Source organism: Hemitrygon akajei, unplaced genomic scaffold, assembly GCF_048418815.1.
Source record: "Hemitrygon akajei unplaced genomic scaffold, sHemAka1.3 Scf000052, whole genome shotgun sequence".
In the NCBI taxonomy this organism is placed as follows: Eukaryota; Metazoa; Chordata; class Chondrichthyes; order Myliobatiformes; family Dasyatidae; genus Hemitrygon; species Hemitrygon akajei.
In genome coordinates this window covers 783721-855809 of record NW_027331938.1, presented here as the reverse complement: position 1 = coordinate 855809, position 72089 = coordinate 783721, and the positions used below count along the sequence as shown (strand labels likewise).

Sequence of the window (72089 nt, the reverse complement as noted above, 5' to 3'; positions counted from 1 at the left end):
AACCTTGTGGAATCTGCCACTGTGCTTACCCTTGCCTGGGTGGTAGTTTTCCCTGGAAGATGGCCCCTTTGTGATAAGCTACTGTTGGTGATAATCCATGCGTGGATTCTGTTTGAGTATGCTGTGGCCGCCACTTTGGGATTTCCCACAGCTGAATCCGGGTGTGGCACCTCATGTGCTGAAAGGATATTCGTTGAAGATCACTGTCGATGATATTTCGTGTGTGGAGTGGAACAACCTCGGAGATAAAACCTACTGCAATTGCTATTTCGTATTGCTGTCGTGGAATCTGTGGAATATCGATGTAATTGCCCTCGCACAACATTCGCCTTTGGATGACAAACAACTCGCATTAATTAACCTGTGCATTTAAACTGAACTGTCTAACACAACATAGCAAAACTGTATCACTTACCACCTGAGTTTGGGAAGTTTTGTGGATTGATATATTTACACCTATAACACCGTTAACTCTTGATTTACCTGGTTTAGGTTGCTAGATGACGTAGTTACTACTAAAATAGTGGTTTGTTAACAGCAAAACCAGACTCCGGGTGTGTTCCATTGCTGCTGATGCTTTCACAGCGTTGCGTGTACGTCACACGCAGAAAATGCCGGAGGAACTCAGCAGGCTGGGCAGCAGAAGGTAGAAGTGGAATATAGTAAACATTCGACATTTCGGGGCCCAGTCCCTTCATCAGGACTGGAAAGGAGGTTCGAAGGAGTCAGACTAAGAGAGTACCGGAAGTGGAGGAAGAAGAACATGGTGGCATGTGGTAGGCAGAAAAAGGGTAAGGGGCTGGGCTGAAGTCAGGAGCTGTTCACTTGGTTTGCGGAAGAGATAGAGGGCAGGAGAGGGAGGCTGTCTAACTGGAGAGGAAATAAGACTACGGAAGAAAGGGGAAGGGAGAAGAGGAACAGAGGGAGGTTACGGGCAGGTAAGGAGATAGAAAGGGAAAGGGGAATGGGGAATGTTAAAGAAGAGGGGATCAGAGAAGTGTCAGAAATTAAACAGCAAAGTTGAGGACAGTTGGAATTTTGAGGCGAAGTTGATGAATTTGTTGAATCAGCATAAGGGCGGGAAAAGCAACCACGCAGTCAACATATTGAGACCAGAAAACTTCACGAGCAGACAAAACAAACGAAACCCCTGGCACTAAGGGCCAGTCAATATCAGGAAAATTAAAATCTCCCATCAGAAGAACCCTATCATTATTTCACTGTTCCAGAATCTGCCCCTGTATTTTCTCCTCGATATCCCTGTTAGGATTGCTGGGTCTATAGGAGAGTTTTTGCCTCTTTCCTGTTTCTGCTTTCCGCCTGCGCTCCCTCAGTGCAGAATAATTCCATGACTTCCTCCTTTTCTGCAAACCAGACAATATCCCTGATTAACAATGCCACGCTCCCCCTCTTTTACCTCCCTTCCTGTCCGTTGTGAAATATATAAACCACGGTACACTGAACTTTCCTGCCACTGAGATATCCAAGTCCCTGCAATGTCTCGAAAGTCATAGTCTCACGTATTGATCCGTGTTCTAAGAACAGTTGCCTTGTTTAAGATACTCCTTACATTAAAGTAGACTCATCTCAAATCACCACGCTGAGTGTTTTCGTGTTCTATCATCTGGCCTATCCTTCCTCACAAACTCCCTGAAAGCTGCTCATACTTGTTCGCCAACCGCCCCACCTTCCGTCTCTTCTCTTCGCCCCCTCCGAAATGATGTTTAATATCTCTCCATTAGCATTACCTAACCTAAATTTTGGCCGTCAGAATAAATGCTATGTTTGCCGTGAGCCAAGCACAGCACACCGTCAAAAACCGTGAAGCATGGTTGTGGCTGCATCATGCTGTGGGGATGCTTCACTACAGCAGGCCCTGGAAGGCTTGTGAAGTTAGAGTGTAAAATGAATGCAGGGAAATACAGGCAGGTGTTGCTGTAGCGACACCTGCTGGTTGAGTGATGTCACAGCAGCAGGATCGCTGTTCGTGTCAGGGAGACCAAAAAGCTGATTGTGGACTTCAGAAAGGGTAAGATGAGGGAACACGGGCCAATTCTCACAGGGGGATCAGAAGTGGAGAAAATCAGCAATTTCAAGTTCCTGTGCGTCAAGATGTCTGTGGATTTAAAATGTTCCCAACACATTGATGCGGCAGTATTTCCTAAAGTGTTTGAGGAAATTTGGTTTGACAACTAAAACACTCGAAAACGTCTACAGATGATCAGTGGGGGCATTCGGACTGGCTGCAGTGCGATAGTGGAGGGGGGTAGCGGGTAGGTTGGCATCTCCAGAGGATCGAAAAAGGTTAATGGATGTTGTAAAATCATCATAGGTACCATCCTCCTTTTTAAACAAGACACCTTCAAGGAGAGGTGCCGCAGAAAGGCGGCGTTCATCATAAAGGAACCCCGTCACCCTGGACATCCCCTCCTCTCAACGTCATCAGCGATCGGGAAGGAGGAACAGAAACCTGAAGACACACACTGAGGGATTCAGGAACACCTTCACCCCCACCCCTCACGTAGCCGTCTGGCTATAAATGGACATTGAACCCATGAACATTACCTCACCTTTTCATATCATTTCTATTTTCCGCTATTTTAATTTCACTATTTAAAATCAATATCATTTGAACTAATTATTTGAACCGATAACTTTTGCTTCTGCATGACCACTTTGTCGCCTCCCAGAACATTTGTTACAAAGTTCAGAATTTGTTGAGTTTATTGAAACTCAGATAAAATAGTTTTTTTTTTAAATCTTTGATAATACAGGAAACGTTTCAAAGTTAGTGATTTGGGATACATTAAAAGTTTATTTACGTGATCAGATTATTTCGTAGGAAGGTATGCTGAAGAAACAGACAAGAATGGAATTGGATAAAATTTCTAAACAAATTAAAGATTTAGATTACACCAATGCAACCTCTCCAAATATTGATTTGTTTAAAAGAAGAGTGGAATTACAACTACAATATAACTTATCGTTAACTTATCCTATTGAAGGATATTTGCTTAAATTGAAAATTCAGTTTTATATTTCTGGGGAGAAAACAATAAGCACTTAGATTCCCAATTAAGGACAGCTAGAGCTAAAGGACAGATTTAAAGATTCGTAAAGATAATGGGGATTTAGTTAGTAACCATGAAGACATTAATCATATTTTTCAGGATTTTTATTCTGATCTTTATAAATCTCAGTTTCTAGCAGATTCCTCTAAAATAAATGCGCTTTTTTTTTTACATACGATTTAATTTCCTCAAATTACGGATGAAGATTAACAGATGCTTGATACTCCAATCACTAGGCATGAAATTCAGAAAGCTATGTTGTCAATGCAATCAGATAAAGCTCGTGGACTTGATGGCTATTTGGTAGGATTTTACAAAAAACAATTACTCTCTCCATATGTATTTGAAATATTTCATGAATCTTTTGAGAAGGGTATTTTAACTTCTTCTTTTTATGAAGCTTCTGTTTCCGTATTCCTTAAGAAAGATAAAGATCCTACTGAATGTTCATCAAATAGGCGTATTTCAAAATTAAATGTGGACGCAAAAATTCTCTCTAAGATTATGGCTAACCGATTTAAAATTTTAAAATATTTTATTTCTATGGCACAAACAGGCTTTATTAAATGTCGTTACTCTTTGCCCAATGTTCCGAGATTGATTAAAATTATATATTTATCAGTATCTAAGAAACCCCAATGTGTTATTTCTATTGATGCAGAAAAGGCATTTGATAGAGATGAGTGGGCATATTTGTTTAAGGTATTAGAAAAAATTGTTTTGGTAATAATTTAAATAGATGGATTCAAATGATCCATAAGCATCCTACAGCTACTTTTATTACGGATAATCTTAGGTCCTCTTTATTTCACTTTCACGAGGTACTAAACAGAGATGTCAATTAAGCCCTTTATTATTTAATCTTGTACGGTTGTCTTTGGCCATAATACTTCGTGAAGCAAAAAATATTCATGGTATCTCACTGAATGGGACTATACATAACATTTCTCTATACGCAGATGATCTTTTGGTTTATATTTAGAATCGTGAAGAATCCATTCCTTATCTTATGGACATAATAAATGATTTTGGACAATTTTCAGGATATAAACTTGACTTAAATAGAAGTGCATTGTTCACACTAAATGCTTCTATTTCCGTATATAACGATATTCAATTTAGAATTGTTGATTCTTTTAAATATTTAGGTATTATAATTACTAAAAAATATAATGATCTTTATAAAGTTAATGTAGTTCCATTAATGTACATTATGAATCAATTATTTTCTGGATGGAAATCTCTTACACTTTCTTTGATAGGTCGTATCCATACCGTGAAAGTGATGATTTTAACCAGACATTTATAAACTTTTCAAAATATACCTATCTTTTTAAATTAAAAAAAATTAGATCAAATTGACTGTATTATTTCGTCCTTTATTTGGAATAATAAAAGACCAAGAATTAATAAGCATCATTTACAAAAATCTAAAAAAGATGGTGGACTTGCACTTCCTAATTTAAGACTGTATTATTGGGCTGTTAATACTCGACAATTATGATTTTGCACGACAAGAGCCAAAAACCAGCTTGGATTGATTTGGAATTAAAAACTATCAAACAATTTCATTTAACCTCACTATTCGGAGCTCCATTACCTTTACATCTCTCTAAAATTCCAAATTTAATCTCTACCCTGTTATTGAACAGTCCTTACGGATTTGGTTTCAGTTTCGCAATTTTTTAAAATTTTAAACAATTTAAATTGTCTAGCTCTTTATATCGATTTTTTAATTTAAACCTTCAATAACTGGTCCCATTTTTCGATTATGGAGAAATAAGGGGTCTGTTTTTTTGCAGATTTATTTTGTGATGGTCGAATGATGACTTTTGAAGAGTTAATTAGTAAATATTTTCTCTCTCAAACACTTTTTTGCAATATTTTCAGTTTAGACATTTTTTACAATAATACTTATCTAAGCTTCCATATTTGCACGAATCTGATTTGCTCAATACTATTTTGAATATGAATCCTTTAGTAAGAGATTCTATTGGTAGAATTTATAATGTATTTTTACGACAAAAGATAACCTCTCATTAAAGGTTAAACAAGATTGAGAGATAACTTAATATGACTTTTGTTAACGAAGATTGGTTGCGAGTTCTGAAAATTGTCAGTTCTTCTTTAATATGTGCCAATCACTGTTTAGTTCAATTTAAAATTGTTCACTGTTATTATTTAACAAAGGAGAGACTATCTAAAATATTTCCTAACATAGACAATTACTGCGAGAGGTGTAAAACTGAATTAGCCACTTTGTCTCAAATGTTCTGGTCATGTCCTTCATTAAAATCCTTTCGGAAATCTTTATTTTTTACAATTTCTAAAGGTCTGAAAATTAATTTACAACCTAATACATTAACTGCCCTATCTGGAATAGTTCCGCGTCATATTCAGGGTATTTCATCTTCAGACCAACATGTAATTGCATTTGTTACATTGTTGGCAAGAAGGGCTATTTTATTAAAATGGAAAGACACCTCTGTCCCTACATTAATTCAATGGTTTTCTCAAGTAATTTTATATCTCAGATTGGAAAAAATCAGAAGTAGATCTTTTGATCCTCGATTTGATTTTGATAGAGGATGGGGCTCTTTTGCCAAATATTATCATTTAATTTGAATTATTTTATATGGTTTCCTTCCAATTTCATTTAAAATAAACATGAATTGGTGGTTGATGATTCATTTTTTTATGTATATGGACGATGGTAAGTCGTATTACTCCGGGAGTTGATCCCTAATGTTTTGTTGTTCTTTTTTTTCTTTATCCTTCATTTATTTATATAATTTATTTCATTATCACACATTATCCTTTTTTGATATTTTTTCTTCAGCTTTATTAATTGTTGAAGCTCTGTATCATCTTATTACTGTCGAAGATTATGTATGAATAAAAATATTTTAAAAATGAAAATTAATATAGTTCATTACTGAAATTTATTTCCTGGTTTATTGATTTGTTTCAGCCTGTTTCTTTGCTACAAATCTCAAAACAAAACAGGTGAGCTCTACCTGCAGTCTGTTTCTGAGCCACCTGAAATCTATTTTACACACCAAATATTCCCTCGCCCTGTTACAGAGTGTAATTACCCTCCCCCCTCTGACACCATCTTGCATTACACACACACACACTCACCCACAGTGTCTTCTCGCTCAAAGTGCGCACCTGTTCTCCTCTTCGCTTTCCAGGGGTCCTCTAGTTTATCCTGATTTTACTATCAAATTACATATCCACCACCCCTTGTTACCACTGTCCATCACCTCTCATCCCCTGCCGTGTTAGCTTTATTAATTGTTGAAGCTCTATATCATCTTATTACTGTCGAAGATTATGTATCAATAAAAATATTTTTAAATGAAAATGAATATATTTCATTACAGTAATTAATTTCCTGGTTTATTGATTTGTTTCAGCCTGTTTCTTTGCTGCAAATCACAAAACAAAACCGGTGAGCTCTACCTGCAGTCTGTTTCTGAGCCACCTTGAACCTCCTGTACACACCAAACACTCCCGCGCCCTGTTACTGAGCTTAATTACCCTCCCTCCTCTGACTCCATCTTGCATTACACACAGCCACCCACAGTGTCTTCCTGTTCAAAGTGCGCATCTGCTCTCCTTTTCACCCTCCAGGGGTCCCATGTTTTACCCTGGTTTTACTGTTAAGTTACATATCCGCCACCCCTTGTTACCACTGTCCATCACCTCTCAACCCCTGCCGTGGTCTCCATGTTTACACATCTGACGTCACTCCCATCTTCCAATCAGCCGCGCTTAACTGGACACCTCTGTCACGTGCCGGCTCCCAGCGCACCCTCCACTCTCGACTCTTTATATAAATATCTCCCTCTTTATCATTCAGAAGATGACAGGCGATGACAGTGGAGAATTCACTGATACATTTTCTAACACCATTTCGACTCTCTGCCCGTAGCAACTGCCCCTCAAAGCCTCGCTGCTGGATCACTTATCCCACACTAGATCTTGCACCAGCCGACTTTGTAAACTATCCCACTGCCCTGGTGGTGTTCAGTATCGCTGCAGGGTCTCGACACGACCCGTGACGGCTCTTTGCCCTCCACAGGTTTTGCATGACCGCTGATTTCTCAACATTTATTGTGTCCATAATTTCCACACTCTCTCTCCTGTCCTTTCCAGTAATACACTTTGTGCGTGACCTGCTGTAGTCTTAATTTCGCAGGTGCATGTTCTGTTTCCTCAATAATAGACCGCTGCAAATTCCCCAAGCTAGAGGTCAAACTTACCTCCCCTCATTTCTCCATTTCTCCTTCTTCCGCTTTCATGAAAAAGCGAAGTCTCCTTCACCGCGCTCTGTAGTAACTTCGGTAAAACATCAGGAGTTGGAGAAGAGGACAACCAAAGGTTCAACACACTCCATTGTCAGACCTTGTGAAACCTCCTGTTGCAGAGGCTCAGATCCAAGAGTCGTGATTATAAACATATGTCAATTTCATTTAGACTCTGCTTTCTCACGGCACCTGTCCCCCCACAGTTCCGCCTTCCCCACAAGTACAAAACAATACGCGCCAACCTCCTCAGCTATTTGCTTCTTCCTCAACTTACTTCTGTGCGCCCTTTTGCAAAGAGCCGAATTTTAACCCTTGACAGTCTTTTCTAAATATTCACAATTGCAAAGCTGGCTTTTCTTTGCTGAAGATACAAATACTGGAGGTGTAATGGACACTGAAGAAGGTTTTCAAAGCTTGCAGAGGGATCTGGACCAGCTGGAAAATGGGCTGATAAATGGCAGACGTAGTGTAATACAGACAAGTGTGAGGTATTGTACTTTGGAAGGAAAAACCAAGGTAGAACATACAAGGTAAATGGTAGGGCATTGAGGAGTGCAGTAGAACACAGGGATCTAGGAATACAGGTACAAAATTCCCTAAAAGTGGAGTCACAGGTTGATAGGGTAGTAAAGAGAGCTTTTGGAACATTGGCCTTTATAAATCAAAGTATTGAGTATAAGAGTTGAAATGTTATGGTGAGGTTGTATGAGACATTGGTGAGGCCGAATTTAGAGTACTTTGTGCAGTTTTGGTCACAGAATTACAAGAAAGATATTAATAAGGTTGAAAGAGTGCAGAGAAGGTTTACGAGGATGTTGGCAGGACTTGAGAAACTGAGTTATAGAGAAAGGTTGAATAGGTTAGGACTTTATTTCCTGGAGTGTAGGAGAATGAGGGAAGATTTGATAGAGGTGTATAAAATTATGACGGATATAGATAGAGTGAATGCAAGCGGGCTATTTCCACTGAGGCTAGGGGAGTAAAAGACCAGAGGACATGGGTTAAGGTTGAGGGGGGAAGCTTAAACGGAACATTGGGGGTGCGGTTTCTTCACACAGACTGTGGTGGGAGTGTGGAATGAGCTGCCAGAGGAAGTGGTGAATGTGGGCTCACTTTAACTTTTAAGAAAAACTTGGACAGGTCCATGGATGACAGATGTATGGAGGGATATTGTCCAGGTGCAGGTCAGTGGGTGTAGGCAGAAAAATAGTTTGGCACATCCAACAGGGCCAAAAGGCCTTTTTCTATGCTGTAATGTTCTATGGTTCAATGGTTCTATGGTTTAAGGCAAGCACAGATTATATTGATTGGGAATATTTAGAACTTTAGCTGCAGGGAGAATTTGTTTTTCAGTGCAATATCTCTCAAACTGGAACAACGAAACTCTCTAAGTAAACACGTTCTGGTTCACGACTCCAATTCCCATCACCGATGCCTAAAATACAGCAGTTTTCACCAATGCAGTCGTGCCCGTACATTCCTGACGCCCACCAGCTGTAAGTCTGAGGTTGCAGTCAGACCGGCCGAGATCTCCTGAAGTAGGGGAGTTGGCTCTATACGGCGATGGGCCGACCTGAGTTCATGTTTGAGCTGTCAGCGGGTTAACTTCAACAGTTCGTCCGATATTCAGTCCGGATTAAAATAAGTGACTAAATAAATTGAAACTCGTAAAAACATGCTTTTGTGATTAGTTTACAAAGGAGTATTTGTGAGCTGCAATGAGGAATTGCCAAGACTGACGTCACAACAGTGAACCACGTGGGAGCTTGCGGGGATTTGGTTGGACAAGAGCACAGATGTACAGCTCCAGATTGCACTGCAGACAGGGTTCACGGCCCTCAATATAGGGACCCAATCAGAAAGAAGTAATAAGTTCTTTACACTGTTCCCTATCTGATTTTTTTTTCTTTTAATTCCCGACCAAGAGATAGAGGACTTTAAATTATGAAGATATTTCGGAGAGATAGTTTGAAAACCCTCTGGACACTGACGGGGCGATTTAGAACGTTACATCAACGCTTCTGGCCAATCAGCTACGAGGTTCTTGAGTGATGTTTTATTTACCGTGCGGGTGGAGGCGAAATGGTCATCTGACGTTTCTATTTAATATGATCTGATAATGGCCAATGGACCTGCTGCCCCAGTGACCCGCGACCGGCTGCACTGTGGTGGCGCACCTCAGAGGAAAAGGTTTTGAAATGCTTTCTGATACAAAGCACACAATCCACGACATAGTCAATTGGTCTAGCTTTCCTAATTTCATTTGTAGGCTCCTTCCTGGCATCCTTGTAATTTTCTAGAGCTCTGACAGCACCCCGTTTCCTTTACGCTCCCCTTTCTACGTCCTTTGTACATCATGGTTGTTTAGCTGGACCATCCGTTCCCTGGCTCAATGCAACACACCTCTGCAGAGTAAATGTTTCCTGAACATTTGCCACATTTCTGCTATGGATTCCCCTGAGAACACCTGCTCCCAATTTATGCTCCCAGGTTCCTGCCTGATAGCATCATATTTACCCCCTATCCCAATTACAAGTTTTCCCAAATTGTCTGCTCCATCCGTCTCGAGCACAATGTCAAAGAGACAAAATTGTGATCACTAGCTCTAAAATGGTCTCCAACCGAGGGGTCTGACACCTCACAGTGTTAATATTCCAATACCAGGTCAGGTACAGCCTCTCCCCCAGTTAGCCTATCTACATATTGCGTCAGGAAAACTTCCCCAGCACATCCAACAAACTACACCTCATCTAAACGCCTTGCTCGAAGGAGACGCCAGTCAATATTAGGAAAGTTAAAATCTCCCATTAGAACAACCCCATTATTATTTCACTGCTCCACAATTTGTTTCTCTATTTGCTCCTCGATGCCCCTGTTCCGATTGGGGTGGGGGGTCTACAATAACACCCAGTAGGGCATTTACCTCCCTCCTGTTTCTGCTTTCCACCCACACTGACTCAGTTAATAACCCTTCCATGAATTCCTCCTTTTCTGCAACCTAGACAATATCCCTGATTAGCAATGCCACGCCCTCATCTCTGTTGCCTCCTTCCGTTTCTTTTTTCAAATGTCTAAAGCCCGGCACGCTCCACATTCCGGCCACTGAGATATCGACGTCTCTGTGACGGCCACAACGTCATAGTCCTACGTATTGATCCGCGCTCTAAGTACTTTCGCCTTGTGTATGATGCTCCGTGCATGAAAATAGACGCATCTCAGACCATCAGGCTGAGTGAATCCCTGTTCTATCATCAGCCAGTCCTCCCTCACAAACTCCCTGCATACTGTCTCTACTTGTGCCCCGACCGCCCGATCTTCTGCCTCTTCTTTTCGCTCCCCCGCCCCTGTATATGTAGCTTAAGCCCTCCCCAATAGCATTAACAAACCACCCCGCCAGGATATTCATTGTACATGGTTATCGTGATTTGGAGGATTTGGGGTTGGACCGACTGTTCCAAACAGATGGCGGCCATGGAACCATATCTTCCATTCTCCCCGACTGAGAATCAGGGGAATTTCTCCAAAAAAAAAGAAAAGGAAAAAAAATCACATAGAAAATATGGAGTTACACTAATTTACGTTTGAATCATGAATCTGGAAATAAGAACATCAACTACACTCGTTCGCTACAGGTTTCATTCAATCTCATGGGAAAAATATAAAATCAACCATAAAGTCTTCACCGGCTTTCATGATTTATTGCTGTACAGCTTTGAATCACAGAATCTTTGAATTAATTCGGCATTTTTGACACAGATCAACAAGTGTGTGTGTGTGTGTGTGTGTGTGTGTGTGTGTGTGTGTGTGTGTGTGTGTGTGTGTGTGTGTGTGTGTGTGTGTGTGTGTGTGTGTGTGTGTGTGTGTGTGTGTGTGTGTGTGTTCGGGTTAAAGTGAAAACCGATCTCCACAACGGGATCTTAATTAACAAGAAAGATAAACACAAAATAATTGATTGCATGAATATTCCCCTCCCCCACCGTTAATAGGACAGACCGAATCATTTTGATGCGGTCACTTCGCTACAGAAGTCCCAGAATTAGTTAAACGGAGATAAGTTTTTGGAGACCTCCATACAGTCCAGCTGAACAAATACACCTGCATCAGGAAGGTCCAGCTGCTGTTAGAATGGACCCTGGCAAAAAATTACACCAGGAGGACAAATGAACACTCCAAGCAGGTCCACGGAAAGGAGATGGAAAAGCACATGTCAGGAATGGGTTCCAAGTCACTGAATATTCCTTGGAGTGCAGTTAAGTCAAACGTAGGAAATGGAAAGAATATGGCACAGCTATAAATTTGACTAGAGCAGGCCGTCCTTAGAAACGCAGTAACCGCGCAAGAAGGGGACAAGGGAAAGAGACCACCAAGAGACATATGGAGTTGCAACCTTCAGTGTCTGAGATGGGAGAGAATGCTCACACAACAACTGTTACCCAGGTGCTTCACCGGTCGCAGCTTTATGGGGCAGCGACACAGAGAAAACCACTGTTGAAAAAGAAGACATAGCCACATCAAATCGCACATAGAGCTGCCAGAAGGTATGTGGGAGACTCTAACGTCAGCTAGGGGAAGGTTCTATGTTCTGATGAAACCAAAACTGGGCTTTTTGCCCATCAGACATAATGCTGTGTTTGCCGAAAGCCACACACCGCACATCATCAAAAATGCACCATCCCTACCGTGAAGCATGGTGGTCGCTATATTACGCTGTGGGGATGTCTCGCTGCAGCGCGCCATGAAAGGCTTGTAATGTTAGAGGGTCAAATGAATGCAGGGAAATACAGGGAGGTGTTGCTGCTGCGACACCTGCTGGTTAAGTGATGTCACAGCAGCAGGTTTGCACTTCGTGTCAGGGAGACCAAAAGGCTGATTGTGGACTACAGAAAGGGTAAGATGAGGGAACACGGGCCAATTCTCACAGGGGGATCAGAAGTGGAGAAAATATGCAATTTTAAATTCCTCGGCGTCAGCATCTCTGAGGATCTAACCTGGTCCCAACACATTGATGCGACTATATTTTTATAAGGAGTTTGAAGATCCTTGCTTTGTCGCATAAAACACTGGAAAACCTCCACAGATGTACCGTGCTGAGGATTCTGACAGGCTGCAGTGCCATATCGGGGGTGGTGGAAGGATGATTGCAAACTGTGGAGGGTCGTAAGAAGCTACAGGAAGTTGTAAAATCTTCATCGACACCAGCCTTCGCAGTGTCCGAGACATCTTCAAGGAGCGGTGCCGCAGAAAGGGGGCATCCGTCGGAAAGGAAACCCGGCACCCAAGGCATCCCCTCCTCTCACTGCTGCCATCTGTTAGGAGGTACAGAAGCCTGAAGTCACACACTGATTCTTCCCCTCGGCAATACGATTACTAATTGGACATTTAACCCATGAACATTACCTCACTATTTAAATTATTTGTGCTTTTCTATAATTTAAATTTAAATACACACACACACACACACACACACACACACACACACATATATACATAAACATTTATATATATTCTGTCTGTAATTATTTATCCCCATGTATTTTTTTCAATATCATATTGCATTGCATTGTACTGCTGCCGCTAAGATACCAAATTTCATGACGTATGCTGAAGGGGTATTTCTTTTCTGTAATTCTCAAAACAAAACACATGAGTTCCACCTGCAATCTACTTCGGAGCTACCTAGAACCGCCTGCACACAGCGAACACTCCTCCCCTTGTTACTAAGCTTAATTACCCTCCCGCCTGTGACTCCATCTTGCATTACACACACACACACTAAACCAAAGGTTCCACACACTCCATTGTCAGACCTTGTGAAACCTCCTGTTGCAGATACTCAGATCCAAGAGTCGAGCTTGTGAACATATGTCAATTTCTTTTAGACTCTGCTTTCTCTCCGCCCCTGTTCCCCCACAAAGTTCCGCCTTCTCCACAAGTACAAAACAATATGCGCCAACCTCCTCAGCTATTTACCTTCTTCCTCATTTTACTTCTGTGCGCCCTTTTGCAAAGAACCGAATTTTAACCCTTGACAATATTTTCTAAACATTCACAATTGCAAAGCCGGCTTTGGTTGAAGGCAAGCAGAGTTTATATAGATTGGGAATCTTTAGAACTTTAGCTGTGGGGAGACTTTTTTTTCAGTGTGGTCTCTCTCAGACTGGAACATGGAAACTCTCAGAGTAAACAAGTTCTGGTTCCCATCCAAGAGTCGTGCTTATAAATAAATGCTTTCTCTCCGCACCTGCTCTCCCACAAGTACAAAACAATATTCGCCAACTTCCTCTGCCATTTGCTTTCTTCCTCAATTTACCTCTGTGAGCTCGTTTAACCCTTGACAATGTCTTCGAAATATCCATATTTGCAAAGCTGCCTTTCATTGAATGCAAGCACTGATTAAACAGATTGGGAATCTCAGAACAGATTGTTTTTTGTTTCAGTGTGGTGTCTCTTAGACTAGAGCATAGAAACTCCACGTAAACGATTTCTGGATCACGTCTCCAATTCACTTCTGCAAGCTGGCAAAGATATGGCAGTTACGGTGTTAGTTATCACAAAGTGCAGTCGTGTCCGCCCGTTTCTGATGCCCACCAACTGTAAGTCTGAGGCTGCAGTCTGATCGGCCGAGATCTCCTGAAGCAGGGGAACAGGCTCTATCTGCCGACTGACCGACCTGAGTTCACTTTGGAAATGTAAGTGCGTTAACTTCAACAGTCCGCCCGATATCCTTTATGGATTAAAGTAAGTCATTAATGAAATTGCAACTCGTATAAACGTGGTTTGGGAACAATTAACTGATGAGTATTTGTCAGCTGCAGTTAGGATTTGCCAATGATGACGTCACCACAGTGAACCACGTGGTGACTTGCGGGGACTTGGTTGGACAAGAGCACAGATGTACAGCCTCTGATTGCACTGCAGACAGGGTTCACGGCCCTCAGCACAGGGAGTCAGTCAGAAAGAAGGAATAAGTTCCTTAGACCGTCTGTTGCCAATCTTTTTTCTTTTAATTTCTGACGAAGAGATAGTGGGTTTGAAATTCAGACGATATTCAGGTCGGATAGTTTGAATGAGCTTTGGACACTAAGGAGAGAGGTTGGAAAATGGCATCAAAGCTTCTGGCCAATCCGGAACTTCTGGCGTGGTTTTTGAGTGATGGGTTAGTCAGGGTACGGGGGAAATGGTGATCTGAAGTTTCTATTCAATATGATCTGAAAATGGCCAGTTAACTGCAACCAGCTGCGCTATGGTGGAGCATCTGAGTTGAATAGGATTTAACATGTTTTCTGATGCAAAATATATAATCCAGGACAGAGTCAATTGGTCAGATAGCAACCATGGACGCGGAAAGGGAAGGCGATTCTAACTCGGAGCCATTTTACCTGAGCGCCCTTGACACATCCACGCACCAGCCGCTTATAATGCATGAGAATAACAGCGTTGAAGAGACACGTGTTCAACAACAAAGGATGCACCTTCTGCAATCCCATCAGACATCCGCGTGTTTATTCAATCACCGACCGCGTGTTGCATTTTGTCAACATTTCAGACACCTCAAACACGTCATCCTGGTATTAATGTTCTACTCACGGTCATGGTCTGGGTGAGAATTTGATAATTCACTGAGTATTGGTCACCACAATGTGTTATTATACTTCCCATGACTCCCTGATTACGCTACATTGTTGTTTATTTCACAAACCCGACCGCTAATTCTGCACTTCCCAGTGCCTGGAAAATCCCTTCTACAAGCCCATGTTTGGACCCCCCACACCCGCACCTCCCGCGCAGTCCAAATGCACCTTGTGCCTCTGTGACCGCGGTGTGCGGCGGAGGGCGAGGAAGTGGTTCCTGGCAACTGCTGGCTGTAGAAACGGGCATCGGGGTGGCCACTCCCGTCAAGGTGGGAAAATGTTCGCCCCTCTTCCTCCCTGATTAGGGAGAGAACCTGTGGAATATCGAATACCGGGTGAAAGGCGAACACTTCGGGGTAACTGCAAGTCTGTGTCTTTGCTGTTGATCGGTGATCGGTGGGGTGCCGATGTCATTTTTGCCGCTGGGGACGGAGAGGTGATTGTTGCGCGCTGCCGCTTATGGGGAGGGTGGGGGGGAGAGCTGGGGAGGGGGTTTTGGGGTTCTAACATTTAACTCTCGTTCATTCTTTATGGGCCGAAGGGCCTGCAATGCGCTGCAGGTTTTCTGTGTATCAATGTTTCTATATCGCAGGGCAAAGTTGAGAGGGCGAATGTTGGTGGAAGCATGAGGGTGGTGAACCCATGAGGGTGACGTCATTGGATGTAGGAGTCCGGATTGAGGTGAGAGAACTCAGCGGCTTCGATACAAAATGAGTCTCGATCTTCAGTGATATCCCGGAGTGAAGATGTGACACCTGGCAGACATATGGGGGAGACATGGACAACGGTTGTAAATGTAACCCTCACGCAATCGGCTGGTGTATGTCCCGGGGAAATTCCGTCCACCCACCAAACCGCGCCTCCTGTGTACGTGGATGCTGTGACGTGCACCTGAGCAAAATCTCGCACACACACACTATCAAACCGCACACCAGGTACTTTTACAGAATACCCTTCATATATCTTACTAGGACCATGTGTTTAATAGCGATACAATATATATCAAAGAGAAGAAAGGAAAGAAAAATGTGCCAGAACTTATCAGGGTTCAGTGCACAGTCGTTGGAGCTCAACCATCGAAGACTGCGGTCCGCTATTCGATCCTCTCCGACCTCCACGACCCGCGCGCCTGGGACCACCCGCAGTGATCGACCACAGCGCCTCCAGACCGTCCGCCTTCCTCCCGATCTCCTCTACGACTCCCCAAATACCGCGAAACCACAGCTCGCAGACCCACAAGAAACAATAACAGATATCCCAATTGGTTAACAAATGGATACCAGTCTCATGGTCAGTAACTATAACCCAAACTAGCTGCCAGAGAAAGCTCTCTCTCTGCAGTTACATAACAAAGAAGCCATTTTGATTAACATACGCAGTGACATACGAAACCCTCTACACACATAAAAAGTAAGAGATGTTTTGAGAGGTGGCTTCTTCAACGATGGTTGTCCTTCTCATGTGTGAATTCCCTGTCAACCGTCCTCTTCTATTCACCAGTGACGTCATCTGAGGAAACAATACACAATTCATGTGGATTACCTTTGCAACCAGAAGGAAATAAAGTTGGTGAGACCGAATACGGGCGAGATTTACTTATTCGGCGTCAGACATCGTGTCAATGAGAATTTGTAGACTGTTTATCTGTTTCATAAGGCCACAGGCCCATGACAGTTGTTCCTCTGAATACAATGACTTGCTGAATGTCGACGCCTGTTACGTGTCTCACATCTGTTAATCACCGGGTAATTTGGAATTACCTGACGAAGGGTCTCGGCCGGGAACGTCGACAGTGCTTCTCCCTATAGCGATCACATCTCCGCTGCTTCTGACATTTCAAATACCCTAGAATGGTTTTCCGATTTAGTCTGAAGGTTATGGTACATTCAACTCGTTTTCAGAACTGACAAAACATGTCTTCCCACTGCCAGACCATAAGACCTCCTTCTAATCAGGCACTGATTTATCCATGCTGGAATTCTTCCTGTAATACCATGGGCTCCTAGCTTGCTAAGCAGCCTCGAGTGTGGCACATTGTCAAAGGTCTTTCGAAAATCCAAGTACCTAACATCAACTTATTCACCTCTCTCTAACCCGACTGTTATTTCTTCAAATAAAAATAGCCCAATATCCTGCTATTAATTCAATATGCCAGCAACAACCTCTGACAAATAAGAGACCCAGCGAGTTTAATTTTTCGAGTTCTTCCATCACTCAGTGATGAAAAACGGTTGCTGTATGTGTAAAGTAAATGCGATATCAGGCAAATTCACCAGCAGGAAATGGTCTAAATTTCATATGATGGCGCTGTGATCCTGCAATTTGTTTCCAGTGAGTGAACAATAAACTGAAGGAGAAGGGCATCCGTATCTTGCTGTCGACTTTGACCGGTTGTTATCTCTGGGAGATGGTAATCTCGGCACAACCGCTCCCCAATTGCCCATTACCCAAAGGTAACAACTGCGGGCAACTGTTAAAGATGGCTTTTCAATGGGCCAACTTAAATCAGTGCAGGTCCAGGCTACGGGGGCACAGTTAAATCTGGAGAAAGGGAATGTCCGCTGATCAAAAGAGAACATTATTCCAAATGCATAATATTCCATCAGAGTTGAGAGCGCCCTTGCTTCTGCTCACTCTGTGCAATAAACCCACAGCGATCTTTGCCCTGAGCTGTCGCTGGAGTTTATAATCTGACAATAAACTGGTCCCAAGGTGAATAATAACTCAAAGCGACGGCACCAACCGAACGGAACCAGGATACGGGTTCTGATTCCTCTCTGGAGGTGGTAAAATGTTGCGCACTGAAGTATTAATTCTAGTTCGGACCACAAGTTAGAAAGACTCATTCAAGCAAGGTGAGTCTTTGTGTGGTTTAACACAAGCGTTGTGGAACAGGGTGTGGCGTTACATGCTGAATAGACTGGAGTTCTGGTTTATGAGTGTGTTATCAACTGAACATTGCTCAGGGTGTGTTCACTTACTGTTAGGGACATAAAATTCAGATACTCGGATTCACTGAAACCAGACCCTGGAGTCCTGCATCAGGTAGGAACATGGACTGTATTCGGGAATGTTATGGTGTTTTAATAATCCTACTTGTAACGGCAGTATTTCTAATATTTCCACCAAATCAATATTATCATTGAAATTGCGCGGCTTTACGGATCTGTGTGCTGGATTATTCTGTATGTGTGTTTTTTAGGGAAGACGAGCTAGATCTGACAGTGATATTTATATTAACAAATAATGTGGTAATTCTCACTGACCGTAGACAAAAATAGCAAATTCTACACTCAGTGGGCGCTTTACTATGTACCTCCTGTACCTAATAATGTGGCCACTGAGTGCATGTCCGGGACCTCTGTTGCTGTTCCCTGTCCGCTTCAATGCTGACCTCTACTCTGTGTTCGCTGGAACTCGATAAAGACGGGGAGCTGATTGTATGCGCTGTCATTTAGATAAAGGTGAGGAGATTTTATCCGCTGGTGTTTAGATAAATGAATAGATCCATTGCAAGGGATAATGAACATCACGCCGATTCTGAACAGGAATGCATGTTTGCTACTCTAGGGGGAGCTGAAGCAAAAGGAGATAGATGGGGTTATTTTTTCTAAGCGAGAACTGGTTTATCTTTGAAATTCTCTTCCTCAAAGGAAAAGAGAAGCAGAGCTTTCTTTCAATGCGTTTAATACCGCTGAACACAGATTCTGGACAGACAAGGGAGTGAAGTGTTGCCGACGGTCGCAAGGATGTGTCACTGAGATCACGGTCCAGCTGTGATCATAGACAATGAAGGAACAAGGACTGACGGGGCGCATGCCCTGTTACTAATTTACTAATTAGTTAGTAATTTGCTTCAGTTTTCACAAGTGAAAAGGATCTTGATCAGGATGAGGTCGAAGTAGAGCGGGCCTGTGTGCTGGACAATGTGGAGATAAAGGAAGAATTTTGTGAGCAAAGTCGGTGTATATCTGGCAGTGATATTTAAAATTAAAAAATCCTGTAGTAAATCTCACTGGCAGTTGTTAAAATTATGGACGTCTGCACTTAGTGGGCAATACTTATATACTTCCCGTACCTAATAATGTGGCCACTGAGTGTACGTTCGGGGTTTACCGCGGTTGTACCCCGTCCAAATCCGATGTTCGGCGTTCAGTGACGCTCTTCTGCACCCTGGCTTTTGGAGCGCATGGCTATTTAAGTTACTGTCACCTTCCTGTCGGATTTAATCAGTCTGGTCAATCTCCTTGATCTCTCCCATTAACAAGGCGTTTTCACCCTCAGAACTGCTGCTCACTGGATTTCCTTTCATTTTGTTTTCGCACCATTCGCTGTGAACCGAGCGAATTGTGCGTGAAAATCCAAGGAGATGATCAGTTTCCGTAATGCTCATGCTACCCTGTCTGGCACCAGATATCATTCCACGGTCAAGGTCACTTAGACCACATTCATTCCAGATTCGGATGTTTCCCCTGAACAACAACTGAACCCCTTGAACATATCTGCATGTTTTATCCTTTGAGTTGCTGCCACGCGATTAACAGATTCCCTTTAATGATCGGATGTACAGTTGTAACTAATAACACGGCCATTTAGTGCACTTACCATTTATAGGGGCCCTCAACTATCACGAATTTGAATATGGGCGAGATGTGGTGCTGATTTTTGCGACTTTCCTGTTTCCAACAACAGGTTGTCGCTGACAACGCAGTTGGGGGTAACCTGGAGAGAGAGGGACTGTCACTGTTCCTTCTGAGCTGCGCCGGTGTGCGGCTGCGCTGTGATTAAAATGCTCGCGTCACGGAGCCTTTGTTGCAGCGCAGATGGATCATAATGCAGCTGGAAAAAAGTTCGTGGAATCTGAGAGTTTTTCTTTGTTGCACTATAATTTATCATATCCTTCCATTAATAGATAAAGACAAAAGTATATATTTTTTGTCAGTCCATTCTAAATATTCATAGCTGTGCATTACAAAAACACACACTTCAAAGATGTCGCCCTTTTTTTCAGGCCGTGTGAAAATTTCTGGCTCAGAGCAATGGCTGATCCACGCAGCAGCAAAAATAGTAATTTAGTGGAAACGCTGGAGACCGGAGCATGTTAGATTTTATGCATATTAATCACATTTGAATATGATACATTACTGTGCTTCATCATGATACTTCATTTTGGTATCTTATTTTCTATTATTAGCTAGATTGCCTTCATATTTCAAATTTCTCTGCCTATTCCTTTTTAATTGCCTTCTTTTGATTTTTAAAAGCTGCCCGATTCACTAGCTTCAACTATTTTTTTCTATCTAGGATTTCATCTTAAATCAGAATGTAGATAGTCTAACAAAAGCAGGAGCTGTACTGAAACTGATGTTGGGTAATTATGCTAGCTAGATACCCGACCATTTGGTGGGTGAATGGTTAGGGCAGAACTCCTTAAGTTTAAGAGAGATATAGAGAAGGAAAGTGTAGACTTTGCGGGAGAGTAAAGAATTGGATCAGGGTAAATTACTAATTCGCTAAGCAAGAACTATGGAAAGTTAATGGGAGACAACTGTTTCTGGTGTTACGTACCCCGTAACTGGGTGTCTAACCAGCAGAGAAAGAAGTATCCGTTGGAGTCTGGTGGTACTATTTTCAAACAGTTTTTATTAGTAAAATACACAAATCAATATCAATAATGCAAATATATAGATAATACACGTTAGCAATACTAAACCTAAAAGTGTGGGTATAATAATAATCAATAATAAACAAGCTCTATCAATGTCTAGTGGATAATGAATTGTCATATGTGAATATAAAGTTCAGTTCATTTCATACGTGCTGAGGTAGATGTTGGTCGTTGTGTTGTAATTGTTGGAGAGAGAGAGAGAGAGAGAGAGAGAGAGAGAGAGAGAGAGAGAGAGAGAGAGAGAGAGAGAGAGAGAGAGAGAGAGAGAGAGAGAGAGAGAGAGAGAGAGAGAGCAAGATGTAACAGCTACAGGCAGGCAAACCTTGCTTTACGTTCTTGATCCGTTCTTGATCCGTCGATGTGTTGTGGCCATTCAGGTATGACCCCTCTGTCCTTCAGCTAGACCGTTCTTCTGTGGCGTACCCGTCACTCTGGCATGAGTGGAAACACACACACAAGCTCCCACCGGCCCGGCTATGACACTGTGAGTTAAACTGACCGATCCCTTTGTTCGGTCTCCGATGCCCCACACCTTCAGGTGGGTTCCAACACTCAAGCAGCGCTCAACAGTGTGTCTCCCCAGACCTCATTTTTATCCCTACTCACAGGGCCTCAGTTGTCCATCAATTTTGAATGGCTGTGTCCATGAAACCAGCCCACTCCGGCTGTCCACTGAGGAATTTTAATGAACAGAATGGTACAAGATAAACAACCCTCTCAGAAGCCATAAGTCTTTCAGAAGTCATAATATAGTGGATCAACAAGTCTCACTCCCCTGCTTTATCTCTCTCTTATCTGCAGCAGATGTTCCAGTTCCAGCATGTTTTCTCTTACATCTTTCTCTCTCATTAGTAGGATAGCAACAGTAACGGTTTGTGATTCTCCAAGGGGGGGGGGGGAACATGGGCAACTCTGCACCCTTCTGCCCATCAGAGCTGTTCATCCTTCGTAACAACCCCATTCTTCTGAGAATTTTTAGTGTGAAAATGAACTAATACAGCGTCTTAAGGGATTACAGAGTTTAACAAAAATACAGAAGTGTTCTTAACTACAAAGGTGATACAATTACACATTCAACTTAGCATCAACTTTAATATGTCGTATCTCAGCATCAAATTCCTGTAGCATCAGACTCCAATCCAACAACCGCCCACCTCCTTTCTTTTCGTCAGCAAAAACAAAATACCAAAGGTCTGTGATCCTAGCCCAAGTGCACACTACAAAATGTGAACCAATGCTTGTGTAACTATACTGTGGTACATTACCGAAGTTTGTGTAAATACCAACCTCCATTTTACTTTCAAACCCAACAGTCGATATTCCATGGTGTTGTCTTGATTATTCACATGCTTTGTCAAATTCCCTCAAAACCAGATCCTGCCATTCAACGTGGCACCTGGTCAACCTTTGCCCCTTTCCACTTAACTGTCACATGGTTAGCTTGTTCACCAGTGTGGAATAGGCCTTCACATACTCCTTTCATAGGAGTTATCTTATCACCAATGTTTTCCAAACTTAGCCCATTTTCTGAACTTCCACACAATTCTTTATTTTTTGAGCAAGTCAATAATTCTATCTTCAGGACCCTTTATTAGTTTTCAGTTTAACATCCCTCTTCGTCAAAACAACACTTTTGGTTCTGTCTCTCCAAATCACCTCCTAGAATAACATCAGGCAGTTGTTTTCCTTTAAATTCCAAAACAAACTGCAATTGATTCACAGGCACCTTGTTAACAAGCCATTTTTCCTTCAGCCTGGTTACTGCTTCTAAAACCAATCCAGACTTTAAATTTTCTTTATTCAATTTAGGAACAACACCTTCCCCTTCTCCTTCAATAATATTCACATGCCCAGCTTTCATCTCCTCACTAACTTTTAACACACATTTTAATGAAAACAACTGAGAATTCTCACTTTCCACTGGTACTGTTAACCCTTTCTTCACTAAACCAAGTCCATCTGACCCAAAAGCACAGCATTCTTTTTCAACTAAATCAGATACCTAAGACATTTTTTGAGCTTCAACACTAAGTTCAGTATCCTGTGACTCCACAAGTACTTCAACAACCTGAACACAAGCAAACGGGACATCTGCCTCTTCTAGGCTTCCAAGACCTGTCCCCTTTTTCAAATTGTAACTTCCCCTGATCCTCCCAGTTACTCTCTGGGCAACTCTCATTCGCAGTAAACTCAGCCCTGCGGGTTAAAACAACTTCATCTGCTAACCCAGCAGACTCCTTCAAGGTAATGGCATCCTTTTCATCTAGGGCTTTTCATTATCGGGAACACATTTAAAATTTTCTACTTCTTCAAACAGTTCTGTCAAGCCAGACAGATCATCCGTGTCCAACCCTGGACCTTCTAACTGCCTCATCTGTTTCTCATCCATACTCTGTGCCTCTATAAATTCCCTCTTGGCTAAGGGTAAATCTACCTCCTCTCCTTTAACTTCTTCCACCTCCCTATTCTCCGCTTTACCATCCCCTAACCCCTCTAGGTACAGGGTCGATAAAAACGTCTCAGCCAAATCAACACTGGACTCATTTAAACTGTCTTCTTTCTCAGCCGCCTTTCTCGACATGCTGCGAGTGATTGCGCATGCAGGATAAATCTTAGAATCCAGGGGCGGGTCCTCAGCCCTCACAGGCTGACTTGTCAGCTTCACTGCTGAACACACGTCACCACCTGCTAAATCATTACCAAGAAAGACGTCCACGCCGTCTCTCGGTAATTCTGACCGCACCCCTACTTCAACAAGTCCAGATAGCAGGTCACATTTTAAAATGATCCTGTGCAAAGGTACATCTTCTGTCCCTTTTCCTATGCCTCTTAATACCACCTCTCCAGTTTCAGGACCGAAATCTAGCACCTTACTTAGGATCAATGACTGGTCATCCCCAGTATCCCTCCAGATTCTCACTGGAACTGGGGTTTCTCCTTCTTTCACAGACACCGTCCTTTCCGATATGAATTTCTGACGGCCCTCTCGTACTCTATCCACCTTGACCTCCCTCATCGATCTGCTGATCGACTCAATGCAACCTGTAGGGATTGCCGTTTTCCCTTTTCCTGTCTCCTTCTTAGAAGCAAAGCACTAAGATGCAATATGACCAACCTTTCCACAATTATAACAGGTCAAGCCAGGAAACTTCCTGCCAGCTTGCTTGCCCTCCTCCTTACCTTTACCACTAGCTCTCGGCTTATTCTCTACCTTAGCCGGTGGACTTTCTCTACCGTCCCTACTGCCTTTCTGGTAACACTTATTTGGGGGAAACTTTGTCTTGTGGGTTAGGGCCTATTCATCTACTAACCTGGCAAACTCCGTTAAAGACTTACTCGTCTTCTCGTTCAGATACGTCCGGATATTATCCGAAACACAACCTTTAAATTATTCAATCAGAATTAAATTTCTTAAACGATAGAAATCCTCCTCCACCCTTTCTGCAGCGCACCAGCGATCCAAGAGCACACCCTTCTCATAGGCAAACTCTGTATACGTCTTATTCCACAGTTTCTTTAAATCTCTGAACTTTTGTCTATACGCTTCAGGTACCAACTCGTAGGCCCGAAGGATAGCCTGTTTTACTTCCTCATAATCCTCAGACTCTTCTATGGACAATGCCGCATATGCCCGTTGAGCCTTTCCTTTTAATACACTTTGTAACAACGCCACCCACTGATCTCTGGGCCACTTCTGATTCACGGCCACCTTTGCAAAATGCAAGAAGTAACTATCAACGTCCGTCTCCTCGAACGGAGGTACTAACCTAAACTCCCTACTAACATTAAACTTCTCCGGTCGGTCTGCCCCGCTACACACTTGTTGCCATCTCTCCCTCTCGAACTGCCGTTGTTTCTCTTCCTCCTCCATCCTCCTTTCAGCTTCCTCTTTCCTCCTTTCAGTTTTCCTTTCTTCCTCCTCTGCTTCCAGCTGTCTCATCTGAAGTTCATGCTGCCTCTGCTTCTCCTTCTCAACCAACTCAGCTCTTTCTTTCTCCCTTTTCGCCTCCAACTCCTTTAGCAGGATCTCATACTCCATTTTCCTCTTCTTCATCTCCAACCTTATTTTTTTCCATCTCTAACTGAGCCGTCCCATCAACTGGTTTCTTCTCAGGGAACAGGTTCAATTCATCAAGCGCGAACACAGCCTTGGATGTATAATGCTGGGCTATGGCCCTCTGTATCTCCCACTTTCTCATCGACGATTTCACCGCCGAGAGATTTAATCGTCTCGCAACACTCACCAATTCCAACTTCCTGGCATTCTCCAATGCCTCCAAAGTGGGGTTCTTTATAAATTTGTCTATTTCCATCTCTTTTGTTTCCCGTCTGGTTACCTACGCAACCAGATCAGATAATGGACTTATAGCCAAATTCACTGGACCCCCAATTAGAAGTTAAAATCCCGGACGAGCCCCCAATTTCTTACGTACCCCGTAACTGGGTGTCTAACCAGCAGAGAAGGAAGTATCCGTTGGAGTCTGGTGATACTATTTTCAAACAGTTTTTATTAGTAAAATACACAAATCAATATCAATAATGCATATATATATATAATACATGTTAGCAATACTAAACCTAAAAGTGTGGGTATAATAATAATCAATAATAAACAAGCTCTATCAATGTCTAGTCGATAATGAATTGTAATATGTGAATATAATGTTCAGTTCAGTTCATACGTGCTGAGGTAGATGTTGGTCGTTGTGTTGTAATTATTGGAGAGAGAGAGAGAGAGAGCGAGAAAGATGTAACAGCTACAGGCAGGCAAACCTTCATTTACGTTCCTGATCCGTTGATGTGTTGTGGCCATTCAGGTATGACCCCTCTGTCCTTCAGCTAGACCGTTCTTCTGTGGTGGACTCGGCACTCTGGCATGAGTGGACACACACACAAGCCCCCACCGGTCCTGCTATGACACCATGACCTGCTATAAACTGACCGATCCCTTTGTTCGGTCTCCGATGCCCCACACCTTCACGTGGGTTCCAACACTCAAGCAGTGCTCAATAGTGTGTCTCCAGGTGTGTCTGAAGGGAGTCTCCCCAGACCTCACTTTTAACCCTTCTCACGGGGTCTCAGTTGTCCATCAATTTTGAATGGCTCTGTCCATCAAACCAGCCCACTCCAGCTGTCCACTGAGGAATTTTAATGAACAGAATGGTACAAGGTAAACAACCCTCTCAGAAGCTATGTCTTTCAGAAGTCATAATATGGTGGATCCACAAGTCTCACTCACCTGCTTTATCTCTCTCTTATCTGTAGCAGATGCTCCAATTCCAGCATGTTTTCTCTTACACCTCTCTCTCTCTCATTAGCAGCATAGCAACAGTAATGGTTTGTGATTCTCCAAAGGGGAGGGACATGGGCAAATTTGTACCCTACTGTCCATCAGAGCTGTTCATCCTTCGTAACACTGGCGTCCACATCTGACATGTGGAGGGTGTTTAAAGTCCATCTGCACGGAGTAGAGGACGCGTATATTCCAGTATGATGAAATGACAAGATCGGCAGCGTCAGAGAACCTTAAATATCGTGAGAAGTGATGAATTTAGTCAAGCAGGAAAAGGAAAAGTATGTAAAGCTCAGGAAGGTCGAATCAAACAGAGCCCTCGAGACTGTGTGTGAGGTCCTTAATGAGTAACTTACATCAATATTTACCAAGGAGAAAGACAAGGAGGATAGGGAGATCAGTGCGGAGAGTACAAATATACACAGGCATTTTGAAGTAAGGGAGGAGACAGTGTTGGGTCTCTTAGAGTGCATTAAGGCGTAAAAGTCTCCAGGCCCTGATGGGATATACCACACGTTACAGAGAGAGGCAAGTGAAGAGATTGCTGGGGCCTTGACCAATATACTTGTGACCAGCCTAGCCACAAGCAAACTCCGGGAGAACTGGCTAGTACCTCATATTGATCCGTCATTCAAGACGTGATCCAGGGAATAATCCTGATGACAATTGAAACTGCCGTGATACAGTCGACTATGAACCAAGTGCTGATAAATGGGACCAGTGCAGACAGTGAGTGGATGGTCAGAACAGGTAAGGCCTGCCAAAGGCTGTTCCCGTGCTGTGAGATCCACCACTCCGAACAAGCTGAATTAAAGATGGTGGCACCACAAGGCATTGATTTCAAAACTCCACATCCCTCTCCAATTTGAAATAAACCAGACTGAACCCCTTTGTCACCACTGCGAATATCCGTTTCTGTCAAGGTAACATACAGATTGGACACTTCAGCTAAACAACTGGCAATTGATGAAGTTCCTTAGTCTTCTTCGATTAATGTTGCTTCCTTACAGCAAAGCTAACCCTCTCACTGTGTCAGAAACAGTGTTTTAAACCGGCCCCAAACACTATGCTTTCATCTGCACATTTCCCTGCACATTGTCACTTGAACCATCTCACTGAGGGTCTGATGGAGACACAACCCCTGCCCTCAACACATGTGATCACATCTCCCCTGCTTCTGACATTTCCAATTCCCTCAGAATGGTTTTCTGATTCAGTCTGAAGGTTATGGTCCATTCAACTCGTTCTCAGAGCTGACAAACCATGTCTTCCCACTGCCTCTTCCACCTCTTTCCTCCCCCTCCAGCCCTGACAAACCATGTCTTCCCACTGGCTCTTCCACCTCTTTCCTCCCCCTCCAGGGAAGCTGCATTTCCATAAGACCATAGACCTCCTTCCAATCAGGCACTGATTTATCAATGCTGGAATCTTTCCTGTAATACCATGGGCTCCTAGCTTGTTAAACAGCCTCAAGTGTGGCACCTTGTCACAGGCCTTTCGAAAATCAAAGTACCCAACATCAACGTATTCACCTCTCTCTATCCTGCTTGTTCTTTCTTCAAATAAAAATAGCCGAATATCCTGCTACTAATTCAATATGCCAGCAAGAACCTCTGCCAAATAAGAGACACCGTGAATTTAATGTTTCGAGTTTTTCCATCGCTCACTGATTGAAAACGATTGACGTGCGTGCAAAGTAAATGCGATATCAGGCAAATTCAGCAGCGGGAAATGGTCTAAAATGCAAATGATGGCGCTGTGATCCTGCAATTTGTTTCCAGTGAGTGAACAATAAACTGAAGGAGAAGGGCATCCATAGCTTGCTGTCGACTTTAACCGGTTGTTATCTCTGGGAGATGCAATCTCGCCTCAGCCGCTCCCCATTGCCCATTACCCGAAGTTTACAACTGCGGACAACTGTTAAAGATGGCTTTTAAATGGGCCAACTTAACATCAGTGCAAGCCCAGGCTAAGGGGGCACAATTAAATCTGGAGAAAGGGAATGTCCGCTGATCAAAAGAGAACATTATTCCAAATGCATAATATTTCATCAGAGTTGAGAGCGCCCTTGCTTCTGCTCACTCTGTGCAATAAACCCACAGCGATCTTTGCCCTGAGCTGTCGCTGGAGTTTATAATCTGACAATAAACTGGTCCCAAGGTGAACAATAACTCAAAGCGACGGCACCAACCGAACGGAACCAGGATGCGGGTTATGATTCCTCTCTGGAGGTGGTAAAATGTCGCGCACTGAAGTATTAATTCTAGTTCGGACCACAAGTTAGAAAGACTCATTCAAGCAAGGTGAGTCTTTGTGTGGTTTAACACAAGCGTTGTGGAACAAGGTGTGGCGTTACATGCTGAATAGACTGAAGTTCAGGTTTATGAGCGTGTTATCAACTGAACCTTGCTCAGGGTGTGTTCACTTACTGTTAGGGACAATAAAATTCAGATGTTCGGATTCGCTGGAAACAGAATCAGGAGTCCTGCATCAGGTAGGAACATGGACTGTATTCGGGAATGTTATGGTGTTTTAATAAGCCTACTTCTAACGGCAGTATTTCTAATATTTCTACCATATCAATATTATCATTGAAATCGCGCGGCTTTACGGATCTGCGCGCTCGATTATTCTGTATGTGTGTTTTTTCAGGGACGACGAGGTAGATCTGACAGTGATATTTATATTAACAAATAATGTGATAATTCTTACTGGCCGTAGACAAAAATAGCAAATTCTACACTCAGTGGGCGCTTTACTGTGTACCTACTGTACCTAATAATGTGGCCACTGAGTGCATGTCCGGGAGCATCTGCTGCTGTTACCCGTCGGCTTCAATGCTGACCTCTACTCTGTGTTCGCTGGAACTCGATAAAGACGGGGAGTTGATTGTATTCGCTGTCATTTAGATGAAGGTGAGGAGATTTTATCCGCTGGTGGTTACATAAATGAATTAAGCTTATGCTGGAGACACCTGGATTCCAAACAGGAATGTGGGGAACATGTTTGCTGCTGTAAGGGGAAACAGCTTTTTTTCCCCACTGAGGTGGAACTAGTGCCTCTTTTCCTCTAAGGGAAAGAGAAGAAGAGTTTTCTTTCAATGTGGTTAATTCGGCAGCGCACAGATCCTCGACAGGCAACGGAGTGAAGTGTTGCAGCCGGTCGCAGGGATGTGTCACTGAGATCACGGTCCAGCTGTGATCATAGAGAATGGCGGAACAGGACTGACGGGACGAATGTCCTGTTACTACTTCAATAGACCAGTAGCACACTCTGACAAATAAGAGACCCGGTTTATTTAACATTTGAAGTTTTTCCTTCGATCTCAGACGAGGAACGGTAGATGTATTTGTAAAATAAGTGCAATGCCTGCCTAATTGGCCAGCGGGACATGGTCATAATTTCATCTGATTCTAGGTTGTCATGGTAACTTGTTTCCAGTAAGCGAGCAATAATCTGAAGGGGAAGGGCGTTCATATCTCTCTGTTGACTTTGACCGGTTGGTATCTCTGGGAGATGGTTATCTCGGCCCAGTTGCTCCACAATCGGTCCATTATTGTAATGGACCAACTGCGGACTTCTGTTAAAAATGGTTCTTTCTGAACAGGCTGACCTTCAAGTCAGCTCCAGGCAGCTGGGGCGGACTCAGGGAATGCCCAGTGTTCAAAAGGAAAAATATTTATATATATTTAAATGACCCCAAATGCATAATATTTTACAATCGCCCTTCCTTCTGCTCTCTCTGTGCAATAAACCCACAGCGATCTTTGTCCTGAGCTGTCGCTGGAGTTTATAATCCGGCAATAAACTGGTCCCAAGGTGAACAATAAATCAAAGGGACGACACCAACAGAACCGAACCAGGATACGGGTTGTGCTCCCTCCCTGGAGCAGATCAAATTTTCGAGAGAAAGGTAATCATTGCATCGGGCAGTGAAGTCGCACTTTTGACTCGAACCACAGGTTAGAAACGAGTTTTTGCGTTTTTCACTACAAGCGTTGTGGAACAAGGTGTGGCGTTACATGCTGAATAGACTGAAGCTCAGGTTTATGATCTGAACATTGCTCAGGGTGTGTTCATTTACTGTTAGGGACATAAAATTCAGATACTCGGATTCACTGAAACCAGACTCAGGAGTCCAGCACCAGGTAAGAACATGGACTGTACTGGGCTGTGTTATGGTGTTTCAATAAGCCCACGTCACGGCAAGTATTTCTAGTTTTTCTACCGTATCAATACTATCAGTTGCTGTTCCAGGGGAAGCTGGAACAGGTGAAGATAGATTAGGGTATTGTTATGAGATGGAACTGCTTTCAAAGGAAATGAGAATCAGAGTTTGGTGTTTCCAATGTTTTAAATTCCGCAGGGCACAGATTCCGGACAGGCAAGGGAGGGAAATGTTGCAGACTGTCGCAGGGACGTGTCACTGAGTTCTCAGTCCAGCTGTGATCATAGAGAATGGCGGAACAGGACTGAGGGGGTGAATGTCCTGTTACTAATTCCACACTCTATGTGGTGGAACTTGTGTGTGTTTGGAATTCTCTTCCTCAAAGGAAACGAGAAGCAGGGATTATTTTCAGTGAGTTTAATTCCGCAGCGGAGCGATTCTTGACAGGCAAGGGAGTGAAGCGTTGCAGTGTCGCAGGGATGTGTCACTGAGATCACTGTCCCCTGTGATCACAGAGAATGACGGAACAGGACTGAGGGGGCGAATGCCCTGTTACTAATTCAACATACCAGCAGCACACTCTGACAGAGAAGAAACGCAGTGAAATTAATGTTTTTACCCATCGTTCTCTGTCGAGGAACGATACAAGTTCCTTTAAAATAAATGCGAAGCTGGTGGATGTATGTGTGAAGTGAACGGGTTGCCAGGCAAATTCGCCAGCGGGATATGATGATAATTTCATATGATTGCTACTCTGATGTGGCAACTTGTTTCCAGTAAGTGAGCAATAAGCTGAAGGAGAAGAGCGTCCTTATCTTGCTGTCGACATTGACCGGTAGTTATCTCTGGGAGATGGTTATCTCGGGACAGCTGCTCTCCAGTCGGCCCATTACTGCAATGATCCAACTGCGGACTACTGTTAAAGGTGGCTCGTTATAAACAGGGTGACCTTGAAGTCTTCTCCAGGCAGAGGGGGCGCAGTTAAATCCTGAGAAAAGGAATGCCTCCTGTTCAAAAGAGATCATTATTCCAAATACGTAATATTCCATCAGAGTTGAGAGCGCCCTTCCTTCTGCTGTCTCTGTGCAATAAACCCACAGCGATCTTTGCCCTGAGCTGTCGCTGGAGTTTATAATCTGACAGTAAACTGGCCCTAACTGGTACAATAAATTGAAGTGACGACGCCAGGATGCGGGTTGCGATTCCTCTCCAGAGCAGATCAAGTATTCTGGAGAGAGGAAATTACTGCACCGCTTGCACTGTAGTATTAATTCTGGTTCAGACCGCTTGTAAGAGTGACTTGTTCATGCAAATTAAGCTTTTATGTGGTTTAACACAAGCGTTGTGGAACAGAGTGTGGCGTTACATGCTGAATAGACTGAAGTTCAGGTTTATGAGCGTGTTATCAACTGAACTTTGCTCAGGGTGTGTTCACTTACTGGTAGGGACAATAAAATTCAGATGTTCGGATTCGCTGGAAACAGAATCAGGAGTCCAGCACCAGGTAAGGACAGGGTCATAGGGGAAATGCTATGGTGCTTTATTACGCCCACTGGTCACCCTAGTAATGCTCTTGTTTCTATCAGTTCAATATTGTCCTTAGGAGTGCGTGGATTAACGAATATGTGTGTTTTATTCTGTTTGTGTGTTTTTTTAACAATACTTTATATATCTAGAAGTGATATTTAGGATAAACATTCCTGTAATAAATCTCACTGACAGTTGATAAAAGTATGGAAGTCTACACTCAGGGGGTACGTTTTTATGTACCCCTGTTCCTAATGATGTAACACTGAGTGAATGCTCGGGGTTTACTGCGGCTGCACCCCGTCCACATTCAATGTTAGGTGCTCAGTGACGCTCTCTTGCTCTCCGCTGTCGGAGTGCGTGGTTATTTGATTCTTGCCGCCTTCCTGTCGGATTTAATCAGTCTGGCCAATCTCACTGAGTTCTCTCATTAACGGGGCCTTTAGAACCGCTGTTCACTGGATTTTCCTTTGGTTTGATTCCGGACCATTCTCAGTAAACCGAGAGATTTATACTTGAGAATCCAAGCTGCTGATCAGTTTCCGTAACACTCAGACCACCCGGTCTGGCACCAGCCATCACTCCACGGTCAACGTCACTTACATCACATTTATTTCCTCTTCAGATGTTTGGCCTGAATAACAACTGAACCTGGTGACCATATCTGCATGTGTTTGTGCTTTGAGCTGCAAGCAGATGATTAACAGATTCGTATTAATGAGCTGGTATACAGTTGTACCGAACAAAGAGGCCATTTAGTGCATTTCCCATTTAGGCAAACCCTCACCCATCTCGAATATGAACACGGATGAGATCTGGGCCTGATTATTGACGATTTGCATGTTTGTAACAACAGCCTGTCGCTGGCAAGGCAGTGGACAAAACACTGTTATAAGGTGGGGATAATCTGGAGAGAGAGACCCGTCACTGTTCCCACTAAACTGCGCGTCTGCATAACCAAAATGCTCCCACGAACGGAGTTTCCAGCACTTTATAAGAGGACGCAAGAATATGGCATTGGGGCGAAAAACAAATCAGCCATGATTGAATGATGGAGGAGACTCGATGGACTGAATCACTTCATTCTGCTCTGATATCTTATCATGACTGAATGATGAGTCCTTCATATCCCGTATCAGGATTTGTGACGTGTGAGGGACAATTACATATTTGTTCAATGAGATTCTTTTATTTGTCTTCAGCGTTTAAATTTCAGTGAGATTCGCTTTTGAAAAAATTGAGCAGAAATATTTTTTTCTCCTTTGTATTGTTAATGCGCTTCATTATCTCTCTGGTTAAAGTTAGACCTGCGGTGAGAGATTTATTGGAAGAAAAGCCCACAGCTGGAAAGAAGCCACGAATGAGAACGAGGGAACAGCGACAAGTGAACCAGCCCGAGGACTGAGAGTACCAACTGAAGAGAACCCTCTGACTCAGAGTTTTCATTGATTCAGTCAGGAGAAAGTTTGGTGAGTCTCATTCACTCGAACACTGGTCCTGTAAACATTACATATCTTTACAAAGGAAGGTACGAAATAGGTGGAATGCCTCGGTCAGACCCAGTTGCAATCACTCCAGGTCTGTTAATGTGCTTTCAGAGGCCCAGCTCTTTACAGTCACTCACATTCTCTCAGTCTTTGCTCATTTGAAGGTCCTGCATCATCTGAAGAAGCTTTTGGTTAGTTCTGATGTTTCCTTGTTACGTTATAATCATCTTAAAATGCGTTGACGATTTCATCCCTTTATAAGAAGCCCCAAGTGTGTCGTGTTGTAGTGATTGTAGAAATGTGGAATTACCATGAACTGCAGCAACATGCCCTTGATCCCATTGGCTATTGCAATCTGCAGTGATATACTTACCCTCGAATATATCGTCGCGTAGGCCTCTGCTGAGAACAGACCATTTATAAAGCAAAATATCCCAACACTGCATTTTATTCAGTCCTAACTAGCACATGGCAACCCATAATTTACATTGACATACCTTGGCCTCATCAAGTACTTTTCTGCTAATTACATTATCAGAACCTGTGAACGTGACATTAAGCAGAGGTGGAAATTCAAAGTTATGTTCCCATGGATGTTGTGCATGGGAGTTCAGCTAAGCCTTTGACAAGGTGTCACATGACAGCTTGATCTCGATGATCAGGTCCCATGCTGTCCGGAGAGAGCAAATTGGATGTATTCTAAATTAGCTTCAAGGTAGCAAGCAAAGAGTGGTGGTTGAAGGTTTCTCCTCGCAATGGAGGCGAGTAAATAGTGGTGTGCCGTGAGGCTACAATTTGGGACCTTTGATATTCGTTATTTTATAGCAATGACTTGATGCTGTTGCACAAGGATTACTTGACAGGTAAGTTCGCAGAATGCACAACATTAGTAGTTGCTGTTCACAGAGAAGATTATCGTAGCATCTAGGGGATCTAAATGGACAGGGGCTGGTAAAGAGATTGCAAACCCAATCTGATCAGCAGCGGATTCATGCAGATGTTGGGGATCATGTGGAGGAAACAGCCAGAGGAAGTGGATGAGGCAGGTGCAGTTGCATAATTCAAAAAGCAGTTGGGGTGTGTAGATGGAGTGAAGAGGCCAGAAGGGAGATGGCCCCATCACAGGAAATTGTGACCATCTCAGTGGGCACTGTGGTTGGCATTGTCTCGTTGGGTTGAACGCTCTGAATTTGCATTTTATTGCTCTGTGACTCTGTCAGTAGATGCCCCAGGTATCAGTGGACAGATATGGTGTGGAAGTGGTTACTAACAGGGAATGTTTGGTCCCCATGCCAAATGCTACAGGGGTTGGAAATACTGTCATATTTGCAAAGTAGTCGTACTCTCCGACTCACTGTCTACTTGTTGTGAAATTTAGAGCATCACCAGCAGGTGGAGCTGTCCTGCAGAGCGACCAAAGTGTAAACAAGACGACGACAATCAACAATCGTCAGTCAGAATCAGAATGGACAAAGGTATGATCACAGGGATCTTTGAATTAAACTTTTATCGCGTTTGTACACAATAGTTCAGATGAAAAAAACTGACACAGGTGTTAACAGGGCATAGAAAAGTTTCATCAAGCAGTGTCATTTATCCCACTGGTAAAGCGGCCTTGAGTAATTGATCAACCCAACAGTTCCAGCGCAGGGACCTGACACCAGTAATGGTCGAATCACTCCGCTCATCATACAAAGCTTCAGCTGAGTGAAAGGAGCAGGGGCTCCTGAATCATGTGGTCGTGAGTGAAACACAGACAGGAATGTGACAGCGATCTTGTCGTTTATGTGAATGTTCAGGGTCAGGGTCCGTTTCACCTCCAGACAGGCCCTGATGTGTAAGACATCTTCAACTTTCATTTATAAAATTCAGAAGCAGATGATAGGAGCAATTCCGGGATTTCCGAGATTCTATGATAACACAGCATTTCAGGTTTTGGAAGGAAAGCTACCAACTCCCCCCTGGTTTTTCTTGCCTGCTACGCAAAGGAGGAGGGGTGTCACCGAAATCTGTTTTCTGTAGCGGAGCGGTGATCATTGCCGGTGCTGGGAATGGCTGAGGAACAGGAGGCAGCTCATTGTAGATACACTTGTGACCTGCTTCGGAGTTTTAATACCCCAGTGAATGTCTGGGCTGTGGAGAAATGGTGAACCTCAGTTTCTAAATATCTCCCTCTTGATATGATCTTCTACCTGAATTTAAATTCCCAGGATCTTGGCTAGAAAGCCCGGCATAACCAATGACCAAATGTCTCTGTCACCTGTAGACATTGTGATTGTGCTCAAATCTGAGATTCCAGCTGGAATAAAAAACGATTCTCCAGCCTGGAAACGGGTCCTTCGGCCCATATAATTCATGCTGATCTAAATGTCTCATTTTCCTGCAGTTTTCCCAAATTTCCCTCGTAAACTTCTCCCCTTTTTCCTGCCCACATGCTCTCAATTTTGTAATTTTATTTGTGTTTCGGCCTCCTCTGGATGCATGTAATTTACACCCATCAGCCACCACGTGGAAAAATGCCCCTTTGGTCCCTTTTAAATCTCTGCCCTCGAGTCTCAGACTCCCCTACACGGGGAAAAAGACTGTGACCATCTACCCTATCTGCACCCCTGATTACTGTGTGTGTGTGTGTGTGTGTGTGTGTGTGTGTGTGTGTGTGTGTGTGTGTGTGTGTGTATGTGTGTGTGTGTGTGAGAGAGTGTGTGTGTGTGTGTGTGTATGTGTCAGGTCACGCTTCAAGCTCCTGAGCTCCAGAGCAAGCTGTCCCAGCCCAACCATATAACACAAAAAACAACACCCTAGTCCAGTACCGTAGTGTTCATTCTTCACTTCATACTTTCCAGCCTCATCACCTCCATCCTATAGATTAGCAACTGCAACTACACACAAAGCTCTATAACCAAGACTTTGCCAATGACATGCATAGTTGTTACATGACGATCAGCAGGTGGGGGAGAAGATGGGAACCAGGGGAGAGGTCAGCATAGATCTCAAGGGAATGTTCAGCCTGCGACCCAGGGGACCGGACAATGTGCATCTCAAGGGAATGGTCAGTTGGTGACCAAGGGGACTGGAGAAAGCAACTCCAGTCCCCTTGTCCAGTCTCCAGCCCCTCGTGTGACAAAGCAACTGGAGAATGTGTGATCCAGCAGACTGGACCATGTGTAATCCCGTTGCTGGTCTTTGTGTGACACAGACTACTGGACAGTTAGTGACCGAGGGAGATTTTAACTTGTGGAAGATAATCACAGTGATATTTCCCAGGATCACCGGACACCGGTGCATTATGATCCCGTGGTCATCCGTGCGTTCAACTGCTGTGATTGGTATTACTGTGCCTATCCTGCAATTTTACTGGGAGTAAATGTGTCCAGTCACCGGCTTATCGGGATGGTCACCTGACAGGATGTACGGTTCACATTAACCAGCATAGCTTCACTCCAAATCTGGTCAGCCAGAGTCTCGGCTCCATTGCAATCTGAATCAGTTTTGCTCAGATCTAAATCATACTTGTATAACCTGCAATTCATCACTTATTTCAGGTGGGAAATTGAAACGAGCAGCGAAAAGACTGAAGAGGATTTTACCAGGCGGATCATCGAGGGAAGATGATCTGGACACGGGAAGCAAGGTACCAAAGCAGGGTCAAATTGAGAGCGATGTCCCAATGGAATGCGGTCCGGCCGCAGAGGAGGAGGAGCAAATTCAGCCCAGAGACAGTGACGTCAGAGACACTGATCCGGACCCTGGAACCGGCACAAGTGAGGCGACTGTCTGTCAGCCCAGAGACAGTGACGTCAGAGACACTGATCCGGACCCTGGAACCGGCACAAGTGAGGCGACTGTCTGTCAGCTCGGAAGCTCATTGAACACGGAACTGTCAAGTCCCCAAGAAGGAGCGGGTGAGTGAAATATGAGGGTGATGTGCTCAGAGAATGCGGCAGGGTGGAGGGTAAAGGTGAGGCCTTGTTGGAGGGTTGGTCAGAGGAGAGGGAAAATGTGTGGGTGTGGTACATGTGGTGCACTGGGCAGCCGTTACCCCACTACAGGAAATGTACTACCTGCTCTGAGGATTTCCAGGATGTGAATTGGAGGAAATGCAGCTGTCCAGATGAGGAGTGTGTTTCCGGGATGTGTATCGGGGAAATGTATTCGCCAGGATGGAGAGAGTATCTCTGGGAAGCGAATATTACCAACAGTCCCAACATTTATGCCCATCCAAATTTAAATAGGTGAATGGGTCGGATGGGGGATGGACTGGTTTATATTAAATGTGGTCCTTCTATTACGTAATGCCTAGAACATTGTTGGGTAGGCTTTAAGGCAAGTGTTAGATTCAAGTCAAGTCAAGTCACTTTTTTATTACCATTTCGACCATAACTGCTGATACAGTACATAGTAAAAATGAGTCGTTTTTCAGGACCATGGTGTTGCATGACACATTACAAAAACTAGACTGAACTACGTAAAAAACAACAGAGGAAAAGAAAAAAACCACACAACAACTACACTAATCTACACACCTATCTAGGACTGCATAAAGTGCACAAAACAGTGCAGACATTACAATAAATAATATACGTGACAATAGGGCAGTAAGGTGTCAGGCCAGGCTCTGGGTATTGAGGATTCTGATAGCTTGGGGGAAGAAACTGTTACATAGTCTGGCCGTGAGACCCCGAATGCTTCGGTGCATTTTCCCAGATGGCAGGAGGGAGAAGAGATTGTATGAGGGGTGCATGGATCCTTTATAATGCTATTTGCTTTACCGATGCAGCGTGTGGTGCAAATGTCCGTAATGACGGGAAGAGAGACCCCGATGGTCTTCTCAGCTGACCTCACTATACGCTGCAGGGTCTTGTGATCCGAGATGGTGCAATTTCCGAACCAGGCAGTGGTGCAGCTGCTCAGGATGCTCTCTATACAACCACCTTAGAATGTGATGAGGATGGGGGGTGGGAGATGTACTTTTCTCAGCCTTCGCAGAAAGTGGAGACACTGCTGGGCTTTCTTTGCTATGCAGCTGGTGTTGAAGGACCAGGTGAGATTCTCCGCTAGATGAACACCAAGAAATTTGTTTTGTTCACATTCAGAGACAGGCTGCTGGCTCTGCACCAGTCCGTTAGCTGCTGCACCTCCTCTCTGTAAGCTGACTCGTCGTTCTTGCTGTGTGTTGCAGCACAGTCGTGGGTCAGCAGAGTGAACAGCAGTGGTCTGTTCACACAGCCGTAGGGGGACTCCGTGCTCAGTGTGATGGTGTTGGAGATGGAGAAATAATCCAATTTTGTATCTGTAGGCAGGTTCAAGACACGTTTTTTTGTTGAGTTGGGTGCGAGCGGTGGAGACGAGGGATATCTGAGTTCAAGCCAACATTTTCCTTTTTATATTCACAGAGCCAGAGTTTACAATCTCCGACCTCCTGGCACAGGGGGAGGAATATCGACTGTACCAACTGACAAAGTTCTACAGAGACAGACTCAAACAAGCAATTGAAGAAAAAGTTGAGAGACTGGGTTTGAAGTTGACAGAGGAGGGACATTTCAGCAGAGAAGAAAATGAGGTGAGTGCAGTTCGTGTATTGTCACTGATCTGCTGGTATCAGTGGGAATAGTGATCAACATTAATCTCCTGCACGTTTTAGGAGATCGACTTGGGAATGGAGACTTTGATCTCTGACTTGTCTCTCGCAGATCTGGTTTCAGTTTTTAAGGTGGGGAGCACTGGGAACTGCAGGTTTAGCATCACCTTTTCTTGTATCACCTGCTGTATTTATCAGTGTGAAGTAAGAGCAGTGGCTGCATATCTGGACTTCCAAAAGGCATTCGGTCTGAAACTAATTTCAAATCTTGGCTGAACCGTCGGGTAGCTTCACCTCATCTCATTAATCCAGGATGAGTTTTAAACTGTCAATTGGGCCAACCGGCTTCACTGCGGTACCTGAGGGAGGGAAACCAGCTAACCACAGCTTGTCTTGGTTCCGTGAGTTCCCAAACAATGTGTGGCTGACTTGTCATAGTCACAGCAAAGTACAGTGCAGAATCAGGCCTTTTGGCCCATCTATTGCATGCCTGACTACAGAATCTACTTATTCCCATTGACCTGCACCGGGCCATGGCGCTCTATACGCTCATTACGCAAGCATCTATTCAGAATTCTCTTAACCACTTGCACTACTTGCCCTGCTAGCTAGTTTCACACTCTCACCACCCTCTGAGTAAACAGGTTTCATCTTTGAACCCTTTGAACTTTTCACCTTTCACCCTTTAGTGATAACCTCTTGTTGGAGTACCTCTTTACCTCAGTACAAAATGCCTGCTTGCATTTATCCTATCTATATCCCAATGTAATTGCGTACACTTCTATCAGATCTCCGCTCAATCTTTCATGTTCCAATGAATAAAGTCCTAATCAGTTCACTCTTTTCATATAACTTATGTCTTCCAGTCCGGGTAACATCCTTGCAATGTTTTTTCTGTAATCTTTCAAACTTATTTCCATCTGTCCAGCAGGTAGGTGTGCAGAACTGCACATAATATTCAAATTAGGCCTCTCCAACGTCTTATACAACATCATATCGTACACGATATTTTCATTTACCAAGGTTAATGCGCTAAGAAACTTTCTTTCAGAGCCTATCAACATTTGCTGCCACTTTCAAAGGCTTATGTACCTGTATTCCCAGATCACTTTGCTCTACCGGTCTCTCTGTAAGATCTACCCTGATTGGTCCATCCAAAGTGCTACATCTTCCACCTGTCTGCATTAAATTGCATCGGCCCCTTTAAAACCCATTCTCCAATTGGTCCAGATCTCACTGCAAGCTCGTGTAGTCTTCCTCTTTGTCCACTGCACCTTCCCAATGTTGGAGTCATCAACAAATTTGCTGATGCTGTTAACCGTAATTTCATCCAGATCATTGATATAGATGATAAACAACAACAGGCACAGCACCGATCCCCGTGACACTGCACGATATACAGGCGCCAAACAGAAATGCAACAGTCTATAGTGACACTCCGGATTCATTCAAAAAAGTTACTGTCAAATCCAGTTTACTATTTTATCTTGAATGCTAAGCAACTGAATCTTCTAGACCAACCTCCTATACAGGACCTTGTCAAATACCGTGCTGAAGTCCATGTAGACAATATCCAGAACCTTGCCTTCATCAACTTTCCTGGTAACTTCCTCGAAAAACTCTGAGATTGATTAGATGTGAAAGATCACGCACAAAGCTGATATCTTATGACCACAAACATCAATAGTTTGATCTAAAAGGGCAGAAGAAAGCACAAAACATAAATCTGGTGATCTAGCTGATATCTCACGATCCCAAAAAATCAACAGGTTGTCCTGAAAGGGAAGGAGATCAATAGGTTTTCCTGAAAGGGAAGGGACAAACCAAAAAAAATCTGCTAACTTGCTGAATATCTGACTAATGAGAGACAGGGACACACCATTTCAGGTCCCTCTCCTTGGAGCTCACAAACAGAGATGGTCTTGTCCTAGATCTGACCTATTCAGCCATGAGTGGTATTAGAAAATCAAGTGCGTTACACCCGTCAGTGACTCTGTTCTCTTTGGGATTCATTGGCGTTATATGTAATGAATCACACAGGCATTATCCAAAGGCAAGAGGTAATCTGTAAATATTTTGCTCATCTATAAATTCATCATCTGGGGACGTCTGTTTTACTGGTTAAATTTCTTTCACAACTGTAACTCCTCAGACCTGATAGCAGTGAAACTGATGGATTATTTTACAGTGCAGTAGACCATCAGGGAATTATGCTGATTTATTCCATAATTGTTGTCCATTATTCGTGTTATGGAAAAGCTTTCCAATTCCCTGCTGGTAACTGTTCTAGGAGATCAATCATTCAGATCCAGAACATAGAATAGTACAGCACAGTACTGGCCCTTCAGCCCACAATGTTGTGCCGACCCTTAAACGCTGCCTCTCTTATTTCTCAGAGCGATGTCCTAAGCCCATCCATATTCAGTTACCTTAATTCCATCATAGGTGTGTGTTGCTTGAAGACTATTCAATGTTTAATTAATAATTCCTCAGTTACTCAGGAAACCCATGCCTGCATTCAGGAAGTCATTACCATTTTACGGTATGAGTGCCAGGCAGTAACCATCTCCATTATAAGATAGCCGCACTGACATTTCTTAATCTTCTTTTGTCTTTACACATCATAAGACCATAAAGCATCAGAGCACAATTGGCCATTAGGCCCATCGATTCTGCTCCACCATTACATCATGGGTGGTTTACTACACCTCTCAACCCCATTCTCCTGCCTTCGCCCAGTGAACTTTGCTGACCAGACTAGTCAAGAAGGTACCAACCTCTGTTTTGAATATACCCAATGACCTGGTCTCCGCAGCTGTCAGTGCTAATGAATTCTACAGATTCACTACTCCTTGGCTAAATAATCACCTCATTTCTGTTCTAAATGGACGTCCCTCTAATCTGAGGCTGTTCCGTCTGGTTCTAGACTCCCCCACTTAGAAACATCATCTCCACCTCCTCTCAATGCCTTTCGATATTCCACAGGTTACAATTAGATTCCCCCCTCATCCTTCCACACTCCGGCCAGTACAGGTGCATCCAGGAACCATTCCCATCAAAATATGGTTTAATGTCACTGGTTCTGTTCGTTTAGATGCCTCTCTGGATTTTTCACAACGCCATCACATATTTTCTCTGATCAGGGGATCAAAATATGCGAGTGCGATCTGGCCAGTGCTTGTTCTTCTATTCTGATCCTCTCGAAATGAATGCTGGCATTGTATTTGCCTTTCCGAACACAGACTCAAACTGCATGGAATCCTGCACCAGGTCTCCAGAGACTCTTTACAACTCCGATTTCTGAATTTTCTCCTAGATTCAAAAATAGTCTACGTCTTCATTATTTCTGCTAAAGTATATGGCCACGTACCTCACTATACTACATTCCAATTGCCACTGATGTGTCCATTTTTTCATAGGTCCATGTCCTCCCGCGAAATCCCTGCTTCCTCAACACTTCCCGTCCCTCCCCATATCTTCGTAACGCCCACAATAATGGCCATAAAGCCTACAATTCATTGACATAACGGAAAAAGAAACTGTCCCAAAACCAACCACTGCAGAACACCACTGGTCACCAACATTCGACCAGAGAAAGCCCTATTTGTTCCCACTCTGTGCTTCCTGGCAGTCAGACAAATCTGTCTGGAGAAAATCTTGGATCCTCTATCCATGCCAGTGTCTTTCTTGTCCTACTGTCGGCCCTTGTCAAACGGCGTCATGTGGGACACCTGGTCAAAGTCCTCGGGAAGTCCAAGTAAACAACTTGCACTGACTCTCTGTTGTCGACCCAGCATGCTGTTCTCTCAAAAAATTCCAACAGTTCTGTCAGGCAAGATTCCCTTCCATGGATGTTGGCCTTTTTCTTATCATGTGCGTCCAAATACCCCGAAACCTTATCCTCAATTACCGACTGCTGACATCTTCCCAAACTCTGATCAGACTAACTGGCCTATAGTTTAAAATGATCAGTCCTCCGGAACCATTCCAAAATCTAGTGATACTTGAGCAATCATTACTAATGTCTCCACAATCTCTTCAGCCTCCTCCTTCAGAAGCAATCGGGTGAGTTGATCTGGACTCATCTATCTTCAGAACTTTCAGCTTCCCAAGCGCCTTCTCCGCAATAATTGCAAATACACTCACTTCTGCCACCGGACATTCTCAAATATCTGGCACGTTCTAGTGTTTTTACAGTGAGGACTGACGCAAAATGCCGACCAATACCTTCCGGCATTTCCTAGTCCCCTGACAGTACCTCTCCACTGTCATTTTCAAGCAGCCCAATATCCACTCTCCTCTCTTTCAATCTTCATATATCAGACGGACGTTTTGGTAAGCTATTTTACATTATTCTCTAGCCTACCTTCATATTTCATATTTTCTCTATTTACGGCTTTTTAATTGCCTACTGTTGGTTTGTAGAAACATCCCAGTCCTCCAGCTTTCTACTATATTTTGTAATACTCTGTGCCCTCTCCTTTGCTTTTCTGCTGCTTTGACTACCTCGTCAGCCACGGTTGATCATCCTCCCTTTAGAATAATTCTTCATCATTGTGATTGTTTGTCCTCCGAGAAACTTCAGCCATTCCTGCTCTGCCATTGCCCCTGTTAATGTCATTTTCAAATTTATTATTGCCCAGCTCCTCTCTCATGCCGAGGTAATTCCTTTATTCTACTGTAGCACTGATACCTCTAACTTTTCTTTCTCCCTTTCAACCTGCTGGCTGAGTTCTGCTATTTTATGATCACTGCCTCTTAAGGGTTTCTTTAGCTGAAGCTCCCTAATCAAATCTGGTTCAATACACAACACAGAATCCAGATCTGCCTTTCCTATAGTGGGCTCAACCATAGGCTTCTCTCAAAAGCCATCTCATTGGCATTCTATAAATTCCCTCACTTGGGATTCAGCACCGACCTGATTTTCCAAAGCTAACTGGATATTGAAACTCCCCGTGACAATTTTAGCATTGACCTTTTTCCATGCCTCTCCTCTCCCCCGTTGTAATTTGTAGCCCACATCCTGGCTACTGTTAACATGCCTGTATATAATTTCCATCAGGGTCATTTTACCTAAGCAGTTTCTTAACATCCACATCGTCTAATCCGACATCACCTCTTTCTCAGGACTTTTCATTTTTAATGACAGCAGTTTCGACACAACACTTTCACCTACCTGCGTATCCTTTCGATACAATATTTATCCTTGGATTTAAGCACCCAACTATAAACTTTTGTCAGCCACGATTCAGTGATGCCCGCCATCCATTTATTTTTGCTCTCTCTCTCCACTCTCTTCCGTTCTTGTTGTCACATCTTGTTGATGTAATGCTGCACATTGACAGATCGAGGAAATTAATCACATTGCATCTACTGCAGGGTGTCAGTAAATCCTTATTCTTACACACTATTGATTTAGAATTTCCTTCAGTTACTGTTTCTCTGTTAATGACTGAACCCAGAGAGGATGAGGCAACAGCCCAGTGACTGCATCTGTTCTGAAGCTACTGGGGCCATGAACAGATACTTTCCTGCACATTCTCCATGTCTGTCTGTCTGCTCCACAATAAGTCCATTGTTTCCTTTTGTAGAAAGTCACTGAGCTGACAGAGAAGGGAAACCGGACAGAGAGTTCCAGACTCTTCCTCAGTTTGGTGATGGGCAAAGGCTTCCAGGCCCGGAGGGCGATGTGGGAATCCTTTGTGACATGGAGGACTGAATTACCGAAGTTGGACAGAATACTGAGGGAAATACAGGAACTCGGTATGTTAAAAACACGCACTAAACACAAAGGCACATTCAGATAAACATTTCAGTTATTTTAATTATTTTAGCTCTGTTTCCATGGATGTTTTTTTAAATATTTAAACAGGTCCTGATTCACAGGAATACATGAACATCGCCCAAGGTTTATCGGAATTACCCACTCAACTGATCGGTGAGTGATGAAACGCACAGTTCAAACCACATCTCAACTGTTAGTCTGTGACTTGGCAAAACCTGGGAATCAAAATTCGCCATTAATCATTCGCTGATCTCTGGATTCAAGTAACAATTCAAAGAATCTCTGTTTGCAGCCTGAATATTCTACAATATATTTTTCTATTAATCCAGCTGTTGGTTCTGATGAAGCCTTCACTCCAGGTCCTAACGCTCTGGGAATCCCAACACACCCTAGGCAGGCTTCTGATACACTGTATGACCCAGTCCAGGTGACTTTTCTATCTTCAGACCTTTCACCTTCCAAGCCCCTTTTCCTTTGTAATAGCACTACACGCAATTCTGTTCGCTGATGATCTTTACCTTTTGGAATTCTGCCAGTGACTTGCACAGAGTTTGTCTGGCATTTCCTTTTCGCCCGTTACTGCAGCTACAACAGCAGTTTCTAGTGGTCCGATATAGACCCTCTCCCTTTTTTCACTCTTTATATATCTGGGGAAGAAAAAAAAAAGCTTTGGTATCCTTTCTTATATTATTGACCATTTCCTTGCATTTCCTGCACATTCATGTATAACTAGGAGCATCTATAACATAGTTGCCTCCGACATGACCCTAGTCACTAGACTCTAGACACTAGAATACTACAGCACAGTACAGGCTCTTCCGCCCTGGATGTTGTGCCGACCCATGTATTCCTTTAAAAAGAGTACTAAACCCACACTACCCCGTGACCCTCTATTTTTCTTTCATCCATGTGTCTGTCCAAGAGGTTCTTAAATACCCTTAATGTTTTAGCCTCCACCACCATCCCTGGCAAGTTGTTCCAGGCACCCACAACCCCTTGTAAAAAACTTACCCCTGATGTCTCTCCTAAACTTCCCTCCCTTAACTTTGTACATATGCCCTCTAGTGTTTGCTATTGGTGACCTGAGAAACAGGTACTAGCAATCCACCCTATCTATGCCTCTCATAATTTTTTAGACCTCTATCAAGTGCCCTCTCATCCTTCTACGCTCCAAAGAGAAAAGTCCCAGGTCTGCTATCCTTGCTTCACATGACTTGTTCTCCAAACCAGGCAACATCCTGGTAAATCTCCTCTGTACCCTCCCCATAGCTTCCACATCCTTCCTATAATGAGCTGACCGAAATTGAACGCAATACTCTAAGTGCGGTCTCACCAGAGATTTGTAGATTTGCAACTTGGCCTCTCTACACTTGAACTCAATCCCCCTATTAATGAAGCCTAGCATCCCATAGCCCTTCTTAACTATCCTATCAACCCGTGCAGCGACCTTAAGGGATGTATGGATTTGAACCCCAAGGTCCCTCTGTTTATCCACACTCTAAAGTAACCAACGATTAAACTTGCACTCAACATTCTGGTTTGTCCTTCCAAAATGCATCACCTCACACTTATCCGGATTGAACCCTATCTGCCACTTTTCTGCCCAAATCTGCACCCTGTCTATAGCCTCTTGTAACCTTCGACAACCTACAGCTCCATCCACAACTCCTCCAATCTTCATGTCATCCACAAATTCACTCACCCATTCTTCCACTTCTACATCCAGGTCATTTATAAAAATCACAAATAGCAGGGGTCCCAGGACAGATCCCTGCAGCACTCCACTATCCTTCCACTACTACCCTCTGCTCTCTTCCTGTGAGCCAATTATTTATTCAAACAGCCAAGGTTCCACTTATCCCGTGCCTCATGATTTTCTGGATGAGTCTCTCGTGAGGGACCTTGTCAAATGCCTTGCTAAAATCCGTCTAGACCACATATTCCACCGTACCTTCATCAATTGCTTTTTGTTACCACTTCAAAAAAACTCAATTAGCCTCGTGAGGCATGACCTTCCCTTCACAAAGCCATGTTGACTCAGGTAGTAAATTCCAGGCACCCAGAACTCTGTTAAAAAACTACCCACAATTGCTGTAAATTTACCCCACCTCACCTTAACCAAATGCCCTCTGGTATTAGACACCAGTCATATGTAAAAAATAAACAAAATACAGGCTGTCGACCCAGACTCATATCTCTCAAACTTGTACACCTCAGTCAGATCTCTATTCTAACTCCAGAATAAACAAACCAGGTTTATCAAACCTCTACTTGTAGCACATGCCACCGAACCCAGGCAACATCCTGATGAACCTGTTCTGCACCCTCTCCAATCCTTCCAAGAGCTGGACAATCAGAAGTGAACACAATACTCCAGATGCTCCCTAAAACCATAAGACCTAGTAGCAGAATTAAGCCATTCGGCTCAGTGAATTTGCTCTTCAATTCCTCTCTACCCCATTATCCCAGTAAACGTCGACGCTCTTGCTAATCAGGAACATATCGACCTGCATTTTAAATATACCCAGTGAAGTGTCTTCCTCAGCCGTCTATGACAATAATTTCACAGATTCACCACCCGCCAGCCAAGGTATTTCTCCCAGTTTGTGTCCCCGGCAGCCAGGACAGTTCCCCACAGTTCTCAAGCATGTTAATATTCTGTATGAGCCTCCCATGTGGGACTTTGTCAAACACTCTAGCAATATACAAGTAGACAATATCCATGTGTAAGTTCACCCGTCACCTTTGTCACCTCCTGGAGGAACTCAATCAAGCTGGCAAGAAACAAACCCGACGCAAAGCCTTGCTACAACCCTAACCCACCTCATACATCCTCTCTGTCATACTCCCATGGGGCAGAACATATAAAAGGCTGAAGGTATGTACCACCAGTCTCAATGACAGCTTTATTCTGCATTTATAAGACTACTAAATGGTCACCTACTATGTTATTATTGGCTCTTAATAATAATAAGACAATTTTATATCTAAAATTATAGCATTGTACATCTCGTAACTAATAACAACTCAGGTAACAACTTAGATAACCACAATATACTCACAGGAGAGCAGACAGTATACCATTCGGGTTTGAACAACAGATAACAGATTATGTAATTCTATTTCAAACCCTGTGGAAAGCAGAAAACTTTCAGTGTTATATTGTCAATCAAAAAACAACATCTGATTCTGTTCCTCGTGTGTTTAGAGAAGTTCTAAATATATATAAAATTCATACAATACTTGTGAAATTTCTACAACTGATGAAACATTCGCGTAAAATAATCATCCTATTAACAACCACAGAGGAACAACGACCACTATCAAAATAAATGGAGGGATTTTCCAGAGCGACTCACTAAGCCCACTATGGTTTTGTCTAGCTTTAAGCCCACTCATAATTTACTGAAACAGACAAAAATCAGGTATCTAATCAGAAAAAAAATACGAATTATACCTTGACACAGCTATACATTGATGATTTGAAATTATTTGCTCTTGCAGCAGTAAAGCTGAAACAAACAATTCAAATACTGGAACTAATTTCCAAATATATAAGCATGAACTTCAGACTAGGAAAGTACAGAACATGATTAAACATAAAGAAAGTTGCAATAGAGCCGGTAGAATATCAAACAGAGCATCGGGATGCAATGCAACAGAATATGAAACGTATATTTAGGATATCAATAAACAAAGAAAATAGATAATAGTGTGATAAAGGAAAACCTTCCAACAAAATTTACTTCAATACTGAAGAAAATCTGAATTTACTGCAAGGCTGAACAAACTTTGAATTTACATCAAGGATCAAGAAAAATCTGCCAAACAGAACTGAACAGTAAAAATATAACGAAGGTAGTAAACACTCACTGTGCCCATATTGACGTATAATTTTGGTAAAATATCCTGGTCTGAAAAAGATCTGGAAAATATGCAAAAAAAAAGAAAGAATTTAAATAGCAATTTCTGGAAAACACCATGTGCACTGGAGTGCACTTGGATTGATATGAACGAGGACAGTATGAGGATGATGAATAACAGATCTAAAAAAATGAGACAACAGCCAGATAAAAATTTTCAGGATCAGGGTTAATATCATGGACACATGTCGTGAAAATTGTTTTTCTGCGCCAGCAGCACGATTACAGTAAAGTGTGTGCCGTGAGTCTGTATTTATGTATACAATTGTGGAAATAGAATTGTATCAGCGTGAATTAATCAGTCTGATGGCCTGGTGGAAGAAACTGTCACGGAGCCTGTTGGTCCTGGCTTTTACGCTGCGGTACCATTTACCGGATGGTAGCAGCTGGAACAATTTGTACTTGGTGAGACTTGGGTCCAGAATCATCCTTCGGGCACTTTTTACCCCCTATCTCTGAAATGACCTTAGTAGTAGGAAGTTCACACATACAGATGCACTGGGCTGTCCGCACCACTCTCTGCAGAGTCCTGCGATTGAGAGAAGTACAGTTCCCATACCAGGCAGTGATCCAGCCTGTCAGGATGCACAAAATTGTGCCCTTATAGAAAACCGTTAGCATTTAGAGGCCCATCCCAAACGTTCTCAACCATCTCAACCATCTGTTTTTCTGTTTTTTTGTTCAGACTAGAGAATATGCCAGGCAGGATGTCGGAATGCTCCTCTTGCAGGATGTGGGAAGTCAGGGAGACATCCAGTGTCCCTGACAGCGATCCCTGCAAGAAGTGCATCCAGCTGCAGCTCCTAACAGACCGCATTAGGGAACTGGAGCAGGAGCTGGACGACCTCCGGATCATTCGAAAGACTGAGCAGTTCATAGATAGTAGCTTCCGGGAGGTAGTTAATCCTAAGGAACAGGGCACAGGTAATTGGGTTACCGTCAGGCGAGTGAAGGGGAAAGGGCAGTTAATGCAGAGTTCTTCTGTGGCCATTCCCCTCCAAAATAGGTATACCAATTTGGATACTGGTTGGGGGGGGGGGGGGATGGCTTACCTGGGACAAGCTGCGGCAGCCGGATCTCTGGCACTGAGTCTGGTTCTGCAGTGCAGAACGGAGGGAGGAGGAAGAGGAGAGCGGTAGTGAGGGGACTCCATAGTCAGGGGTACAGACAGGAGATTCTACGGTCGTGACAGAGACTCCCGGATGGTATGTTGCCTCCCGGGTGCCATGGTCAGTGATGTCTCTGATCGCCTGCACAGCATTCTGAGGTGGGAGGCTGATCAGCCAGATGTCGTGGTACACATCGGTACCAATGACATAGGTAGAAAGAGTCAGGATGTCCTGAAGAGTGAGTACAGAGAGCTTGGTAGGAAGTTGAAAAACAGGACACAGAAGGTAGTAATCTCTGGATTGCTGCCTGTGCCACATGCCAGTGAGGGTAAGAGTGCGATACTCTGGCAGATGAACACGTGGCTGAGAAACTGGTGGAGGGGGCAGGGTTTCAGATTTCTAGATCATCGGGACCTCTTCAGGGGCAGGTGGGACCTGTACAAGAGAGACGGGTTACACCTGAACTACAAGGGGACCAATATATTTGCAGGGAGGTTTGCTACTGTTATTGGGGAGGGTTTAAACTAGATGGGAACCAGAGTGCCAGAGCAGATAGTGGAACGGGGGTAAAAATAAATTATGTTGGTAGTTCATGCAAAGTCACAAATAGCAAGGTTGTGTGTGGTGGTAATAATCTTCTGAGGTGTGTATATTTCAAAGCGTGGAGTATTGTGGGAAAGGCAGACGAGCTGAGGGCCTGGATTGACACATGGAATTATGACATCATAGCCATTACTGAAACATGGCTACAGGAGGGGCAGGACTGGCAGCTCAATGTTCCAGGGTTCCAATGTTTCAGACGTGATAGAGACAGAGGGATGAAGGGTGGGTGGTGGCTTTGCTAGTCAGGGAAAATATTACAGCAGTGCTTCGGCAGGACAGATTAGATGGCTTGTCTACTGAGGCCATATGGGTGGAGCTGAGAAACAGGAAGGTATGACCACATTAATAGGGTTGTATTATGGACTACCTAATAGTCAGCGAGAATTGGAGGAGCAAATCTGCAAAGAGAGAACAGACAACTGCAGGAGACAGAAATCTGTGATTGTAGAGGATTTTAATTTTCCACACATTGATAGGGACTCCCATACTTTTAAACGTCTAGATGGGTTAGAGTTTGTAAAATGTGTTCAGGAAAGTTTTCTAAAACAATATAAAGATGTACCAACTAGGGAGGATGCAATATTAGATCTCCTATTAGGAAATGAGTTAGGGCAGGTGACAGAAGTCTGTGTAGGGGAACACTTTCGTTCCAGTGATCATAACGTCATTAGTTTCAACTTGATCATGGATAAAGATAGATCTGGTCTTCGGGTTGACGATCTAAACCTGAAAAGGGCCAAGTTTGAAGAAATGAGAAGGGATCTATAAATCGTAGATTGGGACAGGTTGTTCTCTGGCAAGGATGTGATTGGTAAGTGGGAGACCTTCAAAGGAGAAATTTTGAGAGTGCAGAGTTTGTATGTTCCTGTCAGGGTTAAAGGCAAAACGAATAAGAATACGGAGCCTTGGCTATCGAGGGATATTGGAACTCTGATAAAGAAGAAGAGAGAGATGTATAACATGTATAGGCAACAGGTAGGAAATAAGATGTTTGAGGAGTATAAAAAGAGCAAGAAAATACTTAAGAAAGAAATCAGGAGGGCTAAAAGAAGACATGAGGTTGCTTTGGCAGTCAGGTTGAACGATAATTTTAAGAACTTCTACAAGTATGTTAAGAGCAAAAGGATAGTAAGGGATAAAATTGATCCTCTTGAAGATCAGAGTGGTCGGCTATGTATGGAACCAAAAGAAATGGGAGAGATATTAAATGGGTATTTTGCATCTGTATTTACTAAGGAAACTAGAATGGAGTCTATGGAAACAAGGCAAACAAGTAAAGAGATCATGGAATTTATACAGATTAAAGAGGAGGAGGTGCTTGCTGTCTTGAGGCAAATCAGAGTAGATAAATCCCCAGGACCTGACAGGGGTTTCCCTCGGACCTTGAAGGAGAATAAATGTTGAAATTGCAGTGGCCCTGGCATAAATATTATGTCGATATCCATGGATCGGGTGCCAGAGGATTGGAGGATAGCTCATGTAGTTCTGTTGTTTAAAAAAGGCTCAGAAAGTAAGCCGTGAAACTATAGGCCGGTAAGTTTGACATCGGTAGTAGGCAAATTATCAGAAGGAATACTAAGAGATAGGATCTCCAGGTATTTGGATAGACAGGGACTTATTAGAAAAAGTTAGTATGGCTTTGTGTGTGGTAGATCATGTTTAACCAATCTATTAGAATTTATCGAGGAAGTTACCAGGAAAGTGGATGAAGGGAAGGCAGTGGATGTTGTATACATGGACTTCAGTAAGGCCTTTGGCAAGGTCCCGCATGGGAGGTTAGTTCGGAAGATTCAGTCGCTAGGTATACATGGAGAGGTAGTAAATTGGATTAGACATTGGCTCAATGGAAGAAACCAGAGAATGGTAGTGGAGGATTGCTACTCTGAGTGGAGGCCTGTGACTAGTGATGTGTCACGGGGATCAGTGCTGGGTCCATTGTTATTTGTCATCTATCTCAATGATCTGGATGAGAATGTGGCAAATTGGATCAGCAAATTTGCTGATGATACAAAGATTGGAGGTGTAGTGGACAGTGAGGAAGGTTTTCAAAGCTTGCAGAGGGATTTGGACCAGTTGGAAGAATGGGCTGAAAAACCGCAGATGGAATTTAAAGCGGACACGTGTAAGGTATTGCACTTCAGAAGGTCAAACCAAGTTAGTACAAGGTAAATAATGGTAGGACACTGAGGAGGGCAGTAGAACAGAGGGATCTGGAAGTATAGATACATAATTCCCTAAAAGTGGCGTCACAAGCAGATAGGGTCATAAAGAGAGCTTTTGGTACATTGGCCCTTATAATTCAAAGGACTGAGTATAAGAGTTGGAGTGTAATGGTGAGGTTGTATAAGACATTGGTGAGACCGAATTTGGAGTATTGTATGCAGTTTTGGTCACCTAATTACAGGAAGGATATTAATAAGGTTGAAAGAGTGCAGATAATTTTTACAAAGATGTTGCCGGGACTTGAGAAACTGAGTTACAGGGAAAATTTGAATACGTTAGGACTTTATCCCCTTGCATATAGGAGAATGAGAGGTGATTTGATAGAGGTGTATAAAATTATGATGGGTATAGATAGAGGGAATACAAGCAGACGTTTTCCACTGAGGCTCGGGGAGAAAAGAAATCAGAGGTCATGGGTTAAGGGAGAAGGGGGAAAACATTAAAGGGAACAGTGGGGGGGACTTCTTCACACAGAGAGTGGTGGGAGTGTGGAATGGGCTGCCAGATGAAGTGGTGAATGCGGGATGACTTTGACATTTAAGAAAAACTTGGACAGTTATATGGATGAGAGGGGTTTGGAGGGATATGGTCCAGGTGCAGGTCAGTGGGACTAGGCAGAAAAATGGTTCGGCACAGCCAAGAAGGGCCAAAAGGCCTGTTTCTGTGCTGTAATGTTCTACGGTTCTATAGTTCTGTCTGAGGTGAAAGAGGTGCTGTTGTGCCTTTTTTCACCACACAATTGATGTGTACAGACCACGTGAGGTCCTCAGTGATGTGAGTGCCGAGGAACTTAAAGCTGTTCACTCTCTCAACCCCAGATCCATTGATGTCAATCGGGGTTAGCCCGTCTCCATTCCTCTTGTCTTTGCAACATTGCATCCAGCTCCTTTGTTTTTGCGACATTGAGGGAGAAGTTGTTTTCTTGTCACCACTGTGTCAGGGTGGTGACTTCTTCTCTGTAGGCTGCCTCGTTATTATTTGAGATTTGGCCAATAAATATAGTATCTTCAGCAAATTTAACTAGCAGATTGGAGCTGTGGGTGGCGACACTGTCATGCGCATACAGAGAGTAAAGGAGGGAGCTTACGACACAGCCCTGAGGGGCTCCTGTGTTAAGGGTCAGGGGGGCAGAGATGAGGGAGCCCACTCTTACCACTTTCTGGTGATCTGACAGGAAATCCAGGACCCAGCTGCACAAGGCAGGGTGAAGGCCGAGGTCTCTGAGCTTCTTGTCGAGCCTGGGGGGAATGATGGTATTGAATGCTGAACTGTAGTCTAATAACATCATTCTCACATAAGCATCCCTCTTCTCCAGATGTTTAAGGAGGTGTGCACAGCAGTGGCTATTGTGTCATCTGTTGATCGGTTGTGTCGGTAGGTGAATTGTAGGGGGTCCAGTGTGGGTGGTAACAAGCTGCAGATGCAGTCCTTGACCAGTCTCTCAAAGCATTTGCTTATCATTGACGTGAGTGCGACAGGACGCCAGACGTTCAGGCATGTTGCCTTAGTGGTTTTACGTACAGGAACAATGGTGGATGATTTGAAGCAGGAGGGAACTCTACACTGGGAGAGGGTGAGATTAAAAATATCTGTAAATACACCTGCCAGTTGTGCCGCACGCATCCTGAGTACCCGCCCTGGGACGCCGTCCGGTCCTGCAGGCTTGTGACTGTCCACTCGTTGGAAACACCTTAGAACTTCAGCCTCAGAGATGACCAATGTGCAGGTCGCTTTGTCGGCTCTCCTCGGGGTCTCAGTGTTGGCGATATCGAACCGAGCGTAAAGAGACTTAGATCCTCTGGGAGACAGGCAGCGATGTTGGCAGCACCACTGCACTTAGCTCTGAAGTCTGCATTGGGGTGCAGAGCTTGCCATAAGCTGTGTGTGTTGTTAGTGGAGAGCTGTGCCTGAATACGATCTCTGTATTGTCGTTTCGCTGCCTGGATAACTTTGCACAGATCGGAGCTGAATTTCTTGAGCTCCTGCTGATCACCGGCAATGTAAGCAGTCGGTCACACGGCAAGTGCTGTTCACACAGAACTGTTGATACAAATTTTGCGGTTTGGGAAGGCCTGACTGATTTATGAAGGAAATCATCTCCCCTCTGTGACAATAACACACAACTGGGGGATGTTGTTATTACACAGCTGTGATAATAACAGCCGGGAACTCCCTTGGCAGCCGGAAAGGTTTACACAGCAGCACCAGGTACTCCAGATCCGGGGAACAAAAGGGTTTGAGGGCATGGACATTCCGGGGTTCCACCAAGCATTAATGATCATGAAACATACCCTAAATCCTGTTCTCTTCCCAAATAGGTGTGTGTGTGTGTGTGTGTGTGTGTGTGTGTGTGTGTGTGTGTGTGTGTGTGTGTGTGTGTGTGTGTGTGTGTGTGGGCGTGTGTGTGCGTGTGTGTGCGTGTGTGTGTGTCTGTGTGTGTGTCTGTGAGGGGGGGGTGGTGGTACTGGATGACGACACGATTGTTGGTGACGGTAGGGGCCAATTCTGGGTTTGTGGACTCGAGAGCAGCTGGGACAGAGGGACAGCTGGGATGCAGGCACTTGGGTAGTTGGATCCTTCTTTCATCCCCTCTTCTTTTCAGCAGTCGTTCTTCTGGGTTCCTCAGAATTCCTGGCTTTTCCGTGGATCAGCGGCTGCCACACGTTGACCATATTTAGCTGAGAGAGCCTCTGCTTAATTTGGTCCTTGTACCTCCTGCGCGGGGCACCACGATCTCTCTCGCCCTGAGGTTACCTGCTTTCGGTAACCTGGAGTTATCCATGCGAGACATGTGGCCTGTCAGACGGTGGATCTGGCTGAGCAGCGAAGTGGCTTCAGGGCCTGGAAATTGTGCATGTCTGTGTGATTATATGAAATATTAAACTAAATAAGTAGTGCAGAAATAGAAATAAAAAAGAGATTAGTGAGTCACTATCGATGGGTTCAATGTCCATTCAGAAACTGGATGTCAGAGGAGAAGTTGCTCCTGAATCTTTGAGTGTGCGCCTTACTCCGATCCTCGTGAACCAGACGGTGATGCAGCCAGTTCCAATGCTCTGCAAGTCACACCTGTAGAAATATTCGAGTGATGTTGGAAATTCCTGATGAAATATAGCCACTGTTGTGCCTTCTCTGTAGCTGCATCGATATATTGGGTCCAGCTTAGATACTCGGAGATATTGACAGCCAGGAATTTGGAATTGCTCACTCTTTCCACATCAGATCCCTCTGTGAGGACTGGTGTGTCGTGTTCCCTCATCTCGCCTTTTCTGAAATTCACAATTAGCTCTATTGACACATTGTCATAACGCAAGCAGGATTCAGCACTCCATACACACATATGCAAATCTGATAAGGGGTACACATCACTGAATGTAAATGAAAGCATAACCCATAAAAGTGAAGAAACTATCATAAAAGTAGAAAATGTTAACGAATGGAACAGTCTGACTCCTCAAGGAGGACATCCACACGATCTGAGCCGATTAGATGTCGACAAGGAAGCGTCGAGCCCCTGGCTCAGAGTTGGAGACTTCTTCCCAGAAACAGTAGGGATCATTGTAGCAATACAGGACAAGGTTGTTGACACATGTAGTTATCAATAATAAAGAATAAATGACCAATAGATTCAGGAAGATAAATGCTGAAAATTACAAGAGAAACCAGAAACAATCCAACACTTTACAACATCCTGCAGAAATTTAACTGAATCTCATGACTTGCACAAGCACAATCAAGTGGTGGACAACATTTCCAAAAAGCTTGCTTGAACTACAACTGATGAAAAACAAGATAACTTACAATAAGTACAACCCTGCTCCACTTTTATAGTTACAGTCCTTCATATCATACTGCGGCCGATCATGATTTCAGATAGGATAATACATGATCTGCGTGCGGATGTAATTTTACAGGTTAAACAAGCAAAAGCAACTTTTTAAATATATATAGCCATTCGAAATACACATAACTTACAGAAATGAATTAGTAAAAAAAAATACCAGAAATATGTTGAATTGAAAGGGCAAAATGAAAAACTATGGAACACGAACAGGATATTATTTATCCCAATCGTAATATCGATAACTGGTATCATCCTAAAGGCTTTACAGAATAGTATTAATACATTAGGCCCACACGGCGATACTTGTGTAAATCTTCAAAAACCCATAACACTATACACCACGAGAATAGTCTGAAATCTCCTATCAATTGAGACATGAGTGTGCTTGGCGATGCCTGTACCTCAAGTTTTACCAGTTTAGGCTAAGATGATGATAATAATAATAATAATAATAATAATAATAATAATAATAATAATAATAATAATAATAGTAATAGTAATAATAATAATAATAATGACTTATTTATAAAGCACCTTTCATCCAGACGATGCCGTTCAAACCGCATCACAACGGGATAAAGTGCAAACTAGAAAATAAAAGACAAAATGTGTCAGTCCTAATATACACCTCAGACTTCTGCACAGTACTGTAGTTTAAGGTGTTGATTTCTACAGTTTAGGAACATAGTCCCAATAAAACTCAACGCTGACCTCCCAATGATCCTTTGGCCTTCTACCTTATCGTCTGCCTGCACTCCATTTTCTCGGCAACTGAAACACTGTTTCCCTGAACTATTCTGTTCCATTTTTCCTTGTACAACCTCATTGCACCGATGTGATGTAATGATCTATTTGGATCACATGCAGAAAGGTTTTCCATTTTACAGTGGTGCATGTCACAATAATAAACCAATTTACCGATTCATTGTCAATAATACAGTGCCCCTTGGTTGCTTACGATTGTTATAACCGGGGGTAGGGAGGTGACAGTGCGGATGAGCTGCCACGACCTATTAAATGCTCCCAGTGGCGAGTAGCCTCTGCCCAGCTCTTGGCCTTCACGTGCGGTTTAGCCACTAATCCCGGTGGAAGCGTTTCTTCTGACAGGAGAAGGGGCAGAGGCGAGTTACTGGTGCCTTACAACCAGTCGCTTTGGGCAGATGAGGCTTGTTGGTTGTGATTGGCAGCTCACCCAGGAACAAGAAAACTCTGATCTCAAAACTCCACTGCTTTGTAACTGTAACCCCTCATGGGGAAGAGTTTAGGAGTAAACCCAGTGGGAAAAGCCTGGAGCTGGAGTCCCTGTGTCAGTGTTAAATGGTGTTCAACGCAGACTGGCATCTCCTGCGACACCTCTGGTACCAAGCTGTGTCAGTCTATGTCGTTCCTTTGTGTACATCAGATGCATGGAGAGAGGGAGCTTGCTACATCGGCAGAAGCTTCCTCTCCATATCGGAGTGTCTCGGCTTGCAGGGGCAGGACATCCATGGTCGACTCTGACAGACGGAGGCCTCATTAGACAGAGCCCCACACCCCCACAGCAAGACTGATGAGTAGCAGTTGCCAAGACCTCACCACCCTCTTCCACAGACACGATGTACATCACTGAGACAGACCCTTGTGGCTTCTTCCATTAACACAGATTCCATCTTTCCACCAATCCTCTATCACTGCGATTGAAAACTACCCATTTTCATTCCTGTCATTCCGATGGGTTATCGATTCGCAACTTCACTGTGATTCTCCCCCAGAGGCTGCCCGACTTGAGTATTTCCCGCGTATTCTGCTCCTGTTTTGATGCAAGAGCAGTGGACACCTGTGACTCCCCAGTGTGCAGATCGGCCAAAATGCACAGTGTCCTGCTCTCCATAGTTCCACACCAGATCAACATTAACAGCGTCTGTTAATGAGGCAAACAATGCCTTAAATATAGTGAAATGTTGTTGTAACGGGAGTGCAGTCAGGACTGCAATAGGATATTCAAGATTCAAAAACTTGATTGCATTCCAACCGTACATCAGCTCTGCAGGGTAGAATGAGACAGTGTTTCCCAGGAGCAGAGCAACCATAACATTACAAACGCAACACTAAATAATAAACACAACAATAAATAGTAAAACACAACAGCCAGATGTCGCTTTAAATCAAGTTATAAGTGTCCGGTGCAAGTTAAAAGTGTCCAAAGCAGAGTCAGATAGAGCAGCTATTTAGCAGTCTGACTGCCTGTGGGAGGAAGCTGTTTAGTAGCCTTGTGGTTTTAGTTTTGATGCTCCTGTAACGTTTACCTGATGGCAGAAGAACAAACAGTTCATGGAGAGGGTGTGAGGGGTTTTTAATGATGTACCGTGTCTTCTGGAGGCATCGACGTTGAAAGAGGTCTTGGACAGAAGGTAGGGAGACCCCAATAACCTTCTCTGCTCCCCTAACCACCCCCTGCAAGGCTTTTTTGTCGGCAGCACTGCAGCTGGAGTACCAGGTTGTGATGCAAAAGGTCAGCACACTCTCAACCACGCCTCTGTAGAATGTAGTTAAGATGTTAGTGGGGAGTGATGCTTGTTTAAGCTTCCTCAGAAAGTGCAATCAGGGGAATGTTCACCTTCACAAATAACTAGAACCAGAACATAGGACTGGACATTTTCAGGGACATCCATTGCTGTCAATTCCGTGTCTGTGAACATAATTTTACTTTCTGTCCTAATATCCATGGAAGCATTGAATTTATTCATGTAATCTCAAACACTGAATGCTGAAATACCGTTATAAAGTTCTTTGTCAGATGAGCCATTTAACGTTTTGAATATGTTCTCTGTTCCCATGGAAGATGTTCAACAGAAACACAAGGAGACTCTGCGGGCAGAAACTGAAACACTGAGAGTGAACACGATCCTGATGACGGAGAAGGTGAAGGTTTTCCAGCTGGCTGATCGTTACGCTGAGCTCACGGTCATTTCTACTGTTCGAGATCGGACACTGGTGGAACATGAGCTGCTGGCAAGAGGCAGAGACCATGAGGATTATAGAGAGGAACAACTCCGCAGACAGCTGGAAAAAATCCGTACTGATCAGTTATTCCAGAGCAGCTTTTCCCGGAGTAAATCCAAATCTGGGAGTTCAGCAGCAGTGGCCGGAGTCCCGGGGATCGGGAAAACAACGATGGTACAAAAGATTGTTTATGACTGGGCCATGGGGAAAATATACAAACAATTCCTGTTTGTCTTCAGTTTCAAATTCCGAGATTTAAACACCATTAATTGTAGAATAAACCTGAGGGAGCTGATTCTGGATCAGTATCCTTACTTTGGGAATTTCCTGAGAGAGGTCTGGAAGAACCCAGAGGGATTACTGTTTATATTCGATGGTTTGGATGAATTCAAACACAAAATCGATTTTGCGGATAGTTGGAGAGATACAGAACCCAAGCACCAGTGCCCAGATCCCGAGTGGTGGTGTGAAGTGTCTGACATTGTGTACAGTTTAATCCAGGGCAAGCTGCTCCCAGGGTGTTCAGTGCTGGTGACCACCCGCCCCACTGCGTTACATTTATTGGAAAAGGCGGATATCAGTGTCTGGGCTGAAATCCTGGGATTTGTTGATGAGGAACGGAAGGAATATTTCATCAGACATTTTGAAGATCAGACGGTGGCGGAAGCTGTTTTCAATTATGTGAAGGAGAACGAGATCCTGTACACCATGAGCTACAACCCCTCCTACTGCTGGATCCTCGCTCTGGCACTGGGCCCCTTCTTCACACAAAGAGTCAGGGACCCACGGCGAGTTCCCAAGACCATCACCCAACTGTACTCCTACTATATTTACAACATCCTGAAAAACCATGGCCGTGAGATTGAGAACCCCCGTGATGTGTTACTCAGGGTTGGTCAGATGGCCTTCAGAGGAGTGTCCGAGAAGAAGATTGTGTTTACAGATGGAGATTTGATCAAGTACAATCTTCAGCCTTCCCAGTTCCTGTCCGGGTTCCTGATGGAGCTTTTGGAGAGACAGGATTCTGCCCAGAGCGTGGTGTACACATTCCCACACCTCACCATCCAAGAGTTTGTAGCTGCAGTCGCACAATTCCTGAATCCACATCCCGGGGATATCCTGAAATTCCTCACTGATGTCCACAGCACGACAGATGGGCGATTTGAGGTATTTCTCCGTTTCGTTGCTGGTCTCTCCTCCCCAATGACAGCTCGGGGCCTGGTGGAGTTTCTGGGTCCATTTCCTCATGAAACAACCTGCCGGGTGATTGACTGGGTGAAGGAGGAGGTTAAACGCCAGAGTGGAAACACATGGAGTGAAGCTGGTAAAAGGAGCCTCCTGAACACATTGCACTACCTGTTTGAGTCTCAGAATCATGGACTGGCTCAGGCCACACTGGGATCTGTGGAAACATTTTCATTCAGTGGAATGACGTTGAACCCGATTGACTGTGCGGTCCTGTCTCATGTCATCGGACTCTGTGATACAATAAAACACCTCAACCTGGAGAAATGCCACATTCAGTGTGAAGGAATCCAGCGGCTGGGACCCGGGCTGCACAAGTGCCAGGAGTTGAGGTAACTTGATTTATCTCTCACTTGGAACTGTGAAGCAGTTCTATTGTGTCATTTCAATGTAAAGGGGTTTGGGTTAAACTGTGATAAATCAGATTGTGAAGAATTGTGACAAATGCCCAGGGGATCGGTCAGTAATTCCCCAAGGACGGGAGGGTTATGTGGTTCCTTGTGAAGGGATGTTGGAGACTTCATCAGATCAGTGAACAACGGCCATTGGTTTAATGGTAGTAAATCACAGGAATGGCCGTGTTTCCTGCTGCCTGTGACACGTCCATTGACAATGTTCCTTCTCACTGTTACTGACACCCAGACCGACACTGACTGCAGGAGGTGGGTCAGAGATTCACACCCCCTTCCCGGTGATGGACAAGAGACCGTCAGCAGACTGTCCCAGTGAGAAGGAAAGAAATACCATTGTGAGATTGTCCTCCCCTGCCCTTGATAGTGTGTGACTTTGCTCACTACCAGATACACAGAGAGCGAGGCCGCATCTCCTCTGGGTCTCTGTTCAGACCCTACACACACGTACAAAAATTTTCTGCATCCTCTCGTCTTGTTTGATTATCGTTTACCCTTGGAATCCTCCTGTGGGACTTTTTATCCCAATCCCCCTTCGATTCTTAGGGATCTCGTCCCCATCCCCATTCCTCCTGTGGGCTCTCTGTTACCCTTTCCTCATCCTCCAGTGGAATGTCTTTTCCCCACCCCACTTCCTGTGGGATCTTTCTTCCACATGCCCCTTCCTCCTGTGGGATCTTTTTTCCCCCATACCCAATCCGCCTATGGGATCTCTCTTCGCGAACCCCCCTCATCCTGTGAGATGTCACTTCCCCATCCCCCTCCCTCCTGTTGGATCTCTCCTCCCCATTCCCCTTCCTCCTGTCGGATCTCTCTCCCCCATCCCCCTTCCTGCTGTGGGATCTCTCTCCCCCATCCCCCTTCCTCCTGTAGGTTCTCTCTCCCCCATCCCCCTTCCACTTGTGGGATATGTCTCCCCCATCCCCCTTCCTCCTGCGGGATCTCTCTCCCCCATCCCCTTCCTCCTGCAGGATCTCAATCCCCCATCCCCCTTCCTCCTGCGGGAGCTCACTCCCCCATCCCCCTTCCTCCTGCGGGAGCTCTCTCCCCCATCCCACTTCCTCCTGCGGGATCCCTCTCCCCCATCCCCCATCCTCCTGCAGGATCTCAATCCCCCATCCCCCTTCCTCCTGCGGGATCTCTATCCCCCATCCCCCTTCCTCCTGCAGGATCTCTCTCCCCCATCCCCCTCCCTGCTGCGGGATCTCAATCCCCCATCCGCGCCCCTCCTGCGGGATCTCAATCCCCCATCCCCCTTCCTCCTGTGGGATCTCAATCCCCCATCCCCCTTCCTCCTGTGGGATCTATCTACCCCACTCCGCTTCCTCCTCTGGGTTCTCTCGCCCCCATCCCCCTTCCTCCGGTGGGTTCTATCTCACCCATCCCCCTTCCTCCTGCGCGATCTCTCTCCCCCATCCCCCTTCCACTTGTGGGATATGTCTCCCCCATCCCCCTTCCTCCTGTGGGATATGTCTCCCCCATCCCCCTTCCTCCTGTGGGATCTCTCTCCCCCATCCCCTTCCTCCTGCGGGATCTCAATCCCCAATCCCCCTTCCTCCTGCGGGAGCTCTCTCCCCCATCCCCCTTCCTCCTGTGGGATCTCTCTCCCCCATCCCCCTTCCTCCTGTGGGATCTCTCTCCCCCATCCCCCTTCCTCCTGCAGGATCCCTCTCCCCCATCCCCCTTCCTCCTGCGGGATCCCTCTCCCCAATCCCCCTTACTCCTGCAGGATCTCAATCCCCATCCCCCTTCCTCCTGCGGGAGCTCACTCCCCCATCCCCCTTCCTCCTGCGGGAGCTCTCTCCCCCATCCCCCTTCCTCCTGCGGGAGCTCTCTCCCCCAACCCCCTTCCTCCTGCAGGATCCCTCTCCCCCATCCCCCTTCCTCCTGCAGGATCTCAATCCCCCATCCCCTTTCCTCCTGCTGGAGCTCTCTCCCCCATCCCCCTTCCTGCTGTGGGATCTCTCTCCCCCATCCCCCTTCCTCCTGTAGGTTCTCTCTCCCCCATCCCCCTTCCTCCTGTGGGATCTCTCTCCCCCATCCCCCTTCCTCCTGTAGGTTCTCTCTCCCCCATCCCCCTTCCTCCTGTGGGATCTCTCTCCCCCATCCCCCTTCCTCCTGTAGGTTCTCTCTCCCCCATCCCCCTTCCCCCTGTGGGATCTCTCTCCCCCATCACCCTTCCTCCTGTGGGATCTCTCTCCCCCATCCCCCTTCCTCCTGTAGGTTCTCCCTTCCCCATTCCCTTCACTCCAGTGGTATCCCTTCCCATTCCACTTTCATCCTGTGGGATCTAACTTCCCCATCCCCCTTCCTCCTCTCAGATCTCTCTATCCCATTCTTCTTCCTCCTGTGGGACCTCTTTTCCCCATCCCCCTTCCGCCTGAGGCATCTCTGTACCCCATCCCCCTTCCTCTTGTGGGATCTCTCTTCCACATCCCCCTTCCTCCTGTGGGATCTCTCTACTCCATCCCCCTTCCTCCTGTGGGATCTCTCTTCCCCATTCCCCTTCCTCAGGTCGGATCTCTCTCCCCCATCCCCCTTCCTCCTGTGGGATCTCTCTCCCCCATCCCCCTTCCTCCTGTGGGATCTCTCTCCCCCATCCCCCTTCCTCCTGCAGGATCCCTCTCCCCCATCCCCCTTCCTCCTGCGGGATCCCTCTCCCCAATCCCCCTTACTCCTGCAGGATCTCAATCCCCATCCCCCTTCCTCCTGCAGGATCCCTCTCCCCCATCCCCCTTCCTCCTGCAGGATCTCAATCCCCCATCCCCTTTCCTCCTGCTGGAGCTCTCTCCCCCATCCCCCTTCCTGCTGTGGGATCTCTCTCCCCCATCCCCCTTCCTCCTGTAGGTTCTCTCTCCCCCATCCCCCTTCCTCCTGTGGGATCTCTCTCCCCCATCCCCCTTCCTCCTGTAGGTTCTCTCTCCCCCATCCCCCTTCCTCCTGTGGGATCTCTCTCCCCCATCCCCTTCCTCCTGCGGGATCTCAATCCCCAATCCCCCTTCCTCCTGCGGGAGCTCTCTCCCCCATCCCCCTTCCTCCTGTGGGATCTCTCTCCCCCATCCCCCTTCCTCCTGTGGGATCTCTCTCCCCCATCCCCCTTCCTCCTGCAGGATCCCTCTCCCCCATCCCCCTTCCTCCTGCGGGATCCCTCTCCCCAATCCCCCTTACTCCTGCAGGATCTCAATCCCCATCCCCCTTCCTCCTGCGGGAGCTCACTCCCCCATCCCCCTTCCTCCTGCGGGAGCTCTCTCCCCCATCCCCCTTCCTCCTGCGGGAGCTCTCTCCCCCAACCCCCTTCCTCCTGCAGGATCCCTCTCCCCCATCCCCCTTCCTCCTGCAGGATCTCAATCCCCCATCCCCTTTCCTCCTGCTGGAGCTCTCTCCCCCATCCCCCTTCCTGCTGTGGGATCTCTCTCCCCCATCCCCCTTCCTCCTGTAGGTTCTCTCTCCCCCATCCCCCTTCCTCCTGTAGGTTCTCCCTTCCCCATTCCCTTCACTCCAGTGGTATCCCTTCCCATTCCACTTTCATCCTGTGGGATCTATCTTCCCCATCCCCCTTCCTCCTCTCAGATCTCTCTATCCCATTCTTCTTCCTCCTGTGGGACCTCTTTTCCCCATCCCCCTTCCGCCTGAGGGATCTCTGTACCCCATCCCCCTTCCTCTTGTGGGATCTCTCTTCCACATCCCCCTTCCTCCTGTGGGATCTCTCTACTCCATCCCCCTTCCTCCTGTGGGATCTCTCTACTCCATCCCCCTTCCTCCTGTGGGATCTCTCTTCCCCATTCCCCTTCCTCAGGTAGGATCTCTGTACCACATCCCCTTCCTCCTGTGGGATCTGTCTTCCCCATCCCCCTTCTTTCTGTGGGAACTGACCTCCTCATATTCCTTCATAGAATCGTAAAATCATAGAACACTACAGCATAGAAAACAAGCCATTCGGCCCTTCTGCTCTGTGCCAAAACTTTATTCCGATAGTCCCATTGACCTGCACCCAGTCCATAACACTCCAGACCTCTCCCATCCATGCATCTATCAGATTTATTCTTAAATCTTCAGAGTGTGTCCGCATTTTCCACATCAGATGGCAGCTCGTTCCACACTCTCACAACTCTCTGAGTGAGGACGTTCCCCCTAAACCTTTCCCCTTTCACCCTGAAGCAAAGTCCTTTTGTAATTTATCTCTCCTAATCCGTGTGGAAAGAGCCCATTCGCATCTACCCTGTCTATACCCTCGTAATTGTGTAAACTTCTATCAAATCTCCCCTCACTCTTCTGCGCTCCAAGGAATAAAGTCCTAACCTGTTCAATCTTTCCTTGTAACTCAACTCCTGAAGAGCCGGCAACATCCTCGCAGATCTTTTCTGCACACTTTCAGTCTTACTGATATCCGTCCTACAGTTCAGTGACCAGAACTGCACACAATACTCCAAATTTGCCCTCACCAATGTCTTATACAACCTCACCATAACATTGCAACTCCTATACTCAACTTTGATTTATGAATGCCAGGATGCCAAAAGCCTTCTTTACAACCCTGTCTCCCTGTGACGCCACTTTCAGGGAATTATGTATCTGAACTCCCAGATCCCTTTCTTCCTGCGCACTCCTCAGTGCCCTACCATTTACTGTGTATGTCCTACCTTGATTTGTCCTTACAAAATGGAACACCTCACACTTGTCTGCATTAAATTCCATCTGCCACTTTCTGGCCCATGTTGCCAGTTGGTCCAGATCCTTCTGCAAGCTTTGAAAGCCTTCCTCGCTGTCCACAACGCCTCCAGTCTTAGTGTCATCAGCAAACTTGCTAATCCAATTTATCACACTATCATCTAGATCATTGATATAGACAACAAACAACAATGGTCCCAGCACAGATCCCTGAGACACACCATTAGTCACAGGCCTCCAGTCTGAGAAGTAATGATCCACTACCACTCTCTGTCTTCTCACACACAGCCAATTTCGAATCCAATCTACAACCTCTCCATGGATACCTACTGTCTGAACCTTCTGAACTAACCTCCCATGTGGGACCTTGTCAAAAGCCTTACTAAAGTTCATGTAGACAACATCCACAGCCTTTCCTTCATGTGCATTCTTGGTAACATCCTCAAAAAACACTACAGGATTCATTAAACACGATCTGCCATGAACAAAGCCATGCTGACTATCTTTAATCAGCCCTTGGTTGTCTAAATCCTTGTATATCCGATCTCTCAGAACACCTTCCAATAATTTACCTAATACCGATGTCAGGCTCACTGGCCTGTAATTACCTGGTGCACTTTTGGAGCCTTTTTCAAACAACGGAACAGCATGAGCTACCCTCCAATCCTCCGGCACCGCAATTGTGGTGAAGGACATTTTAAATATTTCTGCCAGGACCCCTGCAATTTCTACACTAGTCTCTCTCAAGGTCCGAGAAAATTTCATATCAGGCCTGGGGGATTTATTTACCTTTATTTGCTGTAAGGCAGTAAGTACCTCCTCCTCTTTAATCTCTATATGTTCCATAAAACACAGAATAGTATAGCACATTACAGGCCCTTCGGCCCACAATGTTGTGCCGACCCTCAAGCCCTGCCTGCCATATAACCCCTCACCTTAAATTCCTCCATATGCCTGTCTAGAAGTCTCTTAAACTTCACTAGTGTATCTGCCTCCACCACTGACTCAGGCAGTGCATTCCACGCACCAACCACTCTCTGAGTGAAAAACCTTCCTCTAATATCCCCCTTGAACTTCCCTCCCCTTACCTTAAAGCCATGTCCTCTTGTATTGAGCAGTGGTGCCCTGGGGAAGAGGCGCTGGCTGTCCACTCTGTCTATTCCTCTTAATATCTTGTATACCTCTATCATGTCTCCTCTCATCCTCCTTCTCTCCAAAGAGTAAAGCCCTAGCTCCCTTCATCTCTGATCATAATCCATACTCTCTAAACCAGGCAGCATCCTGGTAAATCTCCTCTGTACCCTTTCCAATGCTTCCACATCCTTCCTAGAGTGAGGTGACCAGAACTGGACACAGTACTCCAAGTGTGGCCTAACTAGAGTTTTATAGAGCTGCATCATTACATCGCGTCTCTTAAACTCTGTCCCTTGACTTATGAAAGCTAACACCCCATAAGATTTCTTAACTACCCTATCTACCTGTGAGGCAACTTTCAGGGATCTGTGGACATGTATCCCCTGATCCCTCTGCTCCTCCACACTACCAACTAAATTGTCATTTACTTTGTACTCTGCCTTGGAGTTTGTCCTTCCGAAGTGTACCACCTCACACTTCTCCGGGTTGAACTCCATCTGCCACTTCTCAGCCCACTTCTGCATCCTATCAATGTCTCTCTGCAATCGTCGACAATTCTCTACACTATCTACAACACCACCAACCTTTGTGTCGTCTGCAAACTTGCCAACCCACCCTTCTACCCACACATCCAGGTCGTTAATAAAAATCACAAAAAGTAGAGGTCCCAGAACAGATCCTTGCGGGACACCACTAGTCACAACCCTCCAATCTGATTGTTCTACCTTCACCATGACCATCTGCCTTCTACAGGCAAGCCAATTCTGAATCCACCTGGCCAAACTTCCCTGGATCCTATGCCTTCTGACTTTCTGAATAAGCCTACCATGTGGAACCTTGTCAAATGCCTTACTAAAATCCATGTAGATCACATCCACTGCACTACCCTCATCTATAGGCCTGGTCACCTCCTCAAAGAACTCTATCAGGCTTGTTATGCACGATCTGCCCTTCACAAATCCATGCTGACTGTCCCTGATCAGACCATGATTCTCTAAATGCCCATTGATCCTATCTCTAAGAATCTTTTCCAACAGCTTTCCCACCACAGATGTAAGGCTCACTGGCCTATAATTACCTGGACGAGCCCTACTACCTTTTTTGAACAAGGGGACAACATTCGCCTCCCTCCAATCCTCCTGTACCATTCCCGTGGACAACGAGAACATAAAGATCCTAGCCAGAGGTTCAGCAATCTCTTCCCTTGCCTCGTGGAGCAGCCTGGGGAATATTCCGGCAGGCCCCGGGGACTTATCCGTCCTAACAACTCCAACACCTCCTCTCCCTTAATATCAACATGCTCCAGAACATCAACCTCACTCATATTGTCCTCAACGTTATCAAGTTCCCTCTCATTGGTGAATACTGAAGAGAAGTATTCATTGAGGACCTCGCTCACTTCCACAGCCTCCAGGCACATCTTCCCACTTTTCTCTCTAATCGGTCCTACCATCATTCCTATCATCCTATTGTTCCTCACATAATTGAAGAATGCCTTGGGGTTTTCCTTTACCCTACTCGCCAAGGCCTTCTCATGCCCCCTTCCTGCTCTCGTCAGCCCCTTCTTAAGCTCCTTTCTTGCTACCCTATGTTCCTCAATAGACCCATCTGATCCTTGCTTCCTAAACCTCGTGTATGCTGCCTTCTTCCACCTGACTAGATTTTCCACTTCACTTGTCACCCATGGTTCCTTCATCCTACCATTCTTTATCTTCCTCAGCGGGACAAATTAATCCCTAACATCCTACAAGAGATCCTTAAACATTGACCACATGTCCATAGTACATTTCCCTGCAAAAACATCATCCCAATTCACACCCGCAAGTTCTAGTCTTATAGCCTCATAATTTGCCCTTCCCCAATTAAAAGTTTTCCTGTCCTCTCTGATTCTGTCCTTTTCCATGATAATGCTACAGGCCAGGAAGCGGTGATCGCTGTCCCCCAGATGCTCACCCACTGACAGATCTGTGACCTGACACGGTTCATTACCTAATACTAGATCTGGTATGGCATTCCCCCTCGTCGGCCTGTCAACATACTGAGACAGGAATCCATCCTGGACACACTTAACAAACTCTGCCCCATCTAAACCCTTGGAACTAATCAAGTGCCAATCAATATTAGGGAAGTTAAAGTCACCCATGATAACAACCCTATTATTTTTGCACCTTTCCAAAATCTGCCTCACAATCTGCTCCTCGGTATCTCTGCTGCAACCAGGGGGCCTATAGAATACCCCCGGTAGAGTAACTGCTCCCTTCCTGCTCCTGACTTCCACCCATACTGACTCAAAAGAGGATCCTGCTACATTACCCACCCTTTCTGCAGCTGTAATAGTATCCCTGACCAGTAATGCCACCCCTCCTCCCCTTTTCCCCCCTCTCTATCCCTTTTAAAGCACTGAAATCCAGGAATATTGAGAATCCATTCCTGTCCTGGTGCCAGCCAAGTCTCCGCAATGGCCACTACATCATAATTCCATGTATGTATCCAAGCTCTCAGAACATCACCTTTGTTCCTGATGCTTCTTGCATTGAAGTACACGCACTTTAGCCCTTCTACCTTACTGCCTTTACACCCTTTATTCTGCTGCTCTTTCCTCAAAGCCTCTCTATATGTTAGATCTGGCTTTACTCCATGCACTTCTTTCACTGCTCTATCGCTCTGGGTCCCATCCCCCTTGCAAATTAGTTTAAACACTCCCGAACCATGCTAGCAAACCTACCAGCAAGGATATTGCTCCCCCTCGAGTTCAGGTGCAACCCATCCAATCTGTACAGGTTCCACCTTCCCCAGAAGAGATCCCAATGATCCAAAAATCTAAAACCCTGTCCCCTGCACCAACTCCTCAGCCACGCATTCAACTGCCATCTCCTCCAATTCTTACCATCACTATCACATAGCACTGGCAGCAATCCTGAGAACACCACCCTTGAGGTCCTGTTCTTCAGCCTTCTGCCTAGTTCCCGAAACTCACCCTTCAGGACCTCATCCCTCTTCCTGCCTATGTCATTGGTACCAATATGTATCACGACTTCTGGTTGCTTTCCCTCTCATACCAGAATGTCATGTACCCGGTCAGACACATCCCGGACCCTGGCACCCGGGAGGCAACAAACCTTGCGGGTTTCCTTCTCACGTCCACAAAATCTCCTGTCTGCTCCCCTGACTATAGAGTCTCCAATGACGACAGCTCTCCTCCTCTCCGTCCCACCCTTCTGCACCACAGGGTCAGACTCAGTGACAGAGGCCCTGCGACAGTGGCTCACACCTGGTCGGTCGTCCCCGCCAACAGCATCCAGGATGGTAAACTTATTATTCAGGGGAATGGCTACAGGGGTGCTCTGCACCTCCTGTCTACTCTCCTTCGCTTTCCCCCCTCGGACTGTCACCCGACGACCTGCTTCCTGCAGCCTAGGTGTGACTACCTCCCTGTAGCTCTCATCTATGTCTGCCTCATTCTCCCTTATGAGTCGAAGGTCATCCAGCTGCTGCTCCAGATTCCTCACACGGTCTTCCAGATCGCCCAGCCGCAAGCACTTCTGGCAGATGTGACTCTGCGGGAGAGGGGAGTTCCCCCAAGACTGCCACATCTCACAGGAAAGGCACATCATCGTCTCAGGAGGCATTGTAAAGACCTGTCAAAGCCTCAAATCTCCACTCACTCAGGCCGCTCAGCTTGAGCTACCCCTCTATTTATTTGTTCGAGCTTTTCAAACTGCTTGGTCAATCAGCTGCTTTCTGCTGAGTCTGAGCTATTCAAATCTTGGTTGTCTTGATTTGCACAGTCCAACTGCCAAAACTGCCAGAATCTCTCGATTCAAAGCCTCAAATTTCCACTCCTTCACTGGCCCACTCACTCACTGGCCGCGTTCCATGACACTACTGTTTGTTTCCTTTAATTCCATATCCACTATGCCAGTTTCCTGAGTAAACACTGACGCAAAAAAACTGTTTAAGATCTTCCCCATCTCGTGATGCTCCACACATAGACGACCACTCTGATCTTCTAGGGGACCAATTTTGTTCTTTACTATCCTTTTACTCTTAATATACTCGTAGAAACCCTTCGGGTTTACCTTCACATTATCTGCCAACACAACCTCATGTCTTCTTTTTGCCTTCCTGATTTCCTTCTTTAGTATTCCCTTACATTCTCTATCCTCTTCAAGTATCTTATTTGTTCCTCATTTCCCGTATCTGCTAAACACCTATTTAACCAGATCGCCAATATCCCTTGAAAAACAAGGTTCCCTATCCCTGTTAACTTTGCCTTTAATCCTGGCAGGAACATGCAAACTCCGGATGTAAGCGCAGTTCAGTAACTCCACTTACTGAATGCATCATTGCCAGAAAACAACTTATCCCAATCCACTCTTCCCAGATCCTCTCTCATTTCCACAAAATTGCCCTTCTCCAGTTCAGAACCTTAACTGGTGGACCAGTCCTATCCTTATCCATAATTATCTTGAAACTAATGACATTATGGTCACTGGACCCAAAATGTTCGCTTACACATACTTCTGTCACCTGACCTGTCTGGTTCCCTAATAGATCAGGTACTGCACTCTCTCTCGTTGGTACCTCAATATATTGATTTAGAAAACTTTCCTGAACACATTTGACAAACTCCACGCCATCTAACCCTTTCACAGAGTGGGAGTCCAGGTCAATATGTTGGAAGTTAAAATCCCCTACGATTACAACTTTCTGTTTCTTACATTGGTGTGCTAACTCTGTACAGATTTGCTCCCCCAATTCTCTCTGACTATTGGGCCGTATATAATAATACCCTATTCGTGTGGTCACTCCTTTCCCGTTCCTCAGCTCCACCCATACGGCCTCTGTAGACGAGCCCTCCGGACAGTCCCGTCTACGCACAGCTGTGAGATTCTCCCTGACTGGTAATGCCACTCCTCCCCCTTTCATCCTTCCCCCTCTATCACGTCTGAAACAACGTAACCTCGGAACATGAAGCTGCCAGTCCTGTCCCTCCTGCAAACCAATTCTTACTAATACCAATAATGTCAAAATCATCATGTGCCAATCCACGCCCTAAACTCATCTGCCTTACCTACAATACTCCTTGCATTGAAATAGATGCACCTGAGAACATTTCTCTCACGTACAAACCATTGATATCTGTCTATACCGGCAGTCCTCGCATGATCATTATCCCCCTCCACATCACTATCTGCTCTAACACTCTGCCCCCTCCCCCTGCAACCTTGTTTAAAACCCCCGGAGCAGAACTTGCTAACCTACAGGCAAGGATGTTAGTCCCCCTCCAGTTCAGGTGCAAACTGCCCAATTCGAACTGGTCCCACCTCCCCTGGAAGAAAGCCCAATTGTCCAGAAACATGAACCCCTCCCTCATGCACCATCCCCTCAGCCACATATTTAGCTGCATTATTTCTAGCCTCACTA

The 72089-nt window shown here is 44.9% G+C and overlaps 1 protein-coding gene across 1 annotated transcript; it reads left to right on the top strand.

The window, feature by feature from the left end:
* Positions 1-32977: 32977 nt before the first annotated feature.
* LOC140721196 (uncharacterized) lies at positions 32978-60653 on the top strand. The gene is made up of 7 exons (XM_073036055.1): positions 32978-33140; positions 34537-34633; positions 38552-38718; positions 44328-44499; positions 44609-44674; positions 59045-59214; positions 60630-60653. The coding sequence occupies exons 2-7, from the start codon at positions 34624-34626 to the stop codon at positions 60651-60653; spliced, it is 609 nt and encodes a 202-aa protein (XP_072892156.1). The 5' UTR covers positions 32978-33140; positions 34537-34623.
* Positions 60654-72089: the final 11436 nt, after the last annotated feature.

Excerpts from the sequence above, each read along its gene's own strand:
- LOC140721196 (XM_073036055.1), top strand. Across the intron at positions 38,719-44,327 it reads TCAGCAGAGAAGAAAATGAG|AAAGTCACTGAGCTGACAGA; the intron begins GTGAGTGCAGTT and ends TTCCTTTTGTAG. Across the intron at positions 44,675-59,044 it reads ATTACCCACTCAACTGATCG|ATGTTCAACAGAAACACAAG; the intron begins GTGAGTGATGAA and ends TTCCCATGGAAG.